Source organism: Myotis yumanensis, unplaced genomic scaffold, assembly GCF_028538775.1.
Source record: "Myotis yumanensis isolate MYYU_CA2020_CCGP unplaced genomic scaffold, mMyoYum1.0.hap1 SCAF_23, whole genome shotgun sequence".
In the NCBI taxonomy this organism is placed as follows: domain Eukaryota; kingdom Metazoa; phylum Chordata; class Mammalia; order Chiroptera; family Vespertilionidae; genus Myotis; species Myotis yumanensis.
In genome coordinates, this window is record NW_027223774.1 from 2,748,748 (window position 1) to 2,803,362 (window position 54,615).

A 54,615-nucleotide genomic window follows, 5' to 3' on the forward strand; every position below is an offset into this window, starting at 1 on the left:
CAGACTGGTGACTGCCCAAGGGGAGGAGGGTTAGAGAACGGGGTGAAAGGGGGAAGGGCCAAGAAATACAAGTTGATACTTACAAAGCAGCGGTGGGATTTGAAGCACAGCATCGGGATCACAGCCCATCACACTGGAGTGACACCGGTGGTGCCGCGTGGGTACCAGACTTACCAGGTGAGCACTTGTAAGTGATGTAACTGTCCACCCACTGTGCTGTATGCACGAAGCTAACACAATATTAAATGTCAACTGTAATGGAAACGTGCATTTTAAAAAGAATATTTTAACAAAAAAAATTTCTTATGAACACATTAAAAAGGTAATAAGAATCAGGTAAAATTTATTTTAATAGTACATTTTTATTTTAAAAAATAAAATGAGCCCTGACCAGTTTGGCTCAGTGGATGGAGCGTCGGCCTGTGGACTCAAGGGTCCCAGGTTCAATTCTGGTCGGGGGCATGTGTCTTGGCTGTGGGCACATCCCCAGTGGGGGGCGTGCAGGAGGCAGCTGATCAATGTTTCTCTCTCAATGATGTTCCTAACTCTCTATCCCTCTCCCTTCCTCTCTGTAGAAAATCAGTAAAATAAATAAATAAATAAATAAATAAATAAATAAATAAATAAAATGAGAAAGACATATATAATTGTTCAACTTAGATGCACATTCTGAGCGATACAGCTTGATGTCGGAGGATTCATTTTAGCAAATGGCCTGCTTTGGTTGGCACTCTTTTTTTTTCTTTTTTTTAAAATAAATTTTATTGATTTTTTACAGAGAGGAGGGGAGAGGGATAGAGTTAGAAACATCCATGAGAGAGAAACATCAATCAAACATCTGCCTCTTGCACACCCGCTACTGGGGATGTGCCCGCAACCAAGGTATATGCCCTTGACCTATATGTCCTGGACTGGAATTGAACCTGGGACCCTTGAGTCCACAGGCCGAGGCTCTATCCGCTGAGCCAAACCGGTTTGGGCGGTTGGCATTCTTTTTCTAAGACTTGTCCACGTGGCTGCATGTTGCCCATTTGCATTGCTGGATAGTAGTCCACTGCTACTATTCCAATCTCTTTTTTGTTTGTTTGTTTTGTTAAACCTCACCCGAGGATATTTTTCCATTGATTTTTAGAGGGAGTGAAAGGGAGGGGGAGAGACAGAGAGAGAAACATCAATGTGAGAGAGATACATCAATTGGTTGCCTCCCACGTGTGCTCCATCCAGGGCCAGAATTGAGCCTGAACTGAGGTACATGCCCTTGCCCGGAATCAAGCCCAGACCTTTTAGTCCTAAGGCTGACGCTCTATCCACTGAGCCAAACCAGCTAGGGCACTATTCCAGTTTCTTAATGCTACAGTTGACTGGTAGATGGCTTTTTTGTTTGGTGTGTTGGTTTTTGTTAATCCTCACCTGAGGACATTTTTCCCATTGATCTTTTAGAGAGAGTGGAAGGGAGAGGGGGGGAGAGGGGGGAGAGAGAGAGAGAAAAAACACCAAAGTGAGAGAGACACATTGATTGGTTGCCTCCCACATGTGCCCCAATCAGGGCAAGGGCTCAAACCTGCAACCCAGGTACCTGCCCTTGACTTGGAATCAAACCTACGACCCTTCAGTGCACAGGTGGATGCTCTAACACGAGGCCACACCGGCCAGGACTAGGAGAGGTTTTCTAGATTTTTTTTTATAACGTGAATGACCCTTTTGTGAGCAAGCTCTCACCTGTGCCCTGCACATATAAGCAGATATTTTTCTGGGTTAATAACTATAGGTTGTAACCCATGTGAAGCAAGTTTATGACCATTTCCCCTCGTGAATGTCATGACTGACATTCCCAGCAGCACCATGCCACCATACTCAGTACAGTCTAAGCCAGTGATGGCGAACCTTTTGAGCTCGGGGTGTCAGCATTTTGAAAAACCCCAACTTAACTCTGGTGCCGTGTCACATAGAGAAATTGTTTGATATTTGCAACCATAGCAAAACAAAGATTTCTATTTTTGATATTTATTGTATATATTTAAATGCCATTTAACAAAGAAAAATCAACCAAAAGAATGAGTTCGAGTGTCACCTCTGACACGTGTGTCATAGGCTCGCCATCACTGGTCTAAGCCAATGGCAATGACGGAGAACAAAGGAGCTGACATGAAAGTCAAGGTGACCTCACTCTAGGGCAATGATGGCGAACCTATGACACACGTGTCAGAGGTGACACGCGAACTCATTCTTTTGGTTGATTTTTCTTTGTTAAATGGCATTTAAATATATAAAATAAATATCAAAAATAGAAATCTTTGTTTTGCTATGGTTGCAAATATCAAACAACTTCTATATGTGACACGGCACCAGAGTTAAGTTGGGTTTTTTCAAAATGCTGACACGCCGAGCTCAAAAGGTTCGCCATTACTGCTCTAGGAGATGGAAATAAAGAGTGAGGAGGGCCCTGGCCGGTGTTGCTCAGTGGATAGAGCATCAGCCTGCGGACTGAAGGGTACCGGGTTTGATTCCAGTCAAGGGCACATGCCCGGGTTGTGGGCTCGATCTCCAGACATACGAGAAGCAGCCAACAAATGCATGGACAAGTGGAACAACAAATCAGTACTTCTCTCTCACGCATAAATAAATAAATACATACATTTTAACGGTTAAAATAGGAAACTTTGTTTTATGGGTATTTTACCACAATTGAAAAAGCTTGTGTCATAAGGCTTTTCTCTAAACATTCCTCTCTCCTTGCTTTTCTAGCTGAAATCTCCTGAACACAGTGTGCGTGTCCCCTGAAGCCCTTTCGGATGCAGCAGGTTGACACCCGTCCCGCACACTGCAGGGTCCAGACGTGGGCAACCCCTGGAAACACCCTAACCACTCATGCACCATCTGGGCACAGCCTGCCACGGTCTCCACAACTCACAGCACCTGACCCACCCCTTCTCCTTCCACTTCTGCGGCCACGCCTGACCCACATTACCATTTACATGTGATTCGGGGTAAAATGCGGGCCCACTGGAACTTCCTATGGTGAAAGATTGGGAGCTGGAAGCCAATCATCCATCTCAATGACCAAGACGGCAAGTCTCACACTCAAACCTCCCGTTTGCCCGCCTGCCCCTCCCTCCGTAATCGCCCGGACCTGGTTTTCATTGTCTCCCCAGGTTCCGTGAATCTCACAATCAGAACCGAGAGACCAGCCAAGTCTAAGACTTTGGCTTTGGGGATCTTCATCATTTCTCCTTAGTTCCGCTACCCAAGGTCTTCCAACTCTGTCTCTGATTCAATTTTGTTTCATTTTATTTATTTTTTTAATTTATTGATTTGAGAGAGAGAGATTTGTTGCTCCACTGATTTATACATTCATTGGTTGATTCTTGTATGTGCCGGGGAGTCAAACCTGCAACCTTGGCGTATGGGGAGGTCGCTCTTAGCATCTGAGCTACCCGGCCAGGGCTCCGATTCCATTTGAAAAAACTAGGAGGCCTCGGTCCTGTTCTCTCACCCAGTTCAGCATTGGAAACACAGGTTTCAAGAGAAGTGCTGGGTGCACCATCTCTGCTTGAATGTAAACGCGTTTCCCCTTAGAGCATCCTTCCCTCAATGAAGGGGCAGGACTTGGTTCTTTTGGGTGCCCGCTACCTCGTTCTTTATGCACTCTAGACCTGCAGGAAGTGCTGAGAAGAGGGAGAGAGAGAGAGAGAGAGAGAGAGAGAGAGAGAGAGAGAGAGAGAGAGGAAGGAAGTTTTGAAAGAAGGCATCCTCACCCAATCTGGCGGCTGGTCCTCCAGGCTGGTCCCCATCAGAAAGCATCTGTGGGCGCCAAGACTATAAGGCCATGCCTGCCCTTTGATTGGCTGTGGAATCGCTCCCCTCCCATTGGCCAGCGTGACTCTTGATTGATGAGGCTTCGTGGGTGATGTGAAACTGTTGCAGCTTGTTTCAGGTGTGAAGGATCTTCCCCCGGCATATCCCCATGCACTACCAATAGGTTCTCGCTCTCTGACATCAGTAAGCTCTGGGCTTCAGCAAACAGTCTTCTCCCACCGCCAATGACGGTCCACTCTGCTCATAACATGAGGGTCTGCTTTCCCCATACTCTACGCTTCCCAACAACAACAACAACAACAACAACAACAAAATATATATATATATTAGAGAGAGGAAGGGAAAGGAGAGGGAGATAGAAACATCAATGATGAGAGAGAATCATGGATCGGCTGCCTCCTGCACGCCCCCTGCTGGGGATGGAGCCGGAAACCCCGCATGTGCCCTTGACCGGAATCGAACCCAGGACTCTTCAGTCCGCAGGCTGATGCTCTATCCACTGAGCCAAACCAGCCAGGCCATTTTAGAAAGATTAATAATGAGGACCGTCTTTCATTTCAATCCTAAATCTAATGGATTGACAGACATAATATTTAAGATCTAATGTAGAATGAATACACGGCAATATTTTGTTCATGTTAGTTTAAAAATAACTTCTGTATACAATCACTTCCTTTGTCCCTGGTAATCTCTCTGACCGGAGAAAATCCCATTATTTTCATCAACATCTGATGAAATTAGGCCTAACGGACAGGAAGTGAGTGAGGTGGGAGGAGCTACTTGTCCAATAAAACCGGCCGGCTTGCTGGTCGACCTCGCTCCACAGCTGAGCCTTCAAGTGAAGTAGCCAGAGGCCAGAAGGGGATTTCGTGTCTGAGAGGTGAGTCAATCTGAGGGGATTTCGTTTTCACTTTCAAATGTCTACAGAAAGTCTTGGGAATCGAGGGACCTATCGATTCAGCAGGTGCTGTCTGGGGCCAACTCAAGGCCAGGCATGGCGTGGACACTGAGGGACAGGGGCCTCTGATGGGAGCGGTAGGCAGGACTCGGCGGTTCAGGACCAGGTGGGAGTAAGAATTTGATCATCAGGTCCGAGCTTGGCGGACTCTGAGGCGGTGCGAAGCGTGTCCCCCACGGACTTCCTCCGCCTCTCGGGTTCCGCGGTGGGTTTCCACCCCATCCAGGGGGGGCGGGGCAGCGGGGAGACGCGGAGGGTTTCAGGTCTCAGCCAGCACTTCCCACTGGATCTATCAGGGGACCCCGAATTGTCGTTGTAAACTCATGCTCTAGTAGCCCCATAAGCAAAGACTAAGGAAGGCGACCCAGGTCCGTCTGGGTTTGCTTAGTGGTTAGAGCAGCTGCCCTCCCTCCCAAGGGACTCGGGTTCGATTCCCAACACATGGGGAAGCGTGGAAGCCTAAAGAAAAATTAAACGCTAATTTTCTCCTGATAGGCAGGTGTAGATCCTTCCAACAGGGAATCAATTTGGGGGGGGGGGGGGCGCTGTGCAGGAGAGAGCGCACATTCTTTTTTTGTTTTTTTAAATATATTTTATTGATTTTTTAAAAAATATATTTTATTGATTTTTTACAGAGAGGAAGGGAGAGGGATAGAGAGTTAGAAACATCGATGAGAGAGAAACATCGATCAGCTGCCTCCTGCACACCCCCTACTGGGGATGTGCCCACAACCAAGGTACATGCCCTTGACCGGAATTGAACCTGGGGCTCTTCAGTCCACAGGCCAACACTCTATCCACCGAGCCAAACCGCTCAGGGCGAGAGCGCACATTCTTTCCCTCTGGTCTTCAAAATCTTAGGCTGCACGCATTTCACTGTGGCTAAGCCCCACCCCAACCAGCGTGTTGCACCTCAGAAGTTCAGGGCTTGGAGCCATTTCTATTGGCCCTTCGATTGCATCCTCCTCACCCAGGGGTCCTGGTTGCAAATGTTTATCCTAGAAAGAGGAGGCGTCCCGGGACCCATGAGTCCCTCTCCCTCAAGAGAGGCTCACCGCGCCCGGTCCCCCCCTCTTACCCCCCAGGCGGCGGCCATGGCCCAGCACTTTAAGGAAGCCGCCCGCTGCCCCGTCTGCCTCACGTACTTTGAGGACCCCGTGAAGCTCAAGTGCGGCTACATCTGCTGCCGCCGGTGCCTGCGCGCCCTGCCCAAGGAGCCGGGCGGCCAGGGGGTGCGGTGCTCCAACTGCTCCAAGGTTTCTCAGACTGCCGACATCAAGCCCAACAGAGTGCTGGGCAGGCTGGCGGCCAAGGCCAAGGCGATGGAGCCCCAGCTGGCATCCGTCCTGCAGATGGACCCCAAGATTCGCAAGTTCCACGGTGAGACCTCTGGGCGCCCTGCCCCGACCCAGAGGGAAGGCAGTTTCTCGAGGCCCCGTGACAGGCGGGCCTCCCCTGGCGGCCGCACCTGGAATGTTCATTCTTTCCCAGTGTCTCTAGCCCGAGTGTCTACATGACAACCGGCTGTAGGTTTTTAGGGAAATATAACCCTGCATCGCCCTAGACCTGGGCTCCCCAATAGTCCCAGTCGCCCCACTGGAGACGGGCACAGGCAGAAACCTGATTTTGCGTGGACTGGATGTTACAGACAACGTACTACCCGAGTCTTGTTATTGTTCATGTGTTTTTAAGAAAATTTTTAAAAATATATTTTTATTGATTTCAGAGAGGAAGGGAGAGGGGGAGAGAGAGAGAAGCATCAGTGATGAGAATCATGGATCGGCTGCCTCCTGCACCCCCCCCCCCCCCCCCCCCCCCCACTGAGGATGGAGCCTGCAACCTGGACAGGTGTCCTTGACCAGAATCTAACCCGGGACCCTTCAGTCCGCGGGCCGACGCTCTACCCACTGAGCAACACCAGCCAGGGCAAGGAAATTTTTTTAAGTATCTTTTTCTATTTACTTTTAAGTTACAGTGAACATGTAATAGCCAGTTTGGCTCAGTGGAAAGAGCGTCGGCCTGGGGACCCTTCAGTCCCCAAGTTCGATTACGATGAAAAATAAATTAATTCCAACATTTAAAAAGAGCCCCAGCCGGTGGGGCTCACTGGGAGGAGCACCAGCCCAAGGGGCGGGGATTCAGATTCCCTTCAAGGGCACCCACCTGGGCTGAGGGCTCCCTCCACCAACACTGTCCCGGCCCCTCTGAAGGCAGCCAGTCGACCTACATCAATGCTTCTCTCTCTCTCTCTCTCTCTCTCTCCCTCTCCCTCCCCCGACTCCCTCCCTAGCTTGCACTCTAAAAAGCAATGGAAAAAAGATCTCGGGGTGAGGATTAACACCATCCACCAAATTAAAACAGTGCCCCAGAGAGTGGTGTGGGGTATCAATCCCCAGTAGGGGGCGTGCAGGAGGCAGCCAATGCATGTTTCTCTCATGGCTAATTCTCTACCTCTCCCTCTCCTTTTCTCTCTCTAAAAACCAATAAAAACATTTGTTTTTCATTTAAAAGGAAAGAAAGCAAACAACAAACGCCATTGGTCTGTGGGGGGCAGGGTTCATGCCTGAGGCTGCTCGGGCTCGCTGCGCAGGTCCTATAAGGAGGCCCACTCTCCCTGCCCAGCGAGAGGGTCGGAGCAGGAGGCCCGGCCGCGCAGACTCAGTCTCCTTCCGCCGCCCCATCGGGTCTGGGTCCAGGTTGCTGCTGAGGTTCTGACACGTCGTAATGTCAGGACTCCGAGCACCTCCTGTTCCCTGTTCATTGTAGCTGCAGTAAAGCGCCATGGCCTAGTCACCAACAGCAAGTGAGGAAGGTAACTGTTTATGAAGACAGGGTAAGCCCTCGCCGGTGTTCCTCAGTGGATAGAGCCTCGGCCTGCAGACTAAAGGGTCCCAGGTTTGATTCCCCGTCAGGGCACATGTGTGGGGCATTGGGGGTTGAAGGCAGCCAATCAACGATTGGCTGATTGTCTCTCATCATGGATGTTTCTATCTCTTTCTCCCTTTCCTTTCTGAAGCCAGTAAAAAAATATTTTTTAAAAGAAGAGATTAGAGAAAGCTTTAATGTTTAACGTCAATATCATTTTGCAAGAAGTAAAATATTTTCCATCCCTTGAAATTTGTGATAATCTGCATGATTATTATTTTATTGATTTCCGAGAGGAAAGGAGAGGGAGAGAGAAACATCCATGATGAGGGAGAATCATTGATCAAGGCCCCTTGCCGGGCATTATGATAATTTTGAGAACAAATGGTACTCGTGGTCTATTTTTCGTGTGTATTCCTTACTGAAGAGAAAGGAAGTCCCACCCAGCCCGGGTGGCTCAGTGGTTGGGCATCAACCTATGAACGGAGGTCATGGTTTGATTGCCAGTCAGGGCAGATTCTCAGGTTGCTGGCTTGGTCCCCCAGTAGGGGGCGTGCAGGAGGCAGTGATTCCCTCTCATTGATGTTTCTTTCTCTCTCTCCCTCTCCCTTCCTCTCTGAAATCAATAAAAAAAAAAAATTTTTTTTAGCCCAGCCCGTATGGCTCAGTGGTTGAGCGTTAACTTATGAATCAGGAGGTCACAGTTCAATTCCTGGGTTGCAGGCTCCATCCCCTGTAGGCGGCATGCAGGAAGTTGCCCATCCATGATTCTCTCTCATCATTGATGTTTCTATCTCTCTCTCCCTCTCCCTTCCTGAAAGCAATATATTTATTAAAGAAGAGAGAGAGAAGAAAAGTCCTTACTCAATTGAATCACTTAATGTCAAGAGAATACCTACGATGGACAAAGACTAGCTCCTCAGTTATAATCATTCCTCCTGTAGATAAAATTCTATTGAATCCGGAGCCAGGGAAGTCTCCCCAGGAAAATGCCCACTGCAGACAGGAAGGTGTGGGGGCCTTGGCAGTGGCCAGGAAGGGGGGGCCCGGGGCGTGCACCTGCTGAGTCCACCCTTTCTCTCTCCACAGTGGACATGACCTTGGACGTGGACACCGCCCACAACTACCTCACCATCTCCGAGAACCTGCAGCGGGTCCGCATCGGGGGTCTCCCACGGGGGCGCCGAGCCCACCCTGGGAGATTCAACGACTCCCCCTGCGTCCTGGGCTCTCCCCGCTTCACCTCCGGTCGCCACTACTGGGAGGTGGACGTGGGAAGCAGCCGGCAGTGGAGCCTGGGCCTCTGCAGGGAGTCGGCGCCCCGGCAGGGCGAGGTGGTCCTGTCCGCGGAGCTCGGCTTCTGGACCGTGAGCTGCAAGGACGGGAACCAGTTCATCGCCGGCACCGAGCCCCCCTTGGGGCTCATGGTCCAGCCCCGCCTGCGCCGCCTGGGCCTCTTCCTGGACGTGGAGATGGGGACCTTCTCCTTCTACCACGTGGCCGATGGGTCCCACGTGTTCACGTTCCCCATTTCGGCTGAGGAGCCCCTGCGCCCCTTTTTCGGGCCTGCGGATTGCACAGGGGATGCTGAGAGCTGGCTGGCCCTCTGTCCCTGAGTCCCCGCCGGGCAGCGGTCGGGGGAGGGTCCAGGGAAGCCCGGAGCTGGGGGACACGGACACGGGCTACCTGCGCGCTCACCGCGACCGGCGTGCCTGCCTGTGACCCGTGCGCCACGAGTTGCAGCAGAAAACCGTGGCCGAGTCCCTGAGGCCGAGCGGAAATGAGTCACGTCGGCGGGAAACGGGCCTCCCGGGTGCGGTGTGGTTTCGGTGGTGCCATTTGGGACTGCGTATCTGATTAGCTAATAAACGTGTTCTGAATTTGCAGATCCAGGGCCAAACGCTTCGCTTTTTTCTTTGAAGTTGGTGTGGAGAGGAGGTTAGAGACTAAATAAAACGCTGGATGTGTGCTGAAACCGGTTTGGCTCAGTGGATAGAGCGTCGGCCTGCGGACTGATGGGTCCCGGGTTGGATTCCGGTCAAGGGCATGTACCTGTGTTGCGGACACATCCCCAGTAGGGGGTGTGCAAGAGGCAGCTGGTCGATGTTTCTCTCCCATTGATGTTTCTAACTATCCCTCTCCCTTCCTCTCTGTAAAAAATCAATAAAATATATTTTTTAAAAAATTCGGGGTGGGAAGCGTGTCAGCACATGGGGAGTGTGGTTGTCCCGGGCCGGAGGCACAATCGGGCGGGCAGGTGGCGGCTAGGAATCCACCGGTGTGGCTGCGTGTCCACTGGCTTTACTGACAAGCAGCCCGAGGGGGGAGGGGTTTGAGGACTAAACGGGTGAAAGGCCTCCGCCCCGGCGGGAAGGACGCTGGGCATCAGCTGGAGGCGGAACCTGCCGGGGCAGGCTGAGCGGGGCTGCGCTCGGAGCTGGGATCCGGGCGCTCGGAGCTGGGATCCGGGCGCTCGGGAGTCCCCGCAGAAGCGCCCACGCACGCGGGAAGGCTGCGGCCGAGAGGCTCAGGAGCAGGCGCGGGAGGCAGGCGCGGTGGCGGGTGTGTGGGCCGCGCCCCGGGACCGCCCGGGCAGCCTGGAGGCCGAGCTCCGGCGACTGACCTGGTCTCGGGCGCCCCCTGCCGGCCGCAGACCGCACAGCGCCCGCCCTGGGCCTGACCCCGGTGGACCCGCAGCCCCGCAGCCCCGCAGCCCCGCCCCTCGGCGGGCGCCTGTCCACTCCCGCCGCCTGGACAGGGACCGCCCTGGGCAGAACCGCACCCCCACGACCCTTCACGGCCCATAAAGGCCGGGGTGGCCTGACCCCAAGCCCGACATCAGACCCGCGCGGGCCCTGGAGACGAAATGGAAGAAAAAGGGAGGCACGCGAAGCGGAAGTGAACCAGCGAGGCAGGAATGACCCTCCAACATCCAGGAGGGACCGTCCGGCCCCTGCCAGCCCGGTGCTCTGGCTTCGGGGCAGGGGTGGGTCGGGACCCCGTGGCAGCTCCAGTGGGAAGCGGGGGCCGGAATGTTCTAGAATCTCCTGCACAGGCTCCGGGAGGCGGCGGCGGCTTTGCAGACCTGCCTGGGCCAGAGCCTGCCCCGCGCCGGGTCCTGCCCTCCTCCCCCGAGACAAACACGCACACAGAAGACCACAGCTCGCTTTATTTCACTGCCTTCCCTATTTATACTTTTATTGGTTTTAGAGAGGGGAAGGGAGAGGTTGATTTATTGTCCTACTTACTTTTTAAATATATTTTTATTGATTTCAGAGGGAGAGAACCATGGATCGGCTGCCTCCTGCACATCCCCCACAGGGGATCGCGCCTGGAACCCAGGCATGTGCCCCTGACTGGGAATAGAACCCGGGACCCTTCAGTGGGCAGGCCGATGCTCTATCCACTGAGCCAACTGGCCAGGGCTGCTGTCCTACTTGTTAACACATTCATTGGCTGCTTCTATGCGCCCTGACCCGGGATCGAACCTGCAACCTTGGAGCAGAGGCTGACTTCTTTAAAGACTGGAAGGCAGCTCCAGGGAAGCAGTGGCCTGGAGGCCTCCCCCTCCCCCTCACTGGGCCCCAGGGGCCCCGCCTCCCCAGGCCCAGGAGACACTCCCGGCACCAAGCCCTGAAGCAGCCGCCTGAGGGCTCCACAGCCCAGGCCTGTCCTGGTGGCCCTGCCAGCCCAGCCCATCAACCTGGTGAGCCGCAGGGCCTTCACCCACACCCGCTCCCCTGCTACTCCCCTCTGGGGACACGTCCCCTCGGCTGCCCTGGGGGCACAGGCCACCCCGGCCAGCTCAGCCGCTCCCTGGCCTGTGACTGCTCTGCACCCGTCCCCTCACCTGTGCCAAGGTGTCTCCTGGGCAAGAACAAAGGCTGTGGAGGCGGGACACCTGGCCCTGCACCCCACACCCCCCCCAGCTCCAGAAGGTCAGAAACCAGGGGTGCTGCCCCCACACCCTGGGCCTCCAGGTGAAGGGCCACGTGAAGGACGGATGGGAACTGTGGGAGCCACGCCCATGAGAATTGCCATTTATTCCCGAAGTTGCCAAAATCATCACCAAGGATTCACCGAGGGTGTGCGGGGAGGAGGCTCAACACTGATCAAGGGGCCAGTCAGGAGCGGGAGGAGGGGGACGGGGCCTGCTGTCCCTCCTTCTAATGCCACGGACGGGGTTCTCCTCTGGCCGGCACCTCCCCATCCCCCGGGTGGTGTCTGGGGCGGCGGTGGGTGAGAAGAGGTGTAGTGTGAGTGGCCCCAGGAGGGAGGGCGCGGGCCGCTTCACATGCACTCACACACTGGTGTCCCAGGCAGCGGCGGGGCTGGCAGGCCACGCCCCAGCCCGGCTTATAGGAGGAAGGGGTTAGTGTTGGGGGCCGGGGGACCCGGGGGCAGGATTGGGGGCAGGCCTGGGCCCCCGCCCAGGGGAGAGATGTATGTCGGTGGTGCCCCCGGGACCGGGGGCCCGGGGCTGAGCCGGAGCTGGTTCAGGGTGAGCGTTGCAGGGGGCGCGGGCTGGAAGGGGTTGGTGACGGAGGGGCCGGTGGCCGGGGCTCCTGCAGGAGAAGAGAGGCGCACAGCAGTCAGGGCCTGCCTGCGGGAGGGGGCCCCCCCACACCCCCCTGCCCACGGGGGGCCCAGCACCCCTGTTCCTGCCAGAGGGAGGGGCCCCCAGCACCCCTGCTCCGAGGCCACTCACCGCTGGGCAGGAAGGGGTTGGAGGCCTTGGCTCCCGGCAGCGTGGGGCCCGGCCGAGTCACCAGGGAGTCCAGGTCCACGAGGGCTGCGTTGGGCCCCAGGAATGACTCCGGCGTCTTCCGTGTGGGCGGCGTGGGGGTCGGGGCAGCCTTGGGCGGGGGGCTCCCCACAGCCTCGGCCAGAGAGCCCTCGACCCCGCTCATGTCGAAGGCCCCGGGGCTGCGGGCGGGCACCTCCCCGGCCAGCAGCTGCAGCTCCCCTGGGAGGGCAGAGGGCACAGGGTGGAGCGGCAGAGCCAGGCCCCAGGCCCAGGGCAGGGGACACCACGTGGCGACCTCCAGAGCAGAGCCTGCTGGGCCCACACGCAGTGGGAGGCGGGCTGGGCTGGGGCCGTCCTTTGCCATCTGCTGTAAAAGCTGACTCAGGAACCCCAGCTAGTGCTGAGACAGGCACACGGGGAGCCCCAGAGGCCCCGCTTCACTGCAAGAGGGACCACAGGGGCCACAGGCAAACCCACACCAGAGGCGTTCCCGACAGACTGCGGGAACATGGTGCTACCTGCCCCCCCCCCCCACCCCCCGGCAGGGGGGCGGGGCAGGGGGCAGGGCAGGTGAGGGAGGGTTGCACAGGGCACAGGGAGGCACCTGGGAGAACCGCCCGGGCAGGGAGGCCAGAGGCCGGGCTGAGCCAAGGAAGGAACCTCTTTATGCTGTTGTCCCACTTTCCTCTAAGCCTGAAATCATCTCACGACACAGACACAGCTAACGTTTGTTGAAGATGGGGATGGGGACGGTCAGTTAGACTCAACAAATAAAGCTGTTTTTATACAAGATGGGCCCTGGGCCTGGCCAGGCTGTACACCCGCCAACTCTGACCCTGCCTGGGCGGGCCTCGGGGGGCGGGCACGGCGGGCGCTCACCTGTGCTGCTCCCTGAGGTCGGCAGGGCTGTGCGTAGTCGGTCAAAGTCAGAGAACTCGTCAGGCTCTGCGTCGAAGCCCCCGACCACTGTGGGGGTCACAGGGCCATGGGGGTCGGGAGGTACACTTGGCTCCCGGGGCCGCCCTCCCACCTCCCCCGCCCCTCCCTGCGCAGGGATCGGGAGACTCTTCACTGGAAACTCTGCCCCCGCCCAGCACCCGCCCAGCGCCCGCCCAGTACCTGCAGTGCCGTTGGTGCTGGGCTTGGCAGGTGACCCCCCCCAGGGGTCTGAGAAGGCCGGGGCTGGGGCCCAGGGATCAGCAGCTGGGGGTCCACCGACCAGGGCCCCACCTGGTGAGAAGGAGGCGCGTGAGGGGCTGGGCCCACCTGTGGCAGATGGGGGTTGTCTCCTCGAATCTGTGGCTCCAGGCCCCCTGCCCTCACCCCTCTGCGCCAGGCCCAGTCCCTTCCCCCATCAGGCTGGGTCCAGCCAGGAAGACCTCCCCTGTGTCCACCAGCCTCCCCATGACCTTCCGGCCGCCCCCCTCTTCCCGCCCCACTAGGCTGTCTCCTCGGAGCTACCTCATGCCCAGGACTGCGCCCGGGGCCGGGGCTGGCACTCACCGTCTGAGCTCCCCCACGGGTCAGGGGTAGGCCCCTCTCCAGCTGCAGGGGCCTGGGTCCCACCCCAAGGGTCAGCTGGGGGCCCCGCAGGGGCAGCAGGCCTCCAGGGGTCCCCGGAGGCTGGGGTAGGGGCCGGGCCACCCCAGGGATCAGCAGCTGGAGGAACAGGAGGTCCCCCCCAAGGGTCCGAGGCAGGGGTGGCTGTGGGGATGGCAGTGGCCATGGGTGCTGGGCCCCCCCAGGGGTCCGAGGCCGTCGGAGGAGCCGGGGCCGTAAAAACATCAGCGAGATCCATGAGGGACGACTGCAGAGAAAGCGGGGAGGGGTGAGCAGGACAGGACTGAGGGGGAGACAGCACCCCCGATCCTGGTACCTGAGCCCAGCACCCGGCCTTCCCTACACCCTTCCCACCCCGCACCCCCTCCCCCCCACGTGCCCACCACGGCCCCTGGACAAATGAGGACAGCGGCCAGAGACGCCCACAGCCCAGCACCACGCCCGCTGACCGGTGCACCCCAAGCGCACCCGGCCTGGCCAGCGCCTCCGCATCACGGCCCGCTCCAGGCTTCCCCACGCTGCACTCCCTCCCCGACAGGTCCCGCGTCCTGGCTGGACTCGGCGACAAGAGCCCTGTCCTGGGATGTGGAGGTGACCACCCCCCAGGATGCAAGCAGCACAGAGGCCCGTGGCCGGGTGCCGTAGTGGCCGGGGCTGTGCGTAGATGGTCAAAGTCCCGGGGACGCTGAGCTGTGCGGGAGCACTGGCAAGAGTGTTGGCCACCCAGCCAGGAGCTGTCCGCCCTCACTGGCCGGGGGTCTGTCCCCACCCTGGGAGCCAGGACCAGTCTCGTGACACAAAGCCACGGCCTGGGAGGCTGGCCTTGCTGTGAAGACACTGGGGACACACACAGTGCGAGGCCACAGGACAGGCAGCTGGGACACAGGCCCCATGCACCCAGGGCAGGGCCCACACCTCCTCCCCACACTCACCTCCTCCTGGCCCCCGGTCTCCCGCTTGCTCTCCTCTATGGCCATCTGCAGCCTCAGATCATCCCCACGGCGGATCCGCTCCTCCTGTTTGGGCCACGAAGGCAGGCGGCAGGGGAAGGTCAGTCTGAGTGGCCCGACGCGCGCACCCTCTCCCACCCCGACAAAGGTGACGGAAATTAAAATGGGATGCGGACGTGTGGGATGGGCGGACAGGTCGCGGGCGGGGCAGGCGGGTGAGGACACAGGTCTGCAGGGAGGAGGTGACGAGGCCCGGATGCCGCGGAGGGAGAGGCCCTCGCTGTCTGTCTGTCTGACACCTGAGCGGGCGTCACGGGGCTCCGTCCCACACAAGGTCCACGGCTACAGATGCTGCGGTGCCAGCGTGCCAGCTAGCGAGGGCGGGGAAGCTCAGAGGCGGCGGGACCGGGGCGGGTCCCAGGGCCTGCGGGCGGGGAGACTCTCTGACCTTATCGTGCTCCTCTCGGCTCAAACTAAGGGCCAGCTGGAGCTGGACGTCATCCTCGGGGCCGCAGGACGGGGGCTGGGGGAGAGACAGTGTGAGGGGCGGGCGGGGGAGGCGGCCAAGAGAGAGCGAGAGCGAGAGAGAGAGAGAGAGAGAGAGAGGAGGCAGACACAGAGACACAGCAAGAGAGACTAAGATACAGATAGAGAAACAGACAGACAGACGGAGACAAAGAGCCGGGTCAGGCAAAGCCAAAGACACGGAGAAACGGTTCCCCAAACTGGGGAGGGGCAGGCAGAGCCAGAGGAAGACAAGCCTCCAGGGCGAGGAGGGAGGGAGGGAGGGAAGGCGAGGGGAAGGGAGCCGGGAGGGGAGCCCAGGACGGAGTGAGGAGGGACGGAGGCAGAGCACAGGGTCCAGGGTGAGCAGAGACAGGGAGAGACTGCAGGCCTCCGAGAGAGGGCGGGCAGGCGGGCGAGGGGAGGCATGGAGATGGGATGGCAGAACAAAAGTCAAACCCTGCCACGCCGCGCCCGCCCCGCGCCAGCCGCTGGGTACCTGGTCTGCCTCCTCCTTGCTCATGGCCAAGGCCAGCTGCAGCTGCAGCTCCTCCTCCCCGCTGCTCTGCGGCCACGCCTGCTCGGCCTCGGGCGGGGCCCCCGCGCCCACTGCTGCAGAGGAGGCTGCGGGGGGGTGGAGGGGGGGCCGTGAGACAGTGAAGACAGGGGAACCCCCAGCCCGACCTCCTGCTTCCAGCCCAGCAGCCCTGAACCCATCTGGGGCCCAGGAGTGGGGGAGGGGCCTGAGCTGAGCTCCCGCAGCCCCAGCAGCCCCACCCGGGAGGACAGGTCAGGGAAGCACAGCCCTGCAGGTGAGGGGGGACCTGGGGAACCTGAGCTCCCCCCCGGGGGGGGGCTGGCTGACAGCTAAGGACCGTGGGCATTAGGGAGGCACAACACCTGCCCGAGTCATGGACGAAGGAAGGATGGAGAGACGCGCTGAGCTGACCAGGCCCACCCTGCTCCTCCCGGCCCCCAGCCCCAGCCTAAGGCCGAGCCTCTGCCTGTGGAGAAGTAGAGGCACCAGGGCAGCAGCGCCCCTCAGCTCCGGCCGTCAGCCCTGCGGACCCGCTCCTGGCCCACCCCTCACGGTGCCCAGGGCTCGGGTCAGCAAACCGGGCCACAGCCACGCTGGCCCAGCCTTTATCAGCCCGTCAGCCAAGAAAGGGTTTCATTGTTTTAAGGGGTTGGGAGGGAAAAAATCCAAAGATGAATACTATCTCAAGTCGCTGAGAAAAGCACACACAACCGAAACTTCAAGGTCTAAGACTAACGCCTGCGAGTGGCAGGAGGAGGCAGCCCTGAGGCCAAGCGGACGCTGAGAGCCCACCTCCCCCTGCCTGGAGCGCACCCCCCACCCCACCCCACCCCACCCCCCGCGGCCTGGAGCGCGGCCCTGACCTCCGAGTGGCTGCTGGACGGAGAGTACTGTGACAGGTCAGAGCAGAATGCCCAGCCCTCCCAACACGCCAGGCTCCCGCGGGCAGGCGGGGGTCATGGCTCCCCGGGCATCTGGTCCTTCCCGCAGGCCCAGGCGCCTCCTCCTGCCATTGCTCACAGAGAACTCTGCACCCCGTTGTCCGCAGGCACCGCCTCCCCACCGCCTGGAACTGCCTGGCCCCTTGGGGCCCTGGGCCCCGGCCCCGCCAGGTCTACGTCCCAGCCACACGAACTGTCTGTGCCGTGTGGCCCACCGCGCTGACACCGCCGTTTCTGCAGTGACGCCCGCCTGCCCAGGACACAAGGCCTTTCCCCCACCCAGTGGTCAAACGGAAAGCTCCCCGAGATGTGCCCTACGCTGGGGGCCACACGCAGACGCCCCAGTGCCTCTTTCCCAATGTAGGTCACCACCCCAAACCGAGCTCGCTCACCCCACCCACTTCCTGGGGGTCAACAGCAGGTTCTGCCTCCAGCTGCTCCCCAGCCACCGCTGGCCTGTGCCTCACACGGCCTCTGGGGCCTTGGTGCCGCCTGCTCCTCCCAGGCCAGGCTGCACTGAGGGCGTGCCCTCCCCCGGGGGCTGTCTCTGACCCGGGGCTTGGGGAGCCCTCTCCCCTCCAGCGGCATTCTCTCCTCCTGGGCATGGACACAGACAGGACTGCGGGCACCCAGCCCTCTCCAGGACCCAGGCTGTGCGCAGGGCATCGCTCAGCTGGCATCTGGGAGTGAGCGCAGCGAGGAGGGCAAGGAGCAGCGGGAGGGGCCCAGCAGGGGCAGGAGGAGACCGGCTCCTGGGCCACGGGACACGGCTCACCCGTGGCGGTCTGCGCCAGCTTCTCCTTGGTCTTGAGCGCGTGGGCTCGCTCCTCCCGCAGCCGGTCCTCGTCGCGCAGTAGGGCCACCAGCTGCTTGGCCTTCTCGCGCACGTTGACGCCCTGGTCCTTGCCGTCGCGGTCCACGTACTGGAAGTCCTTGAGCGTCTGCACGGCGTACATGTTCTCCTTGCACTGCTGCGACACGCGCTCCGAGCCCGTCTTGATGAGGTACTCCATCAGCGTCATGGCCTGCGGGGGGGGGGCAGGGGGACACGGCGGTCACTCGGGTTCCAGCGCCAGCCCCGGCCTGTCCACAGGATGCCGGACCACAGCCTGAGGGGAAGGCGGCGCTGACCGTGCCACCCCTGCTGAGCCTGACCACACAGGTGCCCGCAGTGACAGCAGCACCAGGAGCCCCGCTGACCCGCACGGCAGGGCGTGGACACAGCTCATAGAGCAGGGTGGCCAGCACCGGAGGCCGGGCTGACGCCATGGGCAGGGTGTCTGCCTGGGGTGACCACACTGACAGCACTGGGAAGGCGCTTAAGGCCCCCAACTCCAGACTTCAAAGGGGTCGGTGGCGTGCCCTGGGAGCTGCGTGTCCTGGGAGCTACGTGCACGTCCGTAAGGGCCGCAGCGGCCGTCACCCAGCCCCCGGACCTCGCGGATGCCCGGACCCAGCTGCTTCTGTGAAACGCAAATCTAAAGGGTAGGGAGACAAATGACTGCCCGTCTGTGCCAGGCCGCGTTCCCCACCAGAGCCCGTTCCCACAGACCCGAGCCAGCCCGCCCCAGCCACACTGCTTTCTCTACCGCCCCCAGCGCCCCCCTCCCCCAGCCCGACACACTGCCTTCCGCTGCAGACTGCGGTCTCTAGTCTCCAGGCCTCGGTCTCTATAGGTGGCTGGTGTAGAGCAGCCACAACTGCAAGTGTGAAACTTCACACCAACAGGCTGGGCAGGGGGGGAAGGAGGGGAGGAACAGCCTTTGGTGCCTCTGCACTTTATGATGTGACAACAAATTGTCTTTTCAAGTTAAATTAAAAGGGGGGAGGGAACGGGCAGGCCTTTGTAGTCCGGAGCCTGCAGCCTGGGGAGCCAGACACCCCCGTGGCGGCCTCCCTCGGAGAAGGGCAGAGCCCCCAAACCCGCCCAGGAGGAGCTGCGGGAGGGCCGGGCACTGAGGCAAGCCCTCTGAACCTGTGACCTCTGCCGGAGCCCGACCTGGGCCTGGCAGGCTTCCCGAAGGCGTGTCGCAGTATTTACCTCTGCGAGCGGAGGTTAGTCTTTAACTGGCCCTCCAGGTGTTTGCGCGTTGGAGGAGAAAGGAAAGGACAAGTCACCCCTGCGGGAGGCGGGCTCCCGACCCTGCCGGCCCTGCTCCCCACACGCGACACAGCCCCCCTGGCGGAGGGCACCCCGCTCACGCGTCATGGGACCGAGAAATGCCAGGCAAACAGCCCCACCTCAGTCCTGGGCGCACCCTGTGCGAACGAACCCTGAAAATGCTCATTTCCAGAGCTCGGGGACTTGGGGATTGTGGTGAAAAGACGGTGAACCCGGAAATAACCCAAACACCCACCCCCTCGGGGGCGACAGGCTCCCGGGTACCCGCCATGTGGTTGTAGGAATGGCCACCACACTGGTCAACCTCCCGCCCGGCGGGGAGCGTGGGGCTGACACCAGAACCGCTGTGAGACGTTCTAGGACAACCTCAGCAGACAGGGCAGGGCCTGTGCCCGGGCGGTGGCCGCGCAGGTGCGCACACCTGCAGGCGCGAGCCAGGTTGCACACTCCCGCCCTGGGCCTCAGTGGGAAGTGGGGACGTGCTTTAAAAGTGGGCAACTAGCTGGTCCAACAGTCCGTTCCCTCTGGAAGCAGCCAGGCCGCGCCGCCCGGGGCTCCAGGAGGAGCGCTGGGTGAGGGCCAGAGGGGAAACACGCCAGCTTTCTGTCCCAGCACGTGCGGTCCTGTCCCGACCACACCGCTGTGCCCCACAGAACAGACACTGCACACCCAGAGGCCGGCCTCAGCCGACAAAGCTTTATCTACAAACAGGCAGGGCCAGATTTGGCCCCTGGGCCGTAGTTGGCTGCCCAGACGCGCATTCCTGGGACCAGGCAGCTGACACAGCTCCCTCCCGGAGAGTGTCAGCACACCCCCCGCCTCTGTGCCTCGGTTTCCTCCCCTGGAACACGGAGACAGGAAAGTGCCTCCACCGTTCCCTGCCTCAGGCTGCGCTCCTGGATTCGGCCCTCCCGGCCCTGGCCCTCTGTCACCTGCATGCAAAGGCTCGCCCGGAAATGACCAAAAACTGACTCAACGATGAGTCCAGCGGACAGCCCGGCCCGCGCAGGCCTCAGGCCCGCACCCACGGTTCCTGAAGGAATGACAACAGGAGGCCCCTCCAACACTCCTGGGCTGGACCCTCACACGTGGGAGGTCCAGGGACTGGCCCGAGGCCACACGGCCGGCAGTGGGCCCTGGCCACCAACCCAAGCCCCCGCCCCCGGCCGCACACAGGAGGCCAGCTCGAGCGCTGCTGGCGGTCGGTCTGTCCGGTCCTTGGGGAGGGTGCCTGCCTGCACCACTGGGCGAGTCAACAGGCCGCTCTCGTGGACGGCACTGCAGCCACATTTATCCAAGTGGCACATTCACGCGTCCTTCCACCCAGAAATCCCAACCCCACAACATGGCAATGCAAGAACGCTGAAGGCAGCCGTGTTTGTGCAGCTGGTCCCGCCGAGCAGGCCAGCCCACACACAGACTGCTGCGCGCTCGTTAAAAACAGTGACAAATCCTTTCTGTCCCCACAGGGTCTCATCTCTAGGACTCAGGCTCGTTTCCCTATGAAAAGTGGGTGTAAACGGCGCACGGCAAAACCACGCTAATGTACGGCTCCGTTTCCCACAAGGGCATACGCCATGGAAGCGCCTGAGATCCGTCCGTGGCCCCCCACACCCCCGGTGCTCGGACATACAGACAGGGCCCCGCAGGAAGACAGAGGCTGCGGAAGCGGCTCTGGGAGGGAACTGGACTGGGGCAGGGGGACGGACATTATGCACCTGCTCAGGCCTCCCAGGTGCGTGATTCCTGGAAGGAGTGGCCACGTCTTCAGAAATAAGTTAAAGTCAAAATCCTAAGATGTCATGTTTGTGGCCACGAAACGAGAGCGATCTTACAGGGAGATGGAGACTCCGGCTCCTCCGGAAACAGGGTCGGCCGCAGCCTGTCCAGAGCGCCCGCCCTCGCGTCCCAACCGAGCGCCCCCCCCCCAGCCCGCCCACGGGTCCACGCGTGACCCCCACCCGCCGCGGGCACTGACCTTGTAGACGTGCCGCCAGTTCTTGCCGTGGTCGTTGAGCCGCTTCCAGATCATGCTCATGATCTCCGAGAAGGCGACGACGTTGTAGGTGAGGTCGGCGATCTCAGACATGAGCGAGCTGGACGGGCCCCAGGGGTCGTTGCTCGTGGCCTCACGGACCTTGATCTCGGCCTCCGAGTAGTTGTGGACGATGTTTTTCATCTGGCGCCGCAGCGACGAGGTCGACATGGCGGCCGGTGGTGGTGCCAGGGGCGGGCCCCCCGGGTCGTGGGCAAAGGAGGCAACTGCAGGAGGGAGGCCACTGCAGGGCTGGCAGGTCACCGCATCTGAGGAGAGGAGGGGCCTTGGAGACACACCTGGGACCCGGGGCCGCCCAGCCCGAACCCCTGCCCTCGTGGGCCCCATGCCAGCCGCGGGAAGGATGGGGTCCTCAGTGACCGCGGAGGCTCCGGCCCTTGCCCCCCTCCATTTTAGTCACCCCATCCATTTCGGTTCCTCAAACGTGGCCAGCTCCTTCCTGCTCGCGGCCCCTGCTCACCGAGGCAGAGCGAGCAGTGACAGACCACGGCCCAGGGGACACACCCAGCTCAGCACTTCCTGGCCCGCCACCTGGGTGGGCTGAGGACTCCCACACCTCAGTTTTCCTCTCTGTAAAATGGGGCCCCACTGGTAACTCAGGGAGCTGTGCGGACCAGGGCGCGGGAGGCAGGCTGCCCGGGTGGGCAGTGTCCGGAGCTGGTCACCTGCCCTCCCTCTCCCTAGTCACCGGTCCCTCCCACTCTCCCCCAGGGCACCACGTCCCAGACCTTAAACAGCAAAAGCCAAGGCCTCCTCCACTGGGAGGGCCTCGTGGGGGCACCTTTGCCTGGTGACTCTGTACTCATCTGTCTCTGGGGCTAAGGCCCCCCCACCAGCCTCGGGGGCAGAGGCCTCGTCTGTCTGGACACTGCTTTTCCCATCAGAGGGGCTGGGCCGGAAGAGCCTTTCAATAAACTGGAAGGAAGGGCAGGGGGAGGGCAGGAAGCACCCCTGGAGCAGAGTGGAGGGGCAGAATCCGAGGCAGACGCAAGGACTTGCACGGAGGAGGCGGAGGAGCGGGAAGGGAGTGAGAGGCGAGGCTCGGGAGGAGAGATAAGGCCGAGCTCAGCCCTGGGCTGCGGCCTCCCTGGGAGCCAGAGTCCATTATCTCACTTAACACCTCAGGGCAGCTGTGTTCTCACAGGCGCCTGCCTCAGGCCAGTGGAGGTTAAGGGTTTCAGCCAAGGCTGGGCCGGCCTGGGCCCCAGAAGTCATACCTTCCAGGGGAGACCAGGCTGCCAGGAAAGAACAGGGGGGGCAAGAATCGGCAACAGGGACAACCCAGCAGCCCCTCCCCGGCCCTGGCCCTGACCCCGTAGCTGGCGCTCCTCTAAGTGCTGGACACACAGCAACTCAATGAATCCTCGCGAGCCCGTGACTCACGGGCACCTCATGGGGGGGAAACCGAGGCCCAGGGGGGCCAACTTCCTCGCCCCAGGACGCAGGCCTAACTGGGAGCAGCCTGGCTCTGACCACCACCACCCATCGCTTCCGCAACCCATGACAGACACCCGCCGAGCCCGCCCACGACCTGAGGCCCAGGCACTGGAGGGAGATGTAAAGAGTTGGAGAGAGGTGGCCACGGCCCACAGCCAGACACACCTGGACAAGAGATGGAGTGGGGAGACGGAGAGGAAAGGGAATGAGCGAGACCGGGAGAGCGGGACAGGGAGAGCGGGCAGGGGGCTACCCAGACGCAGTGACACGGGCAGGGACCCAACCGCACGTGGGTACAGAGCCCCGGAGAGGCGGCGAGGCAGGGAGAGAAAAGCAAACCACACAGGGCAGCAGTGACCTGGGACCGGCAAACCCGAGACAAGGAAGACGGCACGTAATAGAGAGAGGGGGGAATCTGGGTCCGATCCTGGCCACCTGCTCCCAGCAACCTCCGCTGGGAAAGGCAGGAGACACCCCTACCCGGCAGGCCTGCTGGTGGCTGAGACAGGCCCATCCAGGGCCGGCCGGGTGGCTGTTCTCAGAGGAAACCCAAGCCCGTCCACGAGGGGGGCATCGGGCATCGGAAGACCCCCGGCCCCGCGCGCTCACAGCGAAGCACATCAGAAAACACACGACCAGCTCACTCAGGTCCCCCACCACCACGCTGCTTAGCACCAGGCTAAGCTCCACAAAAAGTGGGGGAACCGTTCCATTCAAGAGAGGGTGGGGGGCAGGACAAAATTCTCCGGGGGGGCCGGACCCTCAAAACGACCGACACAGCACCTGGCAGGACAGACACGCCGCAGCGGGGGAGGCCAGGGCTCCCCGCGGCCAATGACACGCTTTCTACCTGCTGGACAGTGGACAGCGGCGGGCACGTCACCGGCGCCCCCTCGCCAAGCGCGCAGCGGCCGGAGGAGCAGCGACTGCGAACACCCCAAGGCTGGAGGCTCGGGCGCGGCCAGGTGGGGCCAGAAGGCACCAGACATCCAGGCGACCGGGCAGCGGGCCCGGCTCCGGAGCCCGAGTCGCCAGCACCAGACCCGGGGCCTGGGGGAGGGGCGGCCCGAGCCCCCGAACCCCAGCCGCCGGCCCGCGGAGAGGGGCCCGCGGCGCGAGGGCAGCGGACAGCGCAGAGAGACGCCTGCTGACCGCAGACCCGGCCGCCCGCGCGAGACCCGAGCAGGAGCCGTGCCCACCAGGCGCGCACCGCCGCGGGGACCGTGCTTGGTAAGACGGCGAGACGGACACGGCCCGGCAAGGCCGCGGCGGTGACAGAGACCGACGCCGGAGGCGGAGACGCGGGCGGTGCAGGCCCACCCGGCGCCGAGACACCACGGCCGCGGAGGCGACCGGGGACCGGCAGACGCCCGCGCCCCGGCCCGTGCCCGGCCCGCGCTCACCTCGGCCCCCTCACGCCGGACTCCGGGGGGTCATGGCGGGCAGCCCCCTGCCCCCGCTCGGCCTCGGTGTCGCGGGGCGCGCGCCGAGCCGCGGGCAGCGGAGGCGGGAACGCGCTCGGGCGGACGCGCGGACGCACGGAGGACCGCACGACGACGGCCCCGCCGCCCGGCGCCCGGGAGGGACGCGGAGAGCCGGGCGGGGAAGGGGAGCCTCCAAGCGGACGGGAAGCAACCGAAAGAGGCGACGGACCGGAAGCGGAAGTGGTCGCGCGCCCCGCCCGGCGCCGACCACCGAGTCTGCGCGGCACCGGCTTTCTCAGCCCTACCCACCGGCTTAACGTCACTTCCGGCGCGCGAGGCCCGGTTGACGGGCTTCGCCAGCCTCACTTCCGCCCACCGCCGCCGCCAGGGCCCGGGGAGGCCGCGCAGTTCCCACCCCGCCCCCGCCCCGGCCCCGGCCCAGGAGGCGGGCCGCTCGCCCCCCTCCCCTCCGCCCAGCCGGGCACGGAGCCCACGCTGGGCCGCCCGTTGCACCGCCTCCGGACACACCCCGCGTCCGCCGAGAAGGCAGCGCGCCCGCCAGAGCCAAGGGCACCTGGGCCGGGGAACACCCGGGTTACACACAGCAGACAGCGCAGCCCGTCAAGTAAAATACAACAAAATGTTTAATGAGCAAATTCGTCTTAGCAAATATGAAACCGCCACAGAGGAGGGGCAGGGCCGCGGGACTAGAGGAGAGAACCAACTACGTTAAGAAACCAAGGGGACGACTAGAGGCCAAAGGGCTGGAGCTGCGGAGCCGGGGAGGGAGAGGGAGGGCAAAGGGCCGGACAACAAAATTCAAAATAGTTTGGCCATAAAATATAAACACGCTGTTCCTACAGTGGAAAAGGGGAGGGGTGGGGTGTGAGGGAGGAGAGGCTGTCTTGGGGAGGGGTGTGGGGTCCCACCCCACCCTGCCGTGCGCCCCGATCCAGGCCCCTTCCCTCTGTGTCTGTGGGTGCGTGTGTGTGGGCCGTGTGCACACTTCCCCATCCCCGCCCCGCCCCCCCCCACCCTTAATTGCTGCCATTCCAGTTGCTGCCGGCTGTCATTCGGCTGTCACTCCTCTGCCCATCGTCTTCGGAGGGGGAAAGAGGGAGGGGGCGGGGGGAGCAGCCCCCAGCCAGCCCGGCCCCACCCACCCCCGCCGCCTCTACCAGAAGTCCCGGCGGTGGTAAGAATCGGGGTCACAGTATTTTGTGACAACCACTCTGTTGGCGAACTTGCGACCTGTCAGGCCCTGCATGGCTTTCTGGCAGTCAAACACAGAGGTGAACTCCACGAAGATCTGCAGGAGAGAGGCAGGGGAGAGGCCGGGTCCCTGTAGGTGCTAGCTGGCTACCCAGCCATCAGCCAGCACCACCCAAACCCGGGGCTCACTGCAGGTGGGGGGGCATTACCCACATGCCCTCCAGAACCCGGGGTCAAAGAGCAGGAGAGCAGGGAGCAGAGGTGTGCAGAGGCGGGGCAGGCACCAGGGGGAGAGGTCACACGTGTGATCTCTGTACCAGGTGGACCCCAGGCACCCAAGGGCCATGCTCTCCCCAGACAATGGATGAAGTAAGGGAAGCTCAGAAATTAGGCTTCAAACCTGGGTTGACACAGAAGAAAAAGTTGAACTTTGATCTATTCAGGTGCCTACTTGCTTGAACCACCAGTTTACAGGAGCCGAGGGGGCTACATGGGTTCTGGATGCACCTACTGCCTCAGCAATGAAAACGCTTGCAAAGGCGGCAGGGGGATGCAGAACTCATCAACTGTAAGCAAGTTTAAAACCAAGTTGCATGATTCCTGGTTTGTACTCCGAAAGGAACCAACTGGAGGAGACATTTCTGAGACCCTAAGGAAAAGCTGAGCACAGACCGGGTAGGTACTAAGGATGGTTTTGTTAATAATGGTATTACAGTGTCGTTAAAAGGTTTAAAAAGTTACGTCAAGCAGTTCTCAGCCAGGGCGAATATGTCCCCAGGCTACGTGACCGTGTCTGGAGGTGTGTTTTGGTTGTCACAGGGGTGTGCAGTGCTCCCAGGATCTGGTAGGTGGAGGCCCGGGACAGAGCTCAACATCTAACAACGCACAGCACAGACCCCAAAACTAGCTGCCTCAGTGTCTCAGGTGAAACACGCCACCTGCCTCAAGTTATTTCAGCAGAAAGGGGGGGTGAACGGGAAGCCGACTATAGACTTTAAGGAGGATAAGTTGTTGCTAACTGGAAGCTACACTCTAAAACTGCTTTATACATGCCACACACAACCCAAATAATATATTACATCGCTATCACTCTGACAGTTTCTCTCTACTTTTACATGTTTGGAAAGAATAAAGTTTAAAAACAAAACAGGCTGATCCCAGAGACGAGGCAGGATCACTGGTTCCTCTGATACTCAGGCCCCGTCCTCGTGCTGCTGACAGCACCAAGCACACTCCTGCCCGAGGCTCTGCCCCGCCCCGCCCCGCCCCCCACCTGCCTGCTGCCAAGAGCGGGGCCCCCTCAGGTGCTTACGGCCACCTCTGCACCCTGACGTTCCCATCTGAGAGCAGTGCCAGGGCCTGCGCCCTTCCCCACAGTGACAGGCCTGGCCGGCTTCAGCGGGAGGCCCTCCGGTTCCCTGGGTGAGGTGCACAGCCTGCCTCCAGGGCACAGGGCCGGAGGTGACAGGACCCAGGGGGCTCGGAAATCAGGCCGTGAGAACCTGACACCTGACCATGTGGCTTGTGTCCTCCCAGGAAGGGGCCCCAGGAGCTGCTGGGAGAGCTCTGGGGTAACCAGGTGAGTTTAGCGGGGTCGCTTAGAAGGGCACCTGGCACCCGGGAGGTGAGTACGTAGGAGTGGTGACTATTTTTAGCACTTTTCCCCCACTCCGAGGACAAGGCCAAACCACCTGCACACAAGGTCACATAGCAGGCAAGCTCTGCACCAAGTTCTGGCCACAGCAGTTCTGCTGCCTGCACGGGCCCTGGGTGCCCGAGGGCCAGAGGAGGGTGTGTAGGAGACGCCGGAGAGCGGCGGGGCAGAGGGTAGACGCACGCACCTTCCCGCAGCCGGGCACCTCGACGCCGTCCACGGGCCGGGGGATCTCGATGGACTTGACCAGCCCGTACTTGCTACACTCGTCCCGCACGTCCTCCACGATCTCCTCGTACTCCTCGTCGTCCAGCAGCTCCTCGGGCAGCACCATGTTCATGAGGCACAGGACCTCCGTGGGGTGGCCGCCCATCTGCACCTGGGAGCTCATCAGGCCCGGCACTTGCAGGGTCACGGGGGTCTGGTTGATGGTGCTCTGTGGGGCAAGCAGGCAGGGGTGTCACGGACCGCCCCCCCAGATGCCAACCATCCCGGCACACCGAGCCCCGCCCCTTCCCGCCCCCCGACCCCCAAGCCAATGGAAGATGACGTGCCGGGAGGCTCACCAGCGTGGCATTCTTGGCTCCCACACTCGCCCTCTGGACCAGCAGTTTCTTGTCCCCCAGCTGCATCCCGTTCAGCCCCGCAATGGCCTATGTTTGGAGGACGACGGGTGGGGGCGCAGGGAAGAGGTACGGGTCAGGGCCCAGGAGCCCAGGGTGCCCCCCAATACCACAGATCCGGGCATTGGTGGGGGAAGAGGGGAAGGCAAAGGGCTGGGAGCTTGGAAAGCCCCGGCAGGGCCCCGAGGCTGGCCGGCCTCCTCCCGCCCATCCCGAGGGGAGACCTCAGTGATAACACAGCAGGGTGGGGGCAAAGGCGGATTCAGCCGAGCCGGGGCCCGGGCTCACCTGGTCCGTGACGTTGATGTCCACGTACTCACAGAAGGCGTAGCCCTTGGAGAGCCCGGTGGCGCTGTCCTTGACCAGGTTGAAGGCCTTGAGAGGCCCGAACGATGTGAGCAGCTCTTTCACCTGTGGGGGCGGCCGCCGAGCCATCAGGGTTTGTTCGGGTGAAGGTGGGGGTGGGAAGGGGGTGGCGAGAGGCCTACCTGGTCATCGTTCAGGTAGTTGGGTAAGCCCCCGATGAACAGCTTGTGGGCAGAGTCCGGGACCACAGTGGACACCACTCCTGGGGGGAGAAGGAAGGGACAGACTTGGATGCCCACCAAGAGGTTGCCACCGAACCCTGGGGGAGTGTGCAGGGAGAGGCCCGCCTTCCTCCCGGCCCGGTGACAGCTGACAATAGAAAACGCCTTGTCCCCCAAGCCTGCCCAGCCTCCCAGGTACCGGGGTGACAGCCACCAGCATGATGCAAAGCATCAATCCCGCCCGGGGGCCATGAAGACCTGAGCTCACACCCCACCTGCTGCCCGCAGCCATGGAACCTCACCCTACTGACAGGGCCTCCAAGACCCACAAGCCCTTCTCCACCCTCCAACCTTACCGCCGCCTCCCGGGAGACAGACAGGCTCTCGGCCCGCCCCCAGCGCTGCTGCACTCCACGCAGCCACCCAGCCCCAGACGCTCTGGCCCCGGGCAAGTGTGACACTGGAGGGATCTGCTGTGTCCCTGAGGTGCCTGGCTCACTCAGCACCGAGCCCCTGGCGCCAGTGGGGGCTGACACAGCAAGGTCACGTTGGCTGAGTGGGTTTAGTGATGACTGTGCCCTGAACTCTGGGCTCGGCAACAGGTACCGGCAGCCCCCGCACAGTCTGGACTGACCACTGGCCTCCCAACCGGATGTGCTCCTGCCCCTGCCTCCCTCTGCAGGCCCCCACCAAGCAGCAGCCCCACCCCTCCTGACCCTGGGCAGGTGAGCTGGGCTGGGGCACACACCCGAGACCGAGCCACCGCACCCCTGGGAGGCTGAGCTCCTCCCACCACCTGCCCAGCCTTCTGCCGAAGTGCTGGCACCAACCCAGCCACTCCCAGCACCATAGACCCGCCTGTCCAAGGGGAGGAGCAGAGCACCCTGGGAGCTGGGGCCTAGGACGGAGCAGTCCCCACAGGGCAGGCACCTGGGTCCTATTCAGTCTACACCTCAATGCTCGCCACAGCCTACCCAGTGCGACAGGGGTAAACTGAGGCAGAGAGAGTGCTGGCCTGAGTTCACACAGGCAGGAAAGGGCCTCCAGGAGCCACTCGCCCGACTCCACAGCGAACTAAGGGCTTTCCCGACAGCGGAGGACGTGGACAGAGGTTACATCACCGGCCGGTGAGGCCGAGCCGGGTGAACCCCAGACATCCGGCCCAGTCCGGTACCTGCAGTGCCACGCACCTCAGGGAAGCGAGGGCGCTGCGGGCACCCCAGACAGGCCCCTGGGTTCAGGTGGGGCTGCAGAGCTAAGTGAGGCTCCGAGCCTCAGAGGGAGAAGGTGGCACCTAGCACGGAGGGCGCATGGAGGGGACGGTCCGGACAAACTGTGTCCTTCACACAGGGCCTGAGGGGGGCCCGGCCCCGGAGGCCCCTCGTGGCCGCTGGGCTCTAGCGCAGGGAGTGACCTCTCACGGTCCCATGGCCAGGAAAGGGCACTGCCGACTGGGAACCTGGGCTGGTCTCAGCGCCAAAACCAAGCCCCCGACGTCTGCCACAACCTCTGACATAAGGCACGGCCTCCAAGCGCGCCTGCGGCTGCCCCTGCCCCTACTCCCTGCCACCTTCCCGAAGGCCGCACGGACCCGACAACCAAGCAGTCTTGTCAGTGCCAGTGTCCTCTGCCTCGGCCGGACCACGGCGGCCTGGTGACCGCTGGGTCTGGCACAGAAAACCTTGCCCAGGAAGGGCGGGGCGGAGCCCACAGGCAGGCGCCCCTGAGGCAGAGTGGGACTCGGCCCTGACCTGCAGGGGGAGCCTGGCAGTGGGCGGGAGTTCACAGCCACGTGGATTCACCCACCAAAGGTCACGTGCCTCCCGGCCCGCACACACTCGGGCTCTCCCTGCCCCCGTCCACGTCTTATCTAACAGTCTCAGCACAGGACACCAGCACTGGGCGGGGCCGGCTTCCGGGGGAACGCGTTTAAGGGTCGCCGCCCCCATGACGCACGTCTGGCTGCAGGTCCGTGCCCTTCTGCAGAGATGAGGAAGCTGCCTCCCAGGGTCCTGACCTTCCCATCAAGAACAACTGGGGCCCTCGCTGGGTGGGATAGAGCGTCGGCCTGCGGACTGAAGGGTCCCAAGTTCAATTCCTGGCAAGAGCACCTGCCAGGTTTGCAGGCTTGCTCCCCAGTGGGGGGCGTGTGGGAGGCAGCCCATCAATGGTTCTCTCTCATCATCTCTCTCCCCCTCTCTGAAATCAATAAAGATATCCTTTAAAAAAAGAACGCCTGCTGAGTTTTAGGAAATGCTTTTCCCTTCAATTGTAAAACTGACTTTTTTCTGGAGAACAGAAAACCCAATCACTAGCCTTATTACAGAAAGAGTAGGACTCGAGGATGCTCAGCCTGCAGGCAGAATCCCGCTCCAGCCAGCCCCCTGGTGGGCGGGGGCCAAGGCGTGGGGCCCAAACCGCCCAAAGAGCAGCTCGGTGGCGGCCTGTGTGCTGCTCAGGCTCCGTGCGGCCACCTCCAGGCAAGGACCTGGGACGCAGTCCCGTATCTGGTGTCTCCATCCGCACAGGGAACCGGCGAGCAGACGCCCAGCCTGGCCCTGGAGCCAGTCGGCAGTGCCCGAGCCCCGCCAGCCTGTGCAACGGCTCCCGCACCCACTGCCCAAGGGCCGGCCGGTGAGTATTTCCAGCTTGTGGGCCGGGGTCTGTTATCACCCAGGTTGGCCACTGGGTAAGAGCTGTGTAAACCATGGGCAATGCGTGGGCACAACTGGGTGCCACTAAATATTTATTGTTTTAAAGTATATATATTTTTATTTTAGAGAGGGAGGAAAGAGCGAAACATCAATGATGAGAATCATTGACTGGCTGCCCTCTGCACGCCCCACACTGGAGATGGAGCCTGCAACCCGGTATGCCGACCGGGAATTGGACCATGACCTCCTGGTTCATAGGTTGCCACTCAACCACTGAGCCACGCCGGCCAGGCAAGCGCCAATCAACATCTAGGAGGCAGGCGGGGCCCACACTGGCCCCGGGTGTCACAGGGCTGTCACAAAGGCCACCAGGCGACCCAAAGCACCACACCAAGAAGTGCCTGGCACAGGAGCTTGGAGGGGCGGCTCCCCAATGATAACTGAGCAGGACACATGGGTTTCCAGGGAAGAGCCTACCTGGGAGCAGCTCCCAGACACTGATACTTAGAGGTCAGTGTGCGTTACACCTCAGTTTCCAAAAGTCAGAGATGCAACGAATCTACCCAAACCGCTGTGGGGGAGCCCTGGGGACGAGCGGGCACCCAGCCCGAGGTGCTGCCCTCTGGAACCCCATGTCGCCACCACTCTGCCAGGTGAAGAGCTGCCCAGTTTCTAAAAGGCGCCCTCGGGAGCCACGCCCCAGCGGGCAGACCCCCTGCCCCAACACAGAGCACCTGTCAGCCCGCCTGGTGACAATGACTGGTGACTCTGGCGGCCTGAGGCCCCGCCCCCGCGCAGCGGCATAGCCCCTCCCACCCCAGGCCTGGGTCCTGGGTCCTGCCCGATTTCACAGCCTGCGAGCTCACTTCATGGCGTATAAATACGGCACAAAACCTCACTGTCCAGGCCTGGGAAGGTCAGGGCGAGTGGCATGGCCGCTCAGAAGGTGTGGTCGCTGCTGCTAACCACAGCGCAGAGTAGAACCTTCCAGAGAGCGGACAGCCTGCGCAGCCTAAACATCTCCTCTGGCCCTGCCCACACGGAGGGGTGCCGGCCCAGGCCTGCTGCCACCTCCCGGCTGACTGTGCACTGGCTGCGGGACGGGGTGGGACGTGGGGTTCCCGCATGAGTCCATGGAACAGAGACAAAACTGGGGGAACACCTGGTGGTGGGCCCCAGGACCCACACTAGCTTCCCCTGTAACCAAGTAAGCCGCTCAAACTGGCCGAATCCTGTTTCCAAGATACTGCGCTGTCCTTGTAAGTCATACATGTCACACGGCCCAGCATGCACACAGGACTGACCTCCAGGGACACCCAGAGCCAGAGCGGGCTGACGGACTCCATCCCCTGGACCTTCCTCACGGAAGGGGCTGCTGCGGGAAGACCACCGTCCGCGCTTCCGCTCGCCAGCCCGCCCTTCCTCACCCTTCAGCCCGCCGCGCCCTCCCAGGGAGGCCGGTTTGAGCCTGGCCTCCTGTCCTCCCCGCCTGCTGGCCTCACAACAAAGCCTTTCCTCCCAAAAGCTGGCCTCGTGGACCTTAGGGGTGGGAGGCTCTGAGGGGAGCTGTGACAGAACAGTAAAAGCCAGGAAAATACCAGAACCGGCACAATAGGGAAACTGAGGCAGGTGTTAAAAAGCAGTTTGTGTCCACCTAGCAAATCCGATCTTCCCTAAACCAAGGCCACTGGAGAGGAAATGGTTTGCACGTCTCCCAACCAGAGGGTAAGTAGCCGAAGCCCCCGCACTCAGGGAGGCAGAGACCGGAAGTCCAATGAAGAGCCATGAAGAGAATGAGCTCGTTTTGGTCCATCAGCACGAAGCTGGTGAACACGCTACGGATCCGCCCGGAAGACCGCCCCTCAGCCGGTCTAAAAGCCCCTGAAAGTGACGGCCCCTGCACTCTCCCTCCAGGAGCCCAACGTGCCATTCCTTCCCCGCTCGCCCCTCCCGCCACAGCCCTGACCTCCAGGGCCCCCATGAGACTTCACCGGGGGAGCCACGGGCAGTGGCAGCACCTCCCGGCCTGACCCCTGAACCCCCCCTTTTCTCGGAGGCCGCCCAGCCCCAGCTCTCCTGCTGCTTCCTCCACGCCCCTCCTTGCTGCAGGCCCCTAAGTCTGACTGCTGTGGTCAGTAACGTCCTGCTTGCTCTCCTGCACTTGGTCTCGATGGAAACCTTCCCCTCAAGGGGACAGGAACCGAGGCTGTGTCTGCCCAGTGGACCTTTGTGGTTTAAACCACATCAGCCGGAGCTCAGGGCCCGAGTCTCCGATGGCCCGTTCCTCGCGGTGTACCTTCAACAAACCCCACTTTGCTTTACGTTAAAAAAAAAAGCACAAAGCCCACGATGTCCTGAACTGTCTTCTGGGGTGTGGGCCTGAGCCCCTGTGCAGTAACCGACTGACGCGCTCGCACACTCGCACTGCCCCCGGGCCCCCGAGCCGGGCCCTCACCTCCCACACTGGCTGGGTCCTGGCCCCGCCACTGACAAGCTGGGCTGTGCGTCCCCAAGCGGACAGCTCACCCGCTGGCCCCTTGTCACCTCTGCCAAGGGGGGAGGCCCCCAGCTCAAAGGTCTGGGGGACGGAGGAGACGCGCCTAGAGCACTCACTCTGCTTCCCAAGCAGCCAGCCGGGCTGGGACAGGCGGGCCGGGCCCCCACTCACCAGGCACGTAGACAGAGGGGTTCTCCGACATGCCGGGCAGGGGCTGGTAGTCGTGAGGCCTGCGGATCTTCAGCGACTGGCCCTGGAAGATGATGCCGTCGAAGGCCATGGCCTGGGTGGTCTCGTCCACTGAGCGGAACTGAAGGAAACAGACCGGGTGGAGGGGCGGGCGTGAGCGGTCAGGGAGCAGCGGCAGGAAAGCCCCGCGCAAACCAGCGACCCGCCCCTCCCCGCTCACCTCCAAGAAGGCAAAGTTCTTGTCCTGGTTGATCTGCACGGCCAGGACGGGGTTGCCCGGGGCCTGCGTCAGCCCGCCCAGGCGCATCTGGGCGTTGAAGAAGTCCATCATGGCCTCCTGCAGAGGGAAGAGGAGACAGGGAGGGGCGGGGAAGGGGGTGGAGAGAGGAGGGGGAGGGTGAGAGAGGGAGACACAGAGGGTTTGGGGGGAAGGGGAGAGGATAGGGAGGGGGGAGAGTGGAAGAGGGTGGGGACAGAGGTCAATAGGAGGAAAGGCAGGAGAGGGATGAGAGAAGGGGGAGGGGGCAGCAGAGGCGCCGAGGGCCAGGCCAGGTGTGGGGCGAGCCCCAGGGGCCCAAAAAGGGAAGGAGAATTAGGGTTCAGGGTCAAATGCAGAGAACGATGACCGCAGGGAGAAGAGGGAAAACAGAACAGAGGCAACAAGGAGACAGGAGAAAGAAACAGCCGGTGGCGAGAAAGAAGAAATGACAGGAGAGTGGAAAAGCAGCAGCAGGCAGGAGGGGCCCGAGTGGGACCCGAGTGGGAGAGAGTGGGAGGGAGGAGCAGAGGGACAGAGGGGGGAGGACAGGGAGGGGAGCGCGGGAAGGGAAGGGGAGGGAGGAGAGAAGAGTGATGTGGAGGGATCTGGCCCTGGAGTCGGGGGCTGGTTCATCAAATGTAGCAAAGTGCAGGTTGAGAAAGTCAGAATGGACCTTACTTGCCTTCGCCGACGGTAGCAAACTTTTTGTTGCTACGAGGGATCTCAGCCCCACAATATTTCACTTTAAAGAGAAATGGAAACAACTCTTTGATCTCGGGGTTCTCAGGGGTGCCACGGGAAGGGGTGGGGAGAGGGGGAGAGGCACGTGGGGAAGGCGGGGAGGTCAGGGCCATCAAAAATAAAAGAGCAGCGACCACGGGAGGGAGGGAGAGGATGGGACAGGCGGCAGAGAGCAGAGGCGTGTCGGAAACTGAGGGCGTGCGTCTGTGTGTGTGTCGAGTCTCCCTCTCTGTCTCTCTCCACGGACTCGGGTGCGTGGATTCGTGGTTCGTAGGTAAGTTATGTGTGTGCTCGATCCATGGGTTTGGAGGAGGGTGGGGAGGGGAGACGGGTGAGGGTAGAGGAGGGAGGGAGGGCCACCCCCAGCCCGGCCCCTGGCTGGCTCAACTCCATCGTCCGTCTGGGAGGGGGCCGGGGGGTCTCGCAGGAGCAGAGTCCGACCCGTGCAGGTAGGGGAGGGGTCGGAGGGAAGGGGAGGAACAGGGGGAGGGGAAGGGAGGGGCACGGCAAGGCGGGAGGCAGTACCTCAGTGATGCCGAAGGGGATGTTGCCCACGTAGAGGCGCCGGGCCTGCCTGGTCATCTGGCTCCCCACAACAGGCACCGGCGTCGGGGTCACAGCCAGACCGTCAGGGGTCATGGTGGGGAGGAGGGCGGTGGCTGGAATCTGACCCGCAGCTTCAGGGGGGACAGAAAGGATCAGCGGGCGCCAGGACCAGCCTGCACCCGGCTGCTCCATTGCCCCCCACAGCCCCCGGCCTCAGGGGGGCTCCCTGATGAGCCCGAGGCCTTAGGAAGCGGGTCTCCTGCAGGCGCCCGCTCCAGTGTGGGGGCTTCGAAGGGCAGAGGCCAAAAGCCCGGGTGCAGACCTCATTCCCGCCCCCAGAGTGGGTGCCTCCAGCACCCGGCCACGCCCCGGGGCCCACCTTGCATGGCCTTGTACTGCATGGGGGTGATGTGCTCGAAGCCGGGCGGTGGCACGTCCCAGTATTTGCGGACCTTCTTCTTCTTCTCATGGCGGGGGGAGCGGCTGGGGAGGGCGGGGGGGAGAGCGGGCAGGCCCCCTCAGTGCGGCCGCGGCGGGCTGCCGGCCCCCCCCGGCTCCCCTGGCTCCCACCAGTAGCTCGCTCTTTCCGGAGGGAAAGGGTCTGGGTCGGGTCAGGCCCAGGCCCGGGGAGGGGTTGGTTTCGAGGCAGGTGCTCAGGGCAGGCGGGCGGGGAAGGGGTGGCCGCGGGGCGGAAGGGGCAGGAAGAGCAGCTCACATCAGTCCACCGTGCTCCTCTTTAGCGCCTCTGGTCAAAGGTTTGCTGGGGGCAGGAGGGAAAGGCATGGGGAGGGGTGACTGGGGACCTTGTCTTCCCCACACCCCCCCCCCCCGGGGCACAAAGTCCCAGGCAGGGCAGGTCCCCTCAGCCCTGCTGTCCCCCCAAACCCCAAACCCCACACCAGGAGAGAGGAAGACAGGAGGGAGGAAGGCCAGCAGACCACTTTCTGGCTGGAGGACTGATCAGAGGGGCGAGACTTCCCCGACTTCCCCACCCGCCCCCCTCACCCTCACTAAGGGGCAGGAGAGCGAGGGTCACCCGGAGAGGGTAGAGGCGTTAGACACCGCGGCCCACGCCAGAAGGTGGGGGGGGGGGGGGGGGGGGGGGGGTGCTGGCCCTCTGAGGTGTCCCCCTTCGGGGGGAGCACAGCCTCGGGCAGTCCCACAGGGGCTCAGAGGGTGAAGAAGGGGTGGCCTAGAGGCGGGAAGGGTGGGGCAGCCCCTCACAAGGAAGACAGATCCCACCCCAGATGGGAGAGGAGCCAGAGGCCAGGGCGCCCCACTCTGGTACCTTCGTCGCCGCCGGTCCCGGGAGGCGCTCCGCTGGTCCCGGTTGCGCCTGTCGCGGCTCCGGCTGCGGCGCTTGCGGTCCCGGCTGCGTGAGCGGCTGTGGCTGCGCTTGCGGTGCCGGTTCTCCTTGTCTCGCTCTGGGCAAGGGGGGGGAGGATGAGCTGAGGGAGGACGTGGCCCTGCCCGCCCACACACGGGGGCCAGGCCCCAGCCCCAGGGAGGCCACCCCCACGGGGCCAGGATGCGACCGAGGGGCAGCGGCAGGCGGCCTGGGTCCACAGCCAGTCTGGGACCCTGGGGACCCTGGGGCGGGAGCCGGTTACCTGCGGGGACAGGGCCTGGAGGTGCCCCCAGGGTGCAAGGTACCTGAGGCTGCTCAGGAGGAGCTGGGGAGCCAGAGAAGACAGAGGAGGCTGGCTCCTGGTCCCCTCCAGGCCGAGGGCCTGACCCAGGGCCGTCCCTGAGAGGGGCAGGGCTAGAGGCTGGGGAACCAAGAGACCCAATGATGTTTTCCCGAGGGACCGCGGCCCCTCGGGAGAGACGTCCTCCGTCACCAGGCGCCCCGCAGCCCCAGCCAGGCGCCCTCCCCAGGCCCCTCTTTCTGCCCCGCAGACCTGAACCCCCGACCACCCCACCTCAGAGCCCAGCGCACAGCCCTCGGGGGGCCGCTTCCGCTGAGCACCCAGGAGGTGGCAGAGCTCCCTCACCCCCTCGCCCAGGAGGAGAGCACACCCTCCCAGCAAGGCCAGAGCCCTCTGCTCCCTACAGACCCCTCGGCCTCCCAGGGGTGCAGGCTGAACCCCAAGCCTGGATTGAGACACTGGTCCTCCACCCCGTCAGCCCGTCAGCGTGCTCCTGAGGCTCACGCGCTTGGGACAGGGCAGGGGGCAGCCACTGCTGTCGGCACTTTCTGACGTGATTAATTACGATTAATTACGGGCCTTCGGTGCCTGCACCGCAACTCCAGTCACTGACACCCGGGGAAATACGCACCCACGAAAGGGGAGACAGCAGCAAGCACAGGGCGCTCCCCAAACCCGGGACCTGGGCTAGTATCTCACTCGAGCTCAATCCTCACTGCCGCTTTGGGGAAACCCTGCTGGGGGCTCCTGTCACAGGGAAACCAAGGCACAGAGCGCCCCATGACTGGCCCGAAGGCCGGAAAGCAAGGAAGCGGAGGGGCCCGAACATGAGCCTTGCCCTGTCAGGGAGCTCGGGGGGCAGCAGGCCACTCCCCAGCCCAGGCAGAGCCCGGGGCCACTAACGCCAATGCTATTACCTCCTCCGGGTTTACCTCTTCGACGGCAAAACATCAGAAATGAATCAAAAATCGGAAGCAGGAGGGGAGCGTCAGGCCAAGGCCGTCAGAACCCGGGGACTCTGCCTCTGTGCCTGAGACCACAGCTGAGACGGGCCGGCTTCCAGCCCGGGGTCCTCCCGCCCCAGGCTCCGACCCACCCACCGGGAAGCAGGGCCACCTGCCGCCCGGGAGGCGGAGCAGGACGCGGATGCCTGCAGACCCAGGTGCACTGGGTGCCGTGTAAAGTCGGGAGGGGCTTGGCTCAGAGACAAAGACCCACAGACGGGCAGCACGTGGGCAGCGCGTCCCCCTCGACACACCAACCCTGGGCACCGGGAGCTCGGGTGTGCGAATCGCTGTGGCCACCGGTGGGGACAGCGCCCCCAGCCCAGGGCCTCGGGTACCAGGAGGCCAGCACTCGGGGAGCGCGCGGCCCCCCAGCAGAGTCAGGCGGTCAGCTCCCCTGCTCAGCACCAACCCCGGACACGCGGAGGACGGACGGGCAGGGGATCTGAAAGCGCCCTCCCCGGGGTGCGCCCCCTGCGCGAGCTGATTGCAATGTGAAGCCCACTCCTGGGCACCCATGTCCGCGGACACAGGCCGCACCTGCGCCCACGTCACCGCTCACCCAGCCCTGCGGGCCCGGGAGGCCCTAACCTTCCTGCATTCCGGTTGCGGAGCCTAGAGGGCCTGGCACGGCGGCACCCGTCCCCGGGCACTCACCGCCTCCCTCCCTACCCCGCAGCCCTTGCCCAGGAGAGCAGGGCACCCGTGGGCAGGAGACGCGCAGCTGTGAGCCCGGAGCCCGCTCCGCCCGCCGGTCAGCGGGTCCCGCACGGAACCAGGCGCTCGGCCCCGGGACCCCCCCCCGCCTCCCGGCGCTGTCCGCTCGCCCAGCCCCTCACCCCAGACTTGGGCTGGGCCCAAAGGGGCGCCGGCCCCCCCTCCAGCCCTTCTCGCCCGGGCATGAGCCTCAAGCTCCCACCTGCGCCCCCTCAGGATCCTCGCCCCCAAACGGAAGTACTGAGGCCAGAGGGGCTTTTAAAAGCCTAACGGGCCTCCCGAGTCCAGAACCCTGGGCGTCTCCACCTGTCGGCCCCGCACGGCCCCCAGCTGGGCCGGGCCCCTCCTTTCCAGAGCCTCAGTTTCCCCGCCTCTACGGGGACATGTTTAGTTAGGGACCCCCATCTGGGACCGGACAGGCCTTGGAGATTGTGTCTAGCGGGGGAGATGAGGGGCTAACACTGCACATTGCGGCCGCCGCCGCCTGCATGTAAGCAAGACGCGTGGGGCACACCACGTTTAAACAAACAAAAAAAAAGCACAGGGCGCCCCTCTTTCACGAGGCAACCCACGTCACACGCCGTGAACCGAGGTCCCCCAACAACAGCGTGGAACCCCGCGAGGCCTAGCCTCAGCACACGTGGCGGCCGCGGGGAAAGAGAGCCGGCCCACGCCGCGGCCGTGCCCGCGCCCACGTGAAGTGGTGGCGGCGGCGGGGGCGGGGGGGGGGGGGGGGGGAACCCACACAACCGCCATTTTGGAACAAAGGGGGCGTGGAGAGACCCGAGCCGCGGACCCGGCCGGAAGCGGAAGTGCCTCGGCCGAGGAAAAGATGGATCGCGGGGCCCCATGTACACCCATGTGTACGAACGCACTGCCCTCCCGGGATTAGTAAAAAATAGATCCGGGGGGGACACGCGGAGGGACCTGCGCTGCGCTGCTCCGCGCCGCCTCCGCCCGGGACAGAGCGGAGCGCAGAGCCAAGCGCGGCGCGCATGCGTGCTGCCCCGCGCCCGCCGCCCCCTCCCCGGCCGCGCGCCGAGGCACGCCGGGCGGTCACGTGAGCGAGGCGCGCGCCGCGGGACGGTGGGGGTGGGGGTGGCCGCGCGGCCGTGAGAGGAGGGGAAGCGAGGGGGAAAATGGCGGGGGGCACAGAGGGAAGCCAGGGGCCGCCCCGCCCGCCGCCCCGCGTCCCCGGCGCCCTCACCTTGCTTATTCTCGTTGAGCTGCCGCTCGAACTCGTCGAAGTCCGACATGCTGAGGCGGCCGCGTAGGGCCCTGTGCAGCGCTCACCTCGCCTTGCCGCCCGCCCGCTCTAGCCGCTTCGGCTACTTCCGCCGCTCGCTTCGGCTACTTCCGGCCGCCTCCGGCGCGCCGCCGCCTCCTGCCTAATCGAGCCCCGCCTGCCCCGCCCCGCCCCGGCTCCGCCCCTCGCCCCTCCCGCCCGCCCGCCCGCGAGGTGCCCCTTCCCCAGAGCCTCGTCCCGAAGAGCGTCAGCTATTTCCGGGCAGTAGAGGAAGGAATCGGCCGCAGCGGCTTCGGCTTATTCCGAAAACGCCCGAAGCGAGGGCTTTGCCGGGTTCTCAGGTTGTCGTAACTTTTCGGAAATTAGCTCTTCCACGTTCGGGTGCTTCCGTGGGTCCTCGCCTTCCTCTGCGCCCAGTGCCCCCCCGCCCCTGCCAAGGGTTCTGATTCTTTCAACAATTCAAACCGTCCGTCTTTCGCCGCTTCCGCAGGTGCTCCCAGCTCTACTCCGCCGGCCCGGTCCGAACAGTCCGCTAATTCCGACAGGCCTAACCGTCCTGGGACTCAGCACTCCCCGAAGGTTTTCCGGTGTTCGCCCTCGGGCCGCGCAAGGGATTAAGCTCGATTCCAAGCTTCGGCTCTTTCCGGAGATTCCACTAGCTCACTCCTCCCCTCTCGCAGAACTTCGGCTCTTTCCGCCACCACTTCGGGAAAAGGACGGCTTCGGCTTTTTCCGACGGTGCTTCGGCTCCTTCCGTCGTCGGGAACCGAAAAGGGAGGGAGGACGGAGACGAGGTGGGTCAACGGAAGGGATCCGGGGACCCGGCGGCGTCCCGGATCCCCACCTGGCGCTCCAGGTGGGCGAGTGGAGGAAAAGAAAGGCCGAGCTCGTGGAAAGCTTAAGAAGGTGGCGCGAGACAAAAGCAGCCGGCGACGTGACGGGTGCGCGCGGCTGCTGCGGAGGTTGGCAGCGCGGCTTCGTGCGTCTGCGCAGAGTGGACGCGTTGGGGCGCGAGACGGGCTCGTGCGCCTGCGTAGAAGTCGGTCTTAGGGGAGGCTTATCCGGGCTCGGGGAGGGAGACGGGCCCCCAGAATCCTCAGTGCGCGTGCGCGAGACTTTCCCTTCCCCCAGCGAAAGTTCCGAATTCCTGACAGTTAAGCGAGGCCGCCCTCTGCTGGTTGCCGTAGCAACCGTTTCCGCGCCGCGCTGTCCTGCCGCCGCGCAGGCGCAGCAGGCTGCGTAAGGGACACTCCAGGAGACAGGCTTGCATCACAGTCTCCCGGCGAAAACCTCTCAGAGGTTCCCGGTCTCCCCCGGTGGCCGCCTCCGCTGGAGGTCATTGAGTCCCGCCTCTTGCCGACCCGCCTGCGGGCCGGGCACCCCAGCGGGTAGTGTTTACGGCCCAGTGGTTCTCAACCTTCTGGCCCTTTAAATACAGTTCCTCATGTTGTGACCCAACCATAAAATTATTTTCGTTGCTACTTCATAACTGTAATGTTGCTACTGCTATGAATCGTCATGTGAATATCTGATATGCAGGATGGTCTTAGGCGACCCCTGTGAAAGGGTCGTTCGACCGCCAAAGGGGTCGCGACCCACAGGTTGAGAACCGCTGGTTTGCGCCTTTTCCCCAGGGCACAGCTGCTTCGCCCCTCCCGCCGCTGCCTCGGGGGCTAATGACACCCTGTCTCCCCGACCTCCCGGTCTCCCGTCTGACCAGCCCGCCTCCTGGAACCCCCCAAGGCGCTGTCACCATCTCCATGGCAACGGCCACCCCCTCCCAGGAAGAGGCTGGGGCCTAGTTTATTCCAAATTTTATCCACTCTTTAATTTAAATTCTCTGAATAATTAATTCTCTGTCTCGTGTGGACTAGGGGGTGACCTGGAATGCGGGTCCTCGGTCAGGGCTGGGGTCCGAGACCGAGTTCTGTACAGTGTCCGCGCCCTTTTCCCAGGAGGGAGGGCCCGGTGAGGGCGGGAGGAACGAGCAGGACCGGGCAGGACCGGGCCCCTGGGTGCCCGGCTGAGTGAGGAAACACCCCAGGCCTGGGAAGGGGAGGGATGCTGGGCATGTGGGAAGCAAGGAGGGCAGGGCTAGGTACCAGGGGCCTGAGGTGCGAGTGGGGGGGTGAGGGGGGGGCACACGCAGAAGCACGCTGCCCACCCCAGGCCTGGCGAGGGGCACCCCGCTCATGCACGGGCGGGGCGGGGGCGTCGGGCCCGGGGGCGGATCACCGCTTGAAGCGGTAGGTGATGGGCAGCAGCAGCTTGCTCTTCTTGAGGGCCTGCACCTTCTTGAGCGTCTCGTCGTCCAGGGCCAGGAAGCAGCGGCGCGAGTACTCGAGCAGCCGCTCCTTGGACGGGTCGAACTCGCCCACCTCGGCCAGCTTCTCGGGCGCCACGATGAGCAGCTCGGCGATGGGCGTGGTCAGCGCCACGGTGTTGCGGTCCACGCGGTGGTGCTCGAAGGCCCGCGACATGCTCTTGAGCTTCTGGAAGGTGCCCAGGATCTTCTTGTAGCGGCAGAGGACGCCGTCCGCGTCCTTCACTGCGGGGCCAAGGGAGGAGGGGGGGGCGCTGAGAGGTTGGCATTGGGGGGCCGGTGGGGACAAGAGACAGATGGGGTCCGGGGTCCAGGCAGAGCGAAGGAACGGAGGGAGACGGGAAGACACGGGTGAGGAGCCCCATGCGGGAACGGCCAGGACAACACGGCAGAGGCGACAGGAATTAGAGCAGGTGGGAGAAACAGAGGCAGGATTGGGAGGAGGGGAATGGAAGGCAGGCCCCGGGGAGGAGGAGGAGGAAGAGGAGGAAGAGCTCTAGAGCTGGCTGGAGGCCTGGGGAAGCTGGACCAGAAGGTAAAGAACAGCCGGGACCACAGGCGGAGGCCGGGTCTGTTGAAGACACAGCAAGCCCCACCCCGGCCCCCCCACTTCGCCCCGGCGCCGCCTCACCCCGCTGCCTCTCCCGGGCCTTGGGCTTCCCGAAGCGCCGGCGGCCGGCGCCTCCCTTCTGCTTCTGCCGCCTCCTCTCGGGGTTACTGCCTTCCTCGGACACTCCGCTGAGCGAGGAGGCGGCCGACTCGGGGTCCGAGGCCTCGCCCGCTGCCCCGCCCCGGCCGTCGCCCTCAGCCCGCCTGGGCCCCGGCTTCACCCGGCAGTGGTCCTCTGGGGAGAGGTGGGGAGAAAGGGACGCAGGTGACCTTCAGGAACAGGAGGGAGGCCGCGGCAAGAGGTCTGCCTGTCTGGGGGGGGGGGGGGGGGGGGGCAGCTGTCACATCACACAGGTCCCCAGATGCTGAGGTCCCTACCTAGACGGCTGGATACAGGACGGTCAGCTGGGCTTTGGGGACAGAAGTGGGTGGGGCTTGGTTGAGGATGCTCAGCTGACTCCTACACTTGGTGGCAAGGGGCCTGGGGGGCAGCCAGCGCTGGGGGCCTCAGGGAAGTCTGAGACCATGTGGGGTTCAGTTCCCACCGCAGACGAGGGTCTTTCTGGGGTCCTAAGGGGACCTCCTGAAGAGAGCAGTCCAGGCACCCTGGAGGCAGGCAGGGCCTTGTCCGGGTGGGGGGGTTAAGACCTTGAGCAAAATCTCCGGCTCTGGGTCAGGTGGGCTGGCATGGCGCGCCTGCCTCCCCTTGCGGGAGGGAGTGCTGAGGCTCTAGGCCGCCCCCAGGAGGTCAGCTGGGAGAGGTCCCGTGTTGGGGTTCCCCCTGGGCTCGGCCATCCTGGGAGGCTCCCATGTTGTGGGGAGAGCAGTAGTCCCAGCACCCCCGGCTCAAGGTGGTTCCGGAGCACAGGGGTCCCCAATAACACCCAGCGTGGGAAAAAGTGGGCCCTTGCCCAGGCTCTTGATAGAATCACAGAGAGGGATGTAGGAGCTTGAAGGGGAGCCAGCTGGGGACTGAGGGGGGGGGGGGCATACAGGAGGGGTTCTCCAAACCGCTGCTAACAGTAGCTGAGCGCTGACCTGGGAACCAGGAGGTCACGGTTTGATCCCGGTCAGGGCACATACCTGGGTTGCGGGCTCGATCCCCAGTGGGGTGTGCAGGAGGCAGCCGGTCAGTGATTCTCTCTCATCATCGTTAATGTATGTTTCTCTCTCTCCCTCTCTCTGAAATTAATAAAAACATATTTTAAAAGATGAAAAGATTTGGCAAAAGAAAGCCCTGATCCTGGGGGAAGGGATGGGGCCCAGGGTCCTGCTGATCCGCAGAAGCAGGAAGGAAGCTGGGGTCCGGGAGACACCACGGCCCTAAGCAGAAGGTAGAGAGGCCGGTCCCCACGGGCCACCAGAGCATGCGTGTGGGCGAGAGGGTCGGCGGGGGCCTGGGTCCGGGAGGGCACCGGCTCCCGGCGCCTCACCTGCGTCCATGCGCGCAGAGGAGATGAACTTGTCCAGCTGGCAGCGCAGGAAGTCCCTCTCCTCCTCCAGGTCCTCGATGCGCTTCTGCAGCCACGAGTTCCTCTCCAGGGCCATGTGCAGCTGGGCCCTGACGCCGCTCATCAGCGCCGCGGTGGGGGACGCCGCCTCTGGAGGCTCTAGGGCAGCGGGGCCCTGGTCACACCCCGGCCTCCAGGGCCCTGCACCCCCCCTGATTGCAGTGCCTCCCTGTCCCCGCCCCCCCACCCCCAGCTCACCCTCGAAGCTGCCCCGGGAGGGGCTCAGGCTGTAGAAGAGCTGCGGGTCCAGGTGGGGCGTCTCCTCCAAGGGGATGGAGATCTCGAAGGCCTCATCGTCCTTCTTCACTGGGGAGAAGAGAGGGGGGTCGGCCCAGGGAAGTGCCGCCCCCCGGAACCAGGCCGCACCCTGGGGAGGAGAGGGCGGGGGTGGGGCAGGGTCCCGGCTTCCTCACGCGTCCTCCTCCGGCTGCTCCGGTCGTTCATGGCGCGGCCTCCCGCGGACCCGGGCCGCCGAGCACCTCAGAGACACTGGACAGAAAGAGCGGCCACAGATGGGCTCCCGGGACTGAGGGGGGCTCCTGGGTCTGATGGAGGGGGGAACCCAGAGCCCTCGGGGCTGGTGAGGGAGGATTCCGGGGGCCCAAACTCCGGGACCGCTCCACGGGCGCTGGGGCAGGGGCGCGGGGCCGGATGGGGCCGGGGAGGGGACATCCTGGCCAGAAGGGGTCACCCCGGGGCCGAGAGGTGCGTGGGGAAACGACCCCAACTTCCAGGCATGGGGTGGGGGTGCCTCCCCCGCACTCGCGGGAGCAAGCATGCCCCTTCCCGCGGTGGGAGGCTGGGCGCGTGCGCAATGCGGGGGAAGGTCACGCGTGGGGATGCTCCCCCGCCCTTCGTCCCGCGGGTGGGAGGAGGGCGAAGGTGGCCAGAGGTCCCCACATGGGGTGCGCCAGCCCGCGGGTATAGACGCGGCCCCCGCCCGCCCGCCACCCGCAGCAGCCCAGGCCCCGCGCTCACCCACCCGCGCGCGGAATCCGGCCCGGGAACCGACCGCGGCGGCGGCGCCCATGCCCGGCGGCGGGGAGCGTCTGCAACGCGCCGCGGGGAGCGGAGGGAAGCGCCCACCCACCGGCGGGGGCGGCGAGGCGGGCAGGGACGCACCCCGGATCCGCCGCTCGGCGCGCCTCCCCCCGGTAGCCCCGGCCCCAGGTGAGGACCGCGGGATGCGGCGGAGACCGGGGCCGCACTTGCGCGATGGCCCCTTGCAGCCCCCGCCCCCGCCCTCCGCGAGGCCCGGGCAGGGAACGTCGTGAAATTCCCAATTCCTGGAGAGCCGCTGGCTGCGGGGGTCCCCCGGGTGCTGGCCGCGCACCGAGGCGGGCGGGGGAGAGTGGGGAACAGCCAGGAAAGTTAAAGGCCGGGGAGGGTCCCCAAACGATCCCCGGAGACCCACGGCCCCTGGGACCCTGGGGGAGGGAGTTGCCCCCCCCCCCCGGCAAATAGGGGCCTGGAACCCCCAGCCCCGTGGGTAAGGACTGGCTCTGGCACGTGCAGGCCTGGGTCCCCGGCCGCCGCTGCTCCCGGCTCAGTTTACTCACCTGTAAAGTGGGGAGGATGCAGTGACGTCACGCGCAAACGCCCCGCCCCGCGCGCGGCCACCGTCCGGGCTCGAGATGAAGGTCGGCTCCGTTAGCCGGTAGTGCCACCGGAGGTCAGGCAGCGGGAGGCTCTCTGCCCGCTGCGGAGCGGAGGCGGCTGGCTTGTTTGTTCTTCCGCTCAAAACCGGGTCGGGGGAAGCGACGCGGCCCCGCACTGCGCCCGGCACCGCGCAGAGGCCCAGAAAGGTTCCTGGAGAAGCTGGGGCTCATCCCGCGCCCGCCGCAGCTCCGCCCGCCTCTCCTCCTCCCGTTCGCCCGGAGCCGCCAAGCCCTGGGAGCGTTGCCAGCCCTCCCGGGAGCACAGCGTGAACCCTGCAGGGGGTGGGGGGCGCTAGATGAATGCGACCCAGAGGGCTGTGCCCGCTCCTACCCGCTTCCCAGGACTAATAAGTGGCAGCCTCGCCAAAACCTGGTGCAGCGCCCTGGCCGTGTGGCCGGCTGGTTAGAGCGCCCTCCCCCGCGTGGAAGGGTCTGGGCTTCCGTCCCCTCCCCGGGCACATGCCCAGGTTTTGATCCCTGGTCGGGGCATACACAGGAGGTAACAGATGCTCTCTAGGATCAATGAAAAACATATCTTTGGGTGAGGAGGATTTTTTATTTATTTAATCCTCACTCGGATATTTTTCCATTGGTTTTTAGAAAGAGTGGAAGGAAGAGAGAGAGAAACATCGATGTGAGAGAAACACATGGATGGGTCGCCTCCTGCAGGAGCCCCGACCAGGGGCCCAGCTGGGGAGGAGCCTGCAACCGAAGTACGTGCCCTTGACCAGAATTGAACCCAGGACCCTTCGGTCCGCAGGCCAACGCTCTATCCACTGAGCCAAACCAGCTAGGGCAGGATTTACTTTATGCTTTTTAAGTCCAAGGGAGGCATCTGCCCTAGATGGGTGTTTTTCACACTACAGGCTCATGGGAGGCGAATTCAAGATGGTAGGATGGAATCAGCCATTAAGAAGTCACAAATGAACCCTGGCTGGCGGGAGGGTTGGTTGGGCATCTCCCACGCGTGGAAAGGTTGCCTCTTCGATTTCCAGTCAGGGCATGTGGGCTGGCGTTTCAGGCTTGGCCACCGATAGGGGGCGTGCAGGAGGCAGCCCACTGATGCTTGCTCTCACATTGATGGTTCACTCTTTCCCTCTCCCTCTCCCTTCCTCTCTCTCTCTCTCTCTCAAAATCAATTAAAAGTCTTTTAAAAGAAGTCATAGGCCCTGACCAGTTTGTCTCAGTGGCTAGAGCGTAGGCCTGTGGACTGAAGAGTCCCAGGTTTGATTCCTGTCAAGGGCATGTACCTTGGTTGCAGGCACATCCCCAGTAGGGGGTGTGCAGGAGGCAGCTGATCGATGTTTCTCTCTCATCGATGTTTCTAACTCTCTATCCCTCTCCCTTCCTCTCTGTAAAAAATCAATAAATTTTTTTTTTTAAAAAGAAGTCATAGGCCCAACTGGTGTGGCTCAGTGGTTGAGCGTCAACCTAGGAGCCAGAGGTCCGGGTTCGATTTCCGGTCAGGGCCACATGCCTGGGTCCTCGGCTCCATCCCCAGTGGGGGGTGTGCAGGAGGCAGCCAATCCATGATTCTCATCATTGATGTTTTTATCTCCCTTCCTCTCTGAAATCAATAACAAATTTACATTATTTTTTTAAAAACCACTGCCTATGACACAGGTCCTGAGGAGCCAAGCACAGACTGGCCCCTTCCCCGTCAGGCAAGCCGAGGCCCACTGGGCCAGGCACTGGCTGAGTCTCCCTGCCGGGCAGCAGGTTGACCAAGCCTCGGTCCAAAAAGAAGCTTCTAGTGCTCAAAGTAGAAAACGGGTTTATTGGGTGACTACTCTCAGTCCCTAGCTGGGGGGGGGGGGGGGGGGGGGGGGGGGCAGGTCTGGAGCCCCGCCCCCAACACCCGCATGGAGGCCTCAGCGAGATGGAGTGAGTTCCCGATGGCCCCCAACCACATCTTCAGGCCAGAGAATGCCCACGCCCAGCGGCCTCCCCCACGGCCCCTGTCAGGGTCCAGCCTGGAGCAGCCGGTGTTGCCGAGGCTGGAGGCCTCCACTCTGAGAACCGAGGTCTTGTTCCCGTCTTGTCTCCGCGGTGACTCCGGAGCTCCTCCCTCCGCGGAGCTTGGCCTCCGCAGCAGGTGGGTCTGTGTCTGTGTCCAGGGCCCCACAGCCCAGCCTCAGGTGCCCTCCGGGTGTCTGAGAACCACAGGAGTCCGGGCTCCCCCAGATCCCACGGTACCAGGGGTGCCCTGCGGCCCGGCTCACGGGTGCTTCCACCGGGCGTGCTTCTGCAGCGTGTTCTGCTCCATAAACCGGCGCGGGCAGTGCGGGCACTGGAACGGGCGCTCCCCGGAGTGAACCCGGCTGTGCTGGGCCAGCTCGCCCGCCTCCCGGAACCGGCGCGGGCAGAGCGGGCAGCCGTGGGGCCGCCCCCCGCCGGCCCGATGGATGGAGTGGTGCCGCGCCAGGTGGCTGGCCCGCTTGAAGGCCTTCCCGCAGGTGTCGCACGCGAAGGGCTTCACCTCCGAGTGGGTGATGCTGTGGCGCTGCAGGTAGGACATGTACTCGAAGACGCGGGAGCACACCGGGCAGCTATAGCACTTTTTCTGGGCTGAAGTCCCCGCAGGCCCGGGCTGCCTCGGAGCCTCCTCCTCCACCAGCACGGTGTACGGGACGCCCTGGGTGTCAATGAGCAGGTAGTGGTTGGGCCTCGGAGGGGAGGAGGGCGGGGGGCATCCTGCGGAGGAGGAAGGTCCGGGTTCTGGGGACCCGCCTGTCCGAGGGGGCGGGTCCTCCATGGCCTCCGCCTTGGCCAGCGCCGGGGGCTGAGGGCAGGGGGCGGCAGCACCAGCATCCGGAGGGTGGCTGAGGCCTGGCGGGTGGGAGAGAGGGGCAGGTTACACGGAGGAGGGAAGCTGGACCCTGCCCAGACTCCTGCATCCTCCATCTCCTCCAGTCCTTGAGCCCTGGACTCTGCGGGCTGTTAAGGCTCCTATGGCCCCTCCTTGGGAAGCCCCTGCTATGGCCGGTCCACCACCCGGGACCTGGCTGCCTCCCCCTCTGTGCGCTCCCCAGGCCACTGGGTGCCCCTCTACTCCGCCGCCCCACCCATCAGACCTCCCGACCCCTTGGTCCCTTCTCTGCCGCTCCGATCCCGCACACGCCACCCAGCAGCCCGTCTGCCCCTCTGCACACACCACCCTTCTCAGAGGGGCCACCTCGGGGCCGTCCACCGCGTGGCCACCTCCCTGCACCCCTCTGGCCGCTCCCGCCGGGCTCGCCCGTGCGCGCCCGTCCACCCAGGTCCTCCTAGCCCCGGGGCCACCCGCGCCCGGCGCCGGCCTCTTCGCCAGTTGTGGGCAGAGCCCGCGGAGCAGCCGCCCCGCCCCGCCCCGCTCGCCGGGCCCCGCCCCTCCGCCCGCCACCGCCTCCCGGCCCCCGTACCCCGGTGCAGCAGCCTCTCGAGTCCGGGCGACTCCGCAATCGGCCCGGGCTACCCCCGCGGTGGCAGGCGGCGGCGGCGGGACGGGGGCCTCTGCGGGTCCCCCAGGGGCTGGTGAGCCGGTAAGGGGACTGCGGGCCGGGGGACAGAGAAGAGGGTCCAGGGGACGGAGGGGAGCGGGGCGCCTGGGCCTCGGGAAACTGCTCCGGCCAGAAACACACGCCGACAGGAAGGTTCCCAGGCGCCTCCGGCCCGGCCTGCAGCGCAACGCGGCTGCCCCGCGCCCCAGACGCAAAGGAGGACTCCACCGGGAAGTGCGGAATGTTTATTGAGAACAGGGTGCGGGGCGGGGGTGGGAGGGGGATACAGAGGAGCCGAGCGTGTGCTCTTGTCGAGTCTGCCACGCGGGCCACCACTCACCGCTGGAGCAGGACACCAGGGCTCAGAGAAAGTCACTGGCAAAGGTTCCCGCGCACCGCGGGGCTGGCACCGGCCCAGGAGGGGGGGTGGGCAGCGCCTGGGCTCACATCACACAGTCTGGGAGGAAGGGGGAGGGACGGAGGAAGGAATGACGGTTCTCCCTCGGGACAGATAGGGAAACTGAGGCCCGGGGTAAGGCAGTAGCCTCAGCAGCGCCGGGGAGTGTGTGTGGTTGTGCCGCTGCGTGCGGGTCGGGCGCCGAGGCCCGGCGCCGCGTCTGGACTTAGTGGAGGCTCATGTGCTGCGCCAGCTCCGCGGCGTCCTGGAAGCGGCGCGGGCAGAGCGGGCAGGTGTGCGGCGGGCCGGCGCGGGCGCGGTGCGTGGCGCGGTGCCGGGACAGGTGGCTGGAGCGCTTGAAGGCCTTGCCGCAGGCGCCGCACGTGAAGGGCTTGAGGTCCGAGTGCGACACGCGGTGGCTCTGCAGCCGCAGGGGGCTGGCAAAGACGCGGCCGCACTCCGGGCAGTTGTAGCCCTTGCGAGGTGGGGGCTCCACCGGCGACGGCTCGCGGGGGGGCGGGCTCGGGGGCGGCTCCTCCGGCGGCGCCGTGTACGTGTAGGGGACCCCGTTGGCGTCGATGAGCAGGTGGGCCGGCGTCGGGGGTAGGGGCGCCGCCACCGAGGAGGGCGTGGAAGAAGGGCTTTCTGCCTTGGGGGACGGCGGGTCCATGGCCTCCGGCGAGGAGGAACGAGGGTGGGGCGGCCGAGGGGGCAGCAGCAGCATCTGGAGCGACAACTGGGGGCGACGGAAGGGGGAGAAGTTAGCCTCCCGGGGGACGCGTACCCCTCTCGTGCTGCACCCCTGCCCCACCTCCGTGCAACAAAGACACGGCGCTTGGGGACGCCGCCAGCTGAAGGCACGCCCAGGCCCCCACCTGTTCCTGGGGGTCCTCCGCTCAGCCCCGACCCCCCAGGGCACCGTCCTGCCATTTCCCTACTTACGACAGCCCGTCTCCGGCCACGTCTACTCCCCTATTTGCTTCTGGGCTCCTTTCAGCTCAGGCCCCGGGCCTTCGATGCTGGGGTACAGGGTGCTCGCTCCCTCTTCCTCCCAGCCCCCAGGACCCCCGGGACCCCGCAGCAGCGCCTCTCCCGCCCCCCGGGTCCCCCTGGCTCTCCATCCCGCCAGGTGCGCTGTAAACCCGTCTCTCACCTTCCTCTCCAGCTGCAGCCCCCGAGCCCCACTAACCTAGTTCCCCACTTTCCACTGCGGATCCTCCCTTAGCACCTCACGGCCTCCACCCCTCGCCCCACTCCCTACCCATCGGCGGCTCTTCGCCTCTGCGCTTCCAGGACCAGCGGCTGCCGCATCCGCCGACCACACCGAGCGTCCCGCACACTTTCCCCTCCCCCTCCCGGTCAGCACCCCCGGCCTCGGGAGTCCCTTTCCGGAACTATTCCGCTCAGCCCCCGGCGCCCTCCCTCCGGTGAGAAGCGGGCATCTCCATGTCTCTGCCCCTCGCCCCGCTATGCCCAGCAGGGCCCTCCACCCCTTTCTCGGTGCATTCCGGGTCCCCTCGCCCCCTCCCGCCGGTTGGCGCCTCCGTCCCCCCCATCCTACCCCCCGGCTCCGACCGACGCCCCGCCCCACCCCCACCCGGGAGCGCCAGCCCCCTTCCCCGCCCCGCCCGGCTTTGCGCGGTCCCCGGGCCGGGCCAGGCTCCTCCCTCCGTCCCGGCCCCCGTACCCGGTGCGGCGGCCTCTCGGGTCCGGAGGTGCAGACCGAGGTCCCGGGAGGCCCGGGTTCCCCCTCGCGAGCGCCGGCGGGGACGGGACCAAGACTTCCGGGAGTTCCGCGCCGGCGGCGCCGGCGACGCGAGCGCAGGGGGCGCGGGCGTGGGGGCGCGGGGAGCGGTGGCGTCCCTGGGAAAGGGCGCCGGCTGGGAACGCGCGCTCCGCCACAAAGATTCCGCCGCCCTACTGCCCGCCTTCACCCAGCGCCTGGCCGCGGGGAGCGGAGGGTGCGGGAAGCACGGAAGCCCGCCCCCTGCTCCCCGACAGCCCCGACAGGAACCGTCCGGTCGCTGTGACAGTGATCGGTTTATAAACGGGGCTCAGGCGCGGTGAGTCCGCCCGAAGTTCCACTAGGAATGGGCGTGCGAGCCCAAATTGTTCCCTTTCCACTAGGCGGTCCCGCTGCGCCCCACGCCCAACCGTGCCCAGGGCGGGACGGACCAACCGGGAGGCCGAGGTCCAGAAGCCGCCGCCGGTTCTGAGGTGGCACAGCCGTTATTTTCCCACCAGCGTGCGGGGAAACTGAGGCCCAGAGAATAGCCGATCGGGGCGCGGGGTCACTTCCCACTGGACAGGGAAGCTGGAGGCCCAAGGGATAGCAGCTGCCCCGTCTTGATGGCACCGGGCACAGAGTGCAGAAGTCAGGGGGGAAACCGAGGCTGGGAGGCGGCGTGGGCGGGCGTGCGGAGGTCGCCCCGGGTGCGGGAGCTTTTGGAGACCCGGCTGAGCTCGGGGCGCCCGCAGTTAGACCTCCAGCTGCGCCGGGAGGTGAGGCGCTCGCCGCGGGGTCCTCTGCAGGCGGCCGCGTCCGCGGGTTCGGGGCGGCGCCGCGTGACACCCGGAAAGTGTGTGTGGGCTGGGGGTGCACAGGGGAGAGAAGAGGCCTTATTGTCGGGTCCAGCCCTGGAGAGCTGTCAAAGGAACTTCCTGCGAGGCTGGAACCGGTCTGAGGTCCCGCGCGGTCCAATGGGACAGCCACTAGCCACGTGGCGCTATTGCGCACGGAGGACCTGGAATTTGATTTGTCTTCGTTTAAATCTAAAAAGCGCACGTGGCCGCCCTGGCCCGCTTCGCTCAGGGGGTAGTGCCTGCAGACTGAAGAGTCGCGGGTTCGATTCCAGCCAAGGGCACGTGCCGGGGTTGTGGGCTCGATCCCCAATGTGGGTCGTGCAGGAGGCAGCCGATCAATGGTTCTCTCTCACCATTGATGTTTCTCTCTCTCTCCCTTCCTCTCTGAAATCAATAAAAATCTATAATAATAAAAGTGTAATATGCTAACTAGACCGGACAGCTGAACGACCTTCCAGATGAAGCCACAGCTGCAAGGGCCGAACCCCTTGCACGAATTTTGTGCATATTTTATAAAAATAAATAAAACGCTGCAGGTGGCTCCTGCCTGCCTGCCTGCCTGCCTTAGGCTGCTGCAGGCCAAACAGGGCGTCTCACAGATTCCTAGACTTCGTAGAAGTAAAAGTGTACTCCGTCTCATGGGTGACTTTTATACTGACTGTATTTTGAAACGATAGGACTTTGTTGGGCTCAGTAAGGAATGTTATTAACGTCCATTTTCCCTGTGCCTTTCCACTGGTTTGGGGGTGGCTCACCTTCGATTTCTACTGGACAGCACTTTCCTGTAGGTGGGGACAGTGGAGACGGAGGGGACAGGCGTGGTTTAAAGGGGCAGCAACACCTTCTGTCCACACCAGGACTGCTGGGCTTGGGCACTGTGACGGCCTTTGCTGTGCGGCTGCCCTGTGCCTGCAGGGTGTTGAACAGCTTCCCTGGCATCTACCCTCCAGACGTGAGTAGCTCCTTCCCAACTCCCCTTCCCTCCTGACAACACATGTGCCAAATGCCCCCCAGGGGTTAGCTTTGCTCCTGGTCGATCCAGACACCCCCCAATGGGACTCTCCCCCAAGATCCCTTTCTTGAGTTTCAGACCCATATACCGCCCCCCCCCCACCCCAGAAATAACAATGAGCACCTTCCTGAGCCCTTACCGTGGTGCCAGCCATTGCTAACTGCACCACAGCCTCAGAGCAGACCCACCAGGTAGGGGCTGAAAGGTTGCCTGTTGTATAGATGGGGGCGAGGGGGCGGTGGACAAAGCTTGGCGAGATCATGTGATTGCTCTGTGGTCCAATCCACAGGTGGGGGAGCCGGGAGGGCACCTGCTCCGGCCTGACCCCTGAGCCAGGGCTGGTAACCACTGGGCCTCACTTCCAGCCCACGGCTGCCACCACCCACTGCAAGCCACGGTTTATGGTGACAGCTCCTAGCACCTCTGCCTCCTCCCGTCCCTCTCCCTATGGCAATATGGCAGCATCAAAACACACACACAGCCCTGGCCAGTGTGGCTCAGTAGATAGTGCGTCAGCCTGCGTACTGAAGGGTCCCAGGTTCAATTCCAGCCAAGGGCACATGCCTGGATTGCGGGCTCAGTCCCCAGTGGGCAGTGTGCAGGAGGCAGCCGATCAGTGATTCTCTCTCATCATTGATGTTTCTATTTCTCTTCCTCCCTGATATCAATAAAAAATAACACACTCACATACACACACACACACACAAATGGTCATTCCCGCTTTAGAACCCTCCTCCCTGCATTTAGAATAAAACCCAGAGCCCTCAGGCCCTGTGTGAACTGGTCCCCATCACCACCTGGCTGCCCCCCAAACCTCTCGGTCCCCAGAGACGCCGTGTTTGCTGTTCCCCTCACAGGGCCGGGTCCTTTCCGCTCTCAGGCTTGGCTGACTGTGTCAGAGGTCAGGTCGGGGACGCCTGCCCTGGTCCGCCCGCCTGTGTATTTCCTCCGCTTCCTGTCACCTCTGCGCTGGCCTGGCTTGTTTACTCATTTTCCGCTTTACTACCCCCTTTTCTGCTCTCCACCAAGGCCCGGCCCAGCTCTGTCCCGGCCAACCTTCCATCCTCAGGACCTGGCTCAGCTCAATATTGGTAACATGATGAATGAATGAATGAGTGCAATCACCTCCAAAAGTGAAGCATTACCTCCCTCCACCCCCAACACCCCCCCTTCTTTCCTGGGACAAGATCATGAGGCCCCACCATCCACAGGCGTGCAAGTGCACGGGACAGAAGGCCTGGAGGGCCCTGGCCCACCTGCCTGGCATTATCCTGAGCTGCTCCAGCCACAGGACGTGTAGGGCAACCCATGGTGGTCAGTAGGAGTGACCGCTTGAGCTTGGGGCACCGTGAGGACACATGGGTGACCCGGGAGGAACAAAGAACAGGCAAGAACAGGGATGCCTTCGCACTTTGGCAGTTCACTACCATGCGGCTGCTGACAGGGAGGAGCTCCTTCACTCCTGTTTTATAGGCGAGGTATTGGGGCCAGAGAGCGAGCGCCCAGTCTCAAAGTCCACCCAGTGCAGAGTTAAAACCCAGGACCCTCAGCCAGTTTGGCTCAGTGGATAGAGCATCGACCTGTGGACTGAAGGGTCCTGGGTTCAA

General features: G+C 63.3%; 6 protein-coding genes across 18 annotated transcripts; 1 reads left to right on the forward strand and 5 right to left on the reverse strand.

The window, feature by feature from the left end:
- The first annotated feature begins 5,868 nt into the window (after nt 1-5,868).
- RFPL4A (ret finger protein like 4A) lies at nt 5,869-9,255 on the forward strand. Its single transcript, XM_070402495.1, has 2 exons — nt 5,869-6,154; nt 8,729-9,255. The coding sequence occupies exons 1-2, from the start codon at nt 5,869-5,871 to the stop codon at nt 9,253-9,255; spliced, it is 813 nt and encodes a 270-aa protein (XP_070258596.1).
- Nucleotides 9,256-11,663: 2,408 nt separating this feature from the next.
- On the reverse strand, nt 11,664-24,141 carry EPN1 (epsin 1). Of its 4 annotated transcripts, none has more exons than XM_070401662.1 (11): nt 23,898-24,141; nt 20,980-21,305; nt 17,655-17,904; nt 15,900-16,024; nt 15,345-15,419; nt 14,879-14,962; nt 13,890-14,193; nt 13,506-13,616; nt 13,266-13,352; nt 12,348-12,605; nt 11,664-12,204 (listed from the first exon to the last, which is right to left on the reverse strand). In XM_070401662.1, exons 2-11 carry the CDS (start codon nt 21,205-21,207, stop codon nt 11,996-11,998), a joined length of 1,731 nt encoding a protein of 576 aa, XP_070257763.1. In that variant the 5' UTR covers nt 21,208-21,305; nt 23,898-24,141; the 3' UTR covers nt 11,664-11,995. The 4 variants fall into 4 exon arrangements, with proteins under 4 accessions (XP_070257763.1, XP_070257762.1, XP_070257765.1 ...); XM_070401661.1 differs by having other exon boundaries at nt 13,506-13,652; XM_070401664.1 differs by lacking the exon at nt 15,345-15,419.
- A 403-nt stretch (nt 24,142-24,544) lies between these two features.
- U2AF2 (U2 small nuclear RNA auxiliary factor 2) lies at nt 24,545-40,429 on the reverse strand. 4 transcript variants are annotated; one of them, XM_070402262.1, is made up of 12 exons: nt 39,398-40,429; nt 36,109-36,244; nt 35,536-35,580; nt 35,200-35,303; nt 34,800-34,951; nt 33,495-33,611; nt 33,257-33,395; nt 27,896-27,999; nt 27,696-27,818; nt 27,339-27,437; nt 26,972-27,220; nt 24,545-25,227 (listed from the first exon to the last, which is right to left on the reverse strand). In XM_070402262.1, the coding sequence occupies exons 1-12, from the start codon at nt 39,444-39,446 to the stop codon at nt 25,093-25,095; spliced, it is 1,452 nt and encodes a 483-aa protein (XP_070258363.1). In that variant the 5' UTR covers nt 39,447-40,429; the 3' UTR covers nt 24,545-25,092. The 4 variants fall into 4 exon arrangements, with proteins under 4 accessions (XP_070258363.1, XP_070258365.1, XP_070258364.1 ...); XM_070402264.1 differs by having other exon boundaries at nt 27,896-27,975; nt 39,398-39,613; XM_070402263.1 differs by having other exon boundaries at nt 27,351-27,437; nt 39,398-39,613.
- Nucleotides 40,430-41,244: 815 nt separating this feature from the next.
- Nucleotides 41,245-45,699, reverse strand: CCDC106 (coiled-coil domain containing 106). Of its 5 annotated transcripts, none has more exons than XM_070402269.1 (6): nt 45,439-45,699; nt 44,293-44,368; nt 44,078-44,185; nt 43,802-43,978; nt 42,391-42,603; nt 41,245-41,984 (listed from the first exon to the last, which is right to left on the reverse strand). In XM_070402269.1, the coding sequence occupies exons 2-6, from the start codon at nt 44,321-44,323 to the stop codon at nt 41,668-41,670; spliced, it is 846 nt and encodes a 281-aa protein (XP_070258370.1). In that variant the 5' UTR covers nt 44,324-44,368; nt 45,439-45,699; the 3' UTR covers nt 41,245-41,667. The 5 variants fall into 5 exon arrangements, with proteins under 5 accessions (XP_070258370.1, XP_070258367.1, XP_070258368.1 ...); XM_070402266.1 differs by lacking the exon at nt 45,439-45,699 and adding an exon at nt 44,862-45,094; XM_070402267.1 differs by lacking the exon at nt 45,439-45,699 and adding an exon at nt 44,858-45,094.
- A 1,687-nt stretch (nt 45,700-47,386) lies between these two features.
- Nucleotides 47,387-48,363, reverse strand: ZNF581 (zinc finger protein 581). Its single transcript, XM_070401489.1, is given in 2 exon segments — nt 47,387-48,333; nt 48,336-48,363. Coding segments are annotated over 2 exon segments (591 nt in total). The 5' UTR covers nt 48,349-48,363; the 3' UTR covers nt 47,387-47,755.
- An 883-nt stretch (nt 48,364-49,246) lies between these two features.
- On the reverse strand, nt 49,247-51,186 carry ZNF580 (zinc finger protein 580). 3 transcript variants are annotated; one of them, XM_070401486.1, is made up of 2 exons: nt 51,101-51,186; nt 49,247-50,149 (listed from the first exon to the last, which is right to left on the reverse strand). In XM_070401486.1, exon 2 carries the CDS (start codon nt 50,135-50,137, stop codon nt 49,640-49,642), a length of 498 nt encoding a protein of 165 aa, XP_070257587.1. In that variant the 5' UTR covers nt 50,138-50,149; nt 51,101-51,186; the 3' UTR covers nt 49,247-49,639. The 3 variants fall into 3 exon arrangements, with proteins under 3 accessions (XP_070257587.1, XP_070257589.1, XP_070257588.1); XM_070401488.1 differs by lacking the exon at nt 51,101-51,186 and adding an exon at nt 50,675-50,929; XM_070401487.1 differs by lacking the exon at nt 51,101-51,186 and adding an exon at nt 50,356-50,477.
- Nucleotides 51,187-54,615: the final 3,429 nt, after the last annotated feature.

Coding starts and splice junctions, on each gene's coding strand:
- CCDC106 (XM_070402269.1), bottom strand. CDS start 44,323: ATGAACGACCGGAGCAGCCGGAGGAGGACGC. Junction 44,186..44,292: donor GAGCAGCCGGAGGAGGACGC/GTGAGGAAGCCG, acceptor TCTTCTCCCCAG/TGAAGAAGGACGATGAGGCC. Junction 42,604..43,801: donor CTCTGCGCGCATGGACGCAG/GTGAGGCGCCGG, acceptor ACCTCTCCCCAG/AGGACCACTGCCGGGTGAAG.
- ZNF580 (XM_070401486.1), bottom strand. CDS start 50,137: ATGCTGCTGCTGCCCCCTCGGCCGCCCCACCCTCGTTCCTCCTCGCCG.
- U2AF2 (XM_070402262.1), bottom strand. CDS start 39,446: ATGTCGGACTTCGACGAGTTCGAGCGGCAGCTCAACGAGAATAAGCAA. Junction 36,245..39,397: donor GCTCAACGAGAATAAGCAAG/GTGAGGGCGCCG, acceptor CCCCTTGCCCAG/AGCGAGACAAGGAGAACCGG. Junction 27,438..27,695: donor ACATCAACGTCACGGACCAG/GTGAGCCCGGGC, acceptor CTCCAAACATAG/GCCATTGCGGGGCTGAACGG.
- RFPL4A (XM_070402495.1), top strand. CDS start 5,869: ATGGCCCAGCACTTTAAGGAAGCCGCCCGCTGCCCCGTCTGCCTCACG. Junction 6,155..8,728: donor CAAGATTCGCAAGTTCCACG/GTGAGACCTCTG, acceptor CTCTCTCCACAG/TGGACATGACCTTGGACGTG.
- EPN1 (XM_070401661.1), bottom strand. CDS start 21,207: ATGTCGACCTCGTCGCTGCGGCGCCAGATGAAAAACATCGTCCACAAC. Junction 17,905..20,979: donor ACTGGCGGCACGTCTACAAG/GTCAGTGCCCGC, acceptor CCCCCCCCGCAG/GCCATGACGCTGATGGAGTA. Junction 15,420..15,899: donor GCAAGGAGGAGGCAGACCAG/GTACCCAGCGGC, acceptor TCTCTCCCCCAG/CCCCCGTCCTGCGGCCCCGA.